General features: G+C 41.7%; 2 protein-coding genes and 1 long non-coding RNA gene across 4 annotated transcripts; 2 read left to right on the top strand and 1 right to left on the bottom strand.

The window, feature by feature from the left end:
- Window positions 1-11514: 11514 nt before the first annotated feature.
- Window positions 11515-13126, bottom strand: LOC119775334. Its single transcript, XR_005279635.1, has 3 exons — window positions 11937-13126; window positions 11658-11842; window positions 11515-11586 (listed from the first exon to the last, which is right to left on the bottom strand). It is a non-coding gene; the product is annotated as an uncharacterized LOC119775334 (long non-coding RNA).
- A 20231-nt stretch (window positions 13127-33357) lies between these two features.
- Window positions 33358-40792, top strand: LOC119775314 (gastrula zinc finger protein XlCGF57.1-like). Of its 2 annotated transcripts, none has more exons than XM_038273246.1 (2): window positions 33358-33619; window positions 38492-40792. In XM_038273246.1, the coding sequence occupies exons 1-2, from the start codon at window positions 33472-33474 to the stop codon at window positions 40396-40398; spliced, it is 2055 nt and encodes a 684-aa protein (XP_038129174.1). In that variant the 5' UTR covers window positions 33358-33471; the 3' UTR covers window positions 40399-40792. The 2 variants fall into 2 exon arrangements, with proteins under 2 accessions (XP_038129174.1, XP_038129175.1); XM_038273247.1 differs by having other exon boundaries at window positions 33565-33703.
- A 10394-nt stretch (window positions 40793-51186) lies between these two features.
- LOC119775344 (nascent polypeptide-associated complex subunit alpha, muscle-specific form-like) lies at window positions 51187-70286 on the top strand. The gene is made up of 6 exons (XM_038273276.1): window positions 51187-51204; window positions 62760-62940; window positions 63000-63368; window positions 64414-64563; window positions 67023-67309; window positions 68838-70286. The coding sequence occupies exons 1-6, from the start codon at window positions 51187-51189 to the stop codon at window positions 70284-70286; spliced, it is 2454 nt and encodes an 817-aa protein (XP_038129204.1).
- Window positions 70287-72089: the final 1803 nt, after the last annotated feature.

Raw genomic sequence — 72089 nt, 5'->3', positions numbered from 1 at the left:
TTTACAAAAAGACACGATTCAGCACAAAAAAGAAGCACAGGGAGACGAGATACTTTTATTAAGATGAAATACAATTAGAGAACTCTGCAGATAAAAATCCCATTTTACTGACCACCTTTTCTTTAAATAATCAGCTATAGAGTGAAACCATAGTGAGAAATGGAACAGAAACTCAACAAAATGCCTTAAAATGTCAGTTTAAACCACAGTCACCATGACAACTGATGGTTTTCTTAAAGCTGGACTAGAATCATCATCTTTGTGCCTTCAACTCTAAAACCCAGAGGTAGGTACTGAAAAAACAACTAAATATGAACTAACATGACTTGAACTTGTGTAATATTCATAGTATTGATTAGCACTAAATGCTAAAACCAAATTTAAAGCATCGAGTTAAACTGACAAGATAATAACTTCTCCAAGTCTTGCGTCTGATAGTCCCTCTATGTTCAATGAGCTCATTCTGCTCCTCCAGAACAGATCTGATCACCCATTCAATGTGCAACAAGTTAACACTAATTATTAGTGTTTATGTTGAAATTCAAATCCTCTTTGTAGAACATAAAGAGAATAAAAGTTACAAAAAGTGCAAATAAATCAACACCATGGATTCTCTGAGATCATTACTATTTGTTCCAGGCTGGTTAGGTCAGAGAGGATCACCGTAAAAGAGTCTCCTCTAAGAGTCCACAGATATCCTGGATCAGCAGCTCTGCTTCTCCTGGTCAAAGGAACCGATGGGGGAACTTACGCTGAAGAGCTTCAGTGATGAGACCTGATAGGTCAGACGGCTCTGTGGGCTTCATTCTGACTACAGCTTCCTTTAAAGACCTTTATAAGCAAAGGAGAACATTTTGAGAGTCAAAATTAAAGTTATACTAACTATTTTTTCACCCCTCGTGGGGTGGTATGTGTCATCCTCAAGCTCGGGTCCTGGGAGTTTGAGGGTTCTGCGCAGTATCTTAGCTGTTCCTAGGACTGCACTCTTCTGGACAGAGACCTCTGATGTTTTACCTGGAATCTGCTGTAGCCACTCTCCCAGTTTGGGGGTCACAGCCCCCAGTGCTCCAATTACCACTGGCACCACTGCTGCTCTTACTTTCCACATCTTTTCTAGCTCCTCCTTCAGTCCTTGGTATTTCTCAAGCTTCTCGTGTTCTTTCTTCTTGATGTTGCTGTCGCTTGGGATTGCCACATCTATCACTACTGCCTTCTTCTGCTGTTTGTCGATCAACACAATGCTTGGTGGTTGGTTAGCCATCACCTGTTTGTCAGTGGATTGTAAAGTCCCATAGGATCTTAGCTCGGTCATTCTCAACTACCTTAGGAGGTGTCTTCCATTTTGACCTCCAGCCCATACTCATGCTGCAAGGCGTGCATGAAGTGCGGTTAGTTTTTTCAGCCAGTAGGTGTTGATCATGTCAGGGCCTGGTGCTGTCCAGCACTTCATACCTGCCGCTCTTTCTCGGACGTCTGCTGTTGTTACTGCCGGTTACTGGTTCTTGTTCTGGGAGATTGCTGTGGTCTGTTCTTAGATCCACTAGCGACTGAGCATTGGTGTTGCGGGATGCCTCCTTCTCCCATATGTTTCTCCAGTACTGTTCAGTCTCAGCCCTGGGTGGATCTGATCTTGAATTATTACCCTGCCACTGTTAGTACACTTTGGACGGATTGGTGGAGAACACCTGCTTTATTATCCTGGCTTCTGCTTCTTCCTTGTATCTCTTTAGGCGGGTGGCCAGGGCGGTGAATCTTTGTTTGGCAGTTTCTAGAGCCTCAGGGATCGACAGCTTGTTGTTACTTAGGTAACCTCTTCCCTACACCTTTCTGCAGATCTGAAAACTGACTAACCTCCCTTCGTATATATTTATTTATATATGTGTGTGTGTGTGTATATGTGTGTATATTTCATCACATTATCCGAACCTGAACATACTTTGTTTTTTTTTTAAGTTCCAGGCCAATTTTTTGCAGGATTGTTCTAAACAAGAGAAATGAAAATAGATAAACACACTAGGATCACTACTATTACAAATATCACACTTACAAAAAGTGGCATCTCGGCCACTCGCTTAGAGGAAACGCCCCCTCCATTACTCGACACACGCCTCAAAGCCTCGGCTCATCTCATAACATCACTACATTTGGCCAAATTGCTTCAACGATCCCCACAGCTCATGAGGCTCCATGTGAACATGTCACCCCCTGCTGGTGGACAGCAAAAAATTTTGTCATTTTTTTAAGTGTAAAATTTCTTAGAACAATCGTTTAAGGTGCACAGTTTTTCTGCCATTTTAGTGAAATAAACTCAAGCAGACAGTGACAGTGTTTGTGCAAATTGTGTACTGATGAGCAAAATGAAAGGTGTTAGTCATTTTTATTCAAACATGATAGTTTTTCCACTTTTTTCTGGTTTTAATCAGGTTGGAAGTTGTGTTTAACCAATCTTTTGACTAAACCGACCTAATTTACCCAATTTATATTTTTATTCAGGCAAAACAATGCAAATTAGTCTCATCTGCCAAAATAATTAAGTTTAATCGCAACTTTCAAAAGTCAAAGACGGGTCTTGATCCATCAACCGCTGGAGTGAGAGCCTGTCTCCTACAGATGACGCCATCTATATAGATAACCATAGTAGGGAGGAAAATACTACTTGATACTGACGTGTTAACACTGACAGATTTTGATCATTACATTGTTTATTCTAACCAATTTAGTTTTAACCAACTAGATTGGTTGGAAAAACAACTAATCTATTCTTAGAATTTATCCAAACTGTATCCAGCTGACAGCAGCTCTCCTCCAAACTCCTGCATCTTGACTGAACACTGAGGCTGTTAAGATGTCTGTCAAAATTATTGCGCTTCCTGAACCACTTCCCGAAGCGTTCACGAATCAAATGAATATTTATCTAAGCATCAAAGTGGTTTTAGGAGAGGGAGGAACACTATGGACCCTGCAATATGTTTACAGCATGAGGTAATGAAAGCTAAAGTTAATAAAGAAAGTGTTTTGGCGTTCTTTCTAGATACAGAAAAGGCTCATGATATGATGTGGAAAGAAGGATTAATGATTAAACTGAGGAAAATAGAATCTATAACTGGTTAGATCACTTTTAACAGAGCAGGTAATACAGGGAAGAGTTGGTGAGATTATTCAGGGAAATATGGTTTAGAAAATGGGACTCCAAGGAAGAATAATAAGTCCTTTATTATTTTCAGTTATGATAAAAGATGCATTTAAAGAAGCAGAGAATGAAATGGGCTGTTCTCTTTATGCTCTTTAGAAAAACCTTTAAGTTTAAACTGGATTAAAAACAGAATAATCAAAATAATGTGATAGTGTCTGATAGTATAGCAGCTTTATTAAGGATTGAATAAAATCATTGAAAAAGTAAAGATTTTATTGATGGTATTTGTCATCCTCTGAACAAACTACATGTAAAGAAAATAACAGTAGAATTTGTTTGGGTTCAGCTCATATTGGAGAGGAGGGAAACAAAGAGGTTGATCTTTGAGCTAAACAGGAACTAAAATCTAAAATTGTTGATCTAGAAAATCCTTTAGTCAAGGTTGAATGTAAAAAAAATAATAATATTGTTAGAAATATGGCAGGCAAACTGGGACATAAGTGATAAAGGGGGAAACTGATATAAAATTCAGAAAAATGTGGAGATAAAAGGAAAGCAGGAAGAAACAGGAGAATAGAATCAATAATTTCATGATGCAGAATTGGTCAAACAGGTTTCAATAGTTCAGTTAATTTATTATTGAATTTATTTCTAATGCAAATGAATTAAAATATCAAATATTCTTGGATAAGAAAAACACTAAATTATTACAGAGATTTGTTTATTTTGTTTTGTTTTTGTAAACCACCTGTTGACACTCCAGTCCAGCAGGTGGCGGAAATTGCGCCTTTAATTAACTTCACTTTAACTACACAAAGGGCCGGATTTATCAAGATCCAATTTATCAAGATCCAATTTTGCGTGCAGTAATTTGCGCTTGCGAACTGGAATTTTGCGCGAGGGGCTGAACCGTGGTTTGCGGGTGATTTAACAAGAGTGATTGCGTAACTGGTGGCAGGTGCAAAACCGTTGGAGACGCCCTATTTAAATGATGGTTTTGAGCGTTTTGGGGTTTGCGGCAAAGTAGATTGTAGTTTGTGCAAACTAGTGCATTAAGAAATTTTTATCTTACAGTGACACCCCCACCCCCTCCAAAAAAAAAAAAAATCTGAGATATATATATATATATATATATATATATATATATATATATATATATATATATATATACATATATATATATATATATATATATACATATACATATATATATATATATATATATATATATGTATATATATATGTATATATATATATGTATATATATATGTATATATATATATATATATATATATATATATATGTATATATATATGTATATATATATGTATATATATAAAAACTTTGGCAACCTTTATTCTCTAAGGTGGTATGTGGCTGAATTTCTACTTCACTGCAGTAAAAAAAAAACAAAACAAAAAAACAGGTGTTTTGAATTGGCCTGTAGAAAAATGCATATACCAAATGGCTCACAATGGGACTGTGGATGAGATTACTGCGCGTACGCATCCCCGCAGCATTGGCATGTTGCTCCACAGGCGCAGAGGTCAGGGTTCTCCGGTAGGGCGACATGGCATTTATAACGTCGGACAGCACTTCTGAAAAACGAGATTGGGAGATCCCAGATGCAAAAAAGTTCAATGTTGCAAGGAGTTTTGTGATATCTGGTATTGCGTGGGTCCTCCTTGTGGCTGGCTCCAAATCCATTCGGAGTTCCCCCAACAGCTCCAAAATGGCAATGCTGGATAAACGATATGTTTTGATGATCGTTTCCTCGTTCATTCCAAAAATATTCACACGGAGTGAAAAAATGCGTTCTCTGCGTCTCCTTGCTTCATTTCCATGTCTCCTACTACAAACTGCACCTTCTTTTGAAACGTGTTAAATATAGAGTCAGATACAGTTAGCAAAATTGCTTTCAGGTTTGATAAATCACTTTGCGAGTGCTAAATTAATATATTTACATGTTCTCCTCCCACAAGACGCACTTTTGCGTGTAAACGCCCCATATTGCATATTCATTGCAGAAAAAGTACTAAATGGATAAGAGGCGCTATTTAGCACATTTTAAAGACCAAATCCTTTTAGCACGCTGTTGATAGATCAGTTTGTACATTTTTTAGCGTGCGCAGTGAAATAGCTCACGTTTTTGTACACGCAAGCCTTTGATAGATCCGGCCCAAACTGTACTATTTATCAGTAACTTTTAAAACTGAATTATTTCAGTTATTTTATTATAATCATAAATTGATTACAGAAGAACATAGAAAAGGGGAAATGGCTGGGAAAAGAAAGTTTAATCTAAACAAGACTGAATTATCTTAAAATCTCATTATTTTATATAAATATGCTCGTGTTTTATGGCAGAGGAGGTCAAACATACAATCTACTGGATTATTTGTATTTAGATAAAGAGCCTTTATCTCCAAATTGTCTTGTGCCCAAAAACTCATCAGGAGGTTCAGTGAATCTCCATAATAAAGTTCAAAAACATGAAGTAACATGATCCATAAACTGCTGCCGTCCCTCTGTAGTCTAGTTCAAAACAGCTCCTGCAAACATCAGTTGGCTTAAAAATGGGAACTACAGAACTAATTCTTTTAGAATAGGTATATATATATTAGGGTGAGCATATTTAGATTTCCATAAAGAGGACACTTTGCCCAGCCTCCAGACGGATTCAAACAGGCTTCTTAAAGGTTAATTAACAGCTTTATTATACCTAAATAGCTGTTAATTCCTGTAACGAACAGTAACAAAATACAAAAATTAAGTCTTGTTTAAAATGTTAATGAAATCTAATGTTCTAAATATGCCCTCCTCTATCTTAGAAAATACAGCTTCAACAAATGTTCCCAGGTCTAACAAAGTACTCAGTCAGCTTTGCAGAATAACTCTCACCTCTCAGAGCTTTTTCAGGTCTTTCAGTGTCCATGTGAGCTTTGAGATCTCCAGCACCTTTATTAGACACTGAAACTAATGAGCCAGCTTTGCACACGGTGCACTCAGCCTCCCACTGGACTAAAAATGTTTGCTGGAGTTCATCTGTGAAGCTGCACTTTCGTTTCAGCATTTTTGAAATGATTTTTTCTCATCCATCCATCCATCCATCCATCCATCCATCTTCCTCCGCTTATCCGGGGTCGGGTCGCGGGGGCAGCAGCTTAAGAAGGGAGGCCCAGACTTCCCTCTCCCCAGCCACTTCTTCCAGCTCTTCAGGAGGAACCCCAAGGCGTTCCCAGGCCAGCCGAGAAACATAGTCTCTCCAGCGTGTCCTGGGTCTTCCCCGGGGCCTCCCCCGGTGGGACGTGCCCGGAACACCTCACCAGGGAGGCGTCCAGGAGGCATCCTAAACAGATGCCCAAGCCACCTCAACTGGCTCCTCTCGACGTGGAGGAGCAGCGGCTCTACTCCGAGTCCCTCCCGATGACCGAGCTTCTCACCCTATCTCTAAGGGAGAGCCCAGCCACCCTACGGAGGAAACCCATTTCGGCCGCTTGTATCCGCGATCTCGTTCTTTCGGTCATGACCCAGAGTTCATGACCATAGATGAGGGTAGGAACGTAGATCGACCGGTAAATCGAGAGCTTCGCTTTTTGACTCAGCTCTCTCTTCACCACGACGGACCGGTACAGTGCCCGCTTCACGGCAGACGCTGCACCAATCCGCCTGTCGATCTCCCGCTCCCTTCTTCCCTCATTCGTGAACAAGATCCCAAGATACTTATACTCCTCCACTTGGGGCAGGACACCCCCCCTGACCCGGAGAAGGCACTCTACCCTTTTCAAGCTCAAGACCATGGCCTCGGATTTGGAGGCACTGATCCCCATCCCGGCCGCTTCACACTCGGCTGCGAACCGATCCAGCGAGAGCTGCAGATCACGACTTGATGAAGCCAACAGGACCACATCATCTGCAAAAAGCAGAGACGCAATCCTAAGGCCACCAAAACGGATCCCCTCAACACCTTGGCTGTGCCTAGAAATTCTGTCCATGAAGGTAATGAACAGAATCGGTGACAAAGGGCAGCCCTGGCGGAGTCCAACTCTCACTGGAAACGAGCCCGACTTACTGCCGGCAATGCGGACCAGACTCTGACACCGGTCATACAGGGACCTGACAGCCCGTATCAAAGGGCCCGGCACCCCGTACTCCCGGAGAACCCCCCACAGGGCCCCCCGAGGGACACGGTCGAACGCCTTCTCCAAGTCCACAAAGCACATGTAGACTGGTTGGGCGAACTCCCATGCACCCTCCAGGACCCTGCTGAGGGTGTAGAGCTGGTCCAGCGTTCCACGACCAGGACGGAAACCACACTGCTCTTCCTGAATCCGAGGTTCGACTATCCGACGGACCCTCCTCTCCAGCACCCCCGAATAGACCTTGCCGGGGAGGCTTAAGAGTGTGACTCCCCTGTAATTGGAGCACACCCTCCGGTCCCCCTTTTTGAATAGGGGGACCACCACCCCAGTCTGCCAATCCAGGGGGACTGCCCCCGATGTCCATGCAATGTTGAAGAGTCGTGTCAGCCAACACAACCCCACAACATCCAGGACCTTGAGGAACTCCGGGCGGATCTCATCCACCCCCGGGGCCCTGCCACCGAGGAGCTTTTTAACCACCTCGGCGACCTCGCCCACAGAGATTGGAGAGCCCAGCCCAGAGTCCCCAGGCCCAGCTTCCTCAATGGAAGACATGTTGGTGGGATTGAGGAGGTCTTCGAAGTATTCCGCCCACCGACCCACAACGTCCCGAGTCGAGGTCAGCAGCACACCATCCCCACTATAAACAGTGTTGGTGCTGCACCGCTTCCCCCTCCTGAGACGCCGGATGGCGGACCAGAATCGCTTCGGAGCCGTGCGGAAGTCTTTCTCCATGGCCTCTCCAAACTCCTCCCACACCCGAGTTTTTGCCTCAGCAACCATCCGAGCCGCATGCCGCTTCGCCCGCCGGTACCCATCAGCTGATTCCGGAGTCCCACAGGCCAAAAAGGCCCGATAGGCCTCCTTCTTCAACCTGACAGCATCCCTCACCGGAGGTGTCCACCAACGGGTTCGAGGGTTGCCGCCACGACAGGCACCGACAACCTTGCGGCCGCAGCTCAGATAAGCCGCCTCGACAATGGAGGAACGGAACATGGTCCACTCGGACTCAATGTCCCCCACCTCCCCCGGGATGTGTTCGAAGTTCTGCCGGAGATGGGAGTTAAAGCTCCGCCTAACAGGGGACGCCGCCAGACGTTCCCAGCAGACCCTCACAACACGTTTGGGCCTGCCAGGTCTGACAGGCACCCTCCCCCACCACCGGAGCCAACTCACCACCAGGTAGTGGTCAGTGGAAAGCTCAGCACCTCTCTTCACCCGAGTGTCCAAGACATACGGCCGCAAGTCCGATGAAACGATGACAAAGTCGATCAGCGAACTGCGGCCTAGGGTGTCCTGGTGCCATGTGCACATATGGACACCCTTATGCTTGAACATGGTGTTCGTTATGGACAATCCATGACGAGCACAGAAGTCCAACAACAGAACACATTTTTTCTCATTTTGTTTTAAATGGTCCAAAATTATTGTTGCAACATTAGATTGGTATTATTCAGACTGTTGTGAAAAAAGCAGGTACATATTGCATATAGGCAACCAAAAAAAAAAAAAAAATCAGATTAGGTTCCCTTCAGGCTGCATTGTGAACACAGCCATAGTTACATCCTTCATTCCTCTAGTTGCTTGGTTGTAGCGGCTCTGGACACACACAGTTATAGCAACTGAAACACTTGTTTTATCAGGAGCCAAACCAACTGGGCCAGAATACGTACCTACATTATTTCCTGATCTAAGTTCTCCAACAAGCAAAGGAGGATTTATCCAATGGCCAGATTTGAACTCAGGCTCTAAAAAGCAAACAGATTAATGCTGACGGAGGAGCAACAGGAACGACTGGAGAAGAATATCTGAGTGAACTTAAATTATTTTATCTGGGGTGACTGAGGCGAGCACTACCGAGTTTTTTGAAAGGGAAGTATGATTTCATCCATGTAATAGAGCATAAAACAAAAAAAGAAAATGATTGTGTGCATGTATGTATAACAGTATAAATAAGGGTAAATTTTACCCTAAAGCATCATTGACAGATTATTTGTAAACCACCAAGAAAAAAAACAACATATACATATATGTTGTTTTATAGGTACGTGTATATGTGTATATACACATATATACACACGCATACACATACATATATATATACATATATATACATACATTTACACATATACATACACATTTTATATATATATATATATATATATATATATATATATATATATATATATTAGGGATGGAACGGTTAAGAAAACCGTCCGAACCGTTTGGTTCGACTGTCTCGGTTCGATTTGCGTGTGTTTCGTTCGGTTCATGCGCTGCTCCTTTTTCTCATAGGCGAAGCGTGTACACTCCAGAGCAGAAGGTGGCGGTACTGCGACCAAAGCCAACCACCAGTAGTAAACAAAAAGAAGAAGAAGCGGAGCAGTGTAGCCGGGTGTAGCAGAAAAAAATCTGTTGTTGTGGAGAATTGTGTCGGTATGGCGACAGAACAGGAGTTCAGGTGAAAACTCCTAATGGCCTTTTATGTCCCAGTCCCAGTAGAAAGCATTATCAACCATTTATAACTTTATGTCAGGTGCTATTTCAGTCCTAATTCTGAAAGTTAGGATGGTTTTTTTTATCATTCTAGATTTAAATCCATTAAGCAGGTTTTAGGTTTTATTCACTTTTAAACATAATTGTTTTAAATGTGCAAAAAATTAATATTATTATTATTAGTATTATTTCACTCTCTAAGGAAAATATGCCACTTTGAGTCAAATTCTCAGGAATAATTTATTGCAAATCTGCCATTTTAGTTAATAAACTCATAGCTTTTATGTATTTTAGTTGCATTTTTCCAAACTACATCCCATATATTTGTAATCTGTAGGGTAACATTTATTTTAAACACTTAAGGATTGAAAATCGCTGATTTCATTGTTTATATGTTTTAAATGATATACATGTGTATTAATATTCTTTGGAGGAAAGGGAAATCAATTTCTCTTAGTTTTTCATTTAGTGAAATCTAATTCAGATTAAACTGACACATAACTTTAGATTTTATCCTATTGGATTATATTATTCATTATTTTTCCTTTATAAGGTGCTATTTTGTTTACATTTTCATAAGTCAGAGCAACCATCACCTTTTCTCTGTCTTAGTCAGAACCTCAGACATTCATGGCACAGGGACAAAGCAACATACCACAAAATCATGAAGAGAGGAAGCTAATCTCTCCGAGTGGCTGCTGTGGAAATAGAGAATTTGGTTTGTGACTAAAACCTGTGCGCATTTCACAACTACTGTGTCAGCCCATGTTTGGACCCTTTTCTCTCTCTGGATTTGCCTAAGTTTTCATCTCCAGGTCCGTCCATAACATTATGGAACATGGTGACAGCAGGAAATGAACAAAACGAGACCTGTCCTGTTTTTAAACAACCACAGGCTGATAATAAACGTTTTGTTTTCCAGTCCTGAAGCCGACATAGGAAAAGACAGTTGCTGCTGAGTTTTTCTCTTTTAAACAGATAATTTTTGGTTTAGATACTTAAGGTTGGTTCTAATTTGATCAGAAATTACTCTAAAACAATCATGGTTTAGTAAAAGCCAAACAGGCCGTACATTATCACCCTCATTAGACATTTCCCATAGATAAAGTCATGTCAGTCAGAAAGTCTGTCAGCAAGCATTTTCTTCATTGCAAGATGCAGAAAGGAATCTAATAAGAGAAAGTTATCAAGCTTTTCTTGAATAGTTGGAACTCTATTGAAATGGAAAATAAAATATATAATCGATCACTTTACCCTTTACTGACTGCTGCCTTCAGGCGGTTTGGGTCCTGGAGCTCCCCCACCTCAGTCCAAAAAGGTTAGCTACTTCTCAAACAAAAACAAATAATTCAATAATTAAAAAATAAATTAGCACCGGAGAGAAGGAAAGCCTTATTTTTGGTGCACCTCCTCCTTGTTTCCACAAAAAAAAAAAAAAAAAAAAATGTCCCCTGTGTCTCTGTCCTCATAGTTCTTGCACACACACACACATTGGGGAACAAGTTGCAGCTCAGATGAGTTATCAGGGTCAGGGGTTCAGAGCAGATGAAAATCCTTTTGTGTTGTTTTCCCCATATTTTAACTCATCATCTCCATCCGGTTCCTGTGACGGTGTGTGTGCGTTGGGGGGAGATTGATGCTTGCAGCATGGGAGGGGGGGCAACTCCTCCAGGTCTGAATTCTGCTGTCATGTTTTGTTTTAGGTTCCTAGCCCATATGCAGAAACACTCGGAAACAGGAGAAAAAAGTTCAAAGGTTTATTGAATAAACAGGTCAGGGGGTTATCAGATTCAGGACTGGTCACGACTGGTTTCTCTGCAGAGGGGGACAGAATGGTTAGCAGATATCCAGGTATGTTTGCTGGTTGGATGAGTGCAGGTCTGTACCTGTTCAGAGGTTTGAGCTGAGCGGCAGATGAGGGGAACCAGGAGGGTCCAGAGGCTGTTGGCAGGCAGAGAGCTAGGCAGACAGGTATCTTACAGATTGACCTTCCAGGGTTCTCCTGAGATCAGACAGACTGGTTTCAGACTGAGAAACTCTTCCTGAGTTTCTGGGTTCAGACAGGTTCTTCCTGGGAAGCAGAGAGAACAAAACAGGTTAGGTTCAGGTTAAGGTTTCAGGGGAGTCAGAGAATCAGACAGGTTGGTTGGCTCTGGCTTGCTAACCGTAACTGGCTTAACACTCTGGCACTGGAGTGTTGCTCTGCCACTGCTTAAATGCTGGGCTCCTGATGAGCAAACGAGCCGCAGGTGTGGTAGTCAGCTTCAGCTCCAGGAGACCTAGGGCGCCCTCAGCTGGAGAAAGGTGGACAGACCTCCAGATCCCAACATCCGCAAGGAGCGGCTCCAATCAGGGAGTCCATGTTTAAAGGGCAGGGAGTAAAAAAAAAAATGGTTAATTTAAGGAAGAGTTCCAATGTTTCAAATGAATAATACAAGATTTTATAATTATATAAAGTTGTTCATCTTTACCGTATAAAAGAAGAAGCCTTTTCAGGAAAGGAATGTCGTCTGGTCAGTCGCCCCACTTCATCCTTCTGTCACCTTAAGTCACGTTCCTCTCACAACATACTTTTCTCTATTTAATTTAGTTATTTATTTATTTATTTATTTATTTTTTGCTAGATTATATTTATTTATTTGATTATTTTAATGGAGAAGATGACTTTGTTTGAGATAATTTTCCAGTATTTGATTTCTAATAATCATTAAATCTGTTAACAATCTGTTGTTTTGTATTTTTTTTTTTTTAATTCAATTTAATCTGTGCAGACAAATGATTCATCTCACCGTCTCAAAAAATAAATGGTTTGTTTTGATCCTCCTGCTGACCTCCAGGGACCTCGATGCCAGAAGTCCTCACTCCCTTAACCTTCTAACGGGGTATTGAGGCTGGAAGACTGCTTCCTCCAGGTGGTACCTGACACTTCTGACAATCGCTGTCCTCAGAAAAAAATCAGTCAAGGAGAATCCTGCATTGACAACGCCAAATTGTCGTGGGAAAAAAGTATTCAACTATTCATCCTAGTAAAATAAATGGAGATCGGTGGATTTCACTCAGTCATATCTTTGCAAAGAGAGAACAGATCATCATACAGCCCTAATGGCACAGCATTCTGCTCTGTTCTGATCTGGGCAGCATTTGTTCCCCCTTACTTACAACAATGGAAAAGTAGTTAGAGTCAAAACACTTTGGTTAAAAAGTAACATGTTATAAATGAACCTTGAGAAAGAATCTAGTTTGTTATAGGAAGAAGCTTTCTGCTCTTCTTTTATCTGCAGAGGTTTTGGTTCTTCGTCCAAACTGGAATTCCTCTCCTGTTCATAGAGCTGCTGGTCAGAGAAATCCTCCTCTTTTCCAACATAATCCTTTAGCCGGTCTGAAAGACAAACTGCAGAAAGACTTTCTATTAGTGATAAAATAAAGGACGCCGCACATAAAATCTCAGTCTGTACATTCTGGCCTAAATTTGTTTCTCCACAAATAATTGTAAAAAAAAAAAGATAAAACATTTATATCCAACACCACAATGACTGTCTGGCAAATGACGAAGTAATGAGACACCCTAGCCTCAGCAGAGCCTCCTGAACACGTCTGCCTTGAAGAGACGGACCCCAGCTCAATGTGTCAGAGATTAAGCTGATTTTAAATGATTTTCTGATTTTATTTCTATGCTCTATCGTATTAAAAATAAGCATTGCAGTAAGAAAGAGAAAAGAGGCCTAAATGATAGAGCAAGGGCGTAGGAATATGTTTACAATTGGGGGGGGGCACATGTCGGAAATCAGAGTTTCAATAGATATTTAACAGAAACATATCTTAAGTATGCTACTTAAAAAAAGGCTATTTAATCTTTTACTTTATTCCTTTAGAAATGTGTCTTGCTAAAATAATGCATTTATAATTTACATAATGCATTTGTTCATAAGATGTGAGCATATCACCAAACAAAATGACTGGAGTCTTTTGTTAAGCAAAGGGAGATGTCTGTCAAGAGCTTCAGCCCTTGGCATGTTTAGTGTCCGCATAAGCACTAGAAAATCAAATATTTCAGTTGGATTAAAAACAATTCAGTAGGCCACACACGTGCAAAGTTTGATATGTTTTATTTTGTCAAACTTGCAATAATGGTCAAAAATGAATTTATATAGGTTGACTGACAGAGGGAGCTGACAGTGTGGTGAAGAATTATGGACAGGGCGCTTTGAAGCATCTGGTTCAAAAACGCATTCTAAACCATTGTTTGTTATGTTTTGCAGACATAACAATGACGCTGGCCAAACCAGTTAAGAAACAAAAATAATTCTCAGCAGCTGCACCTGTTACAAAAAAAAAAGTCTGAAACTGAAAAATACACAGAATTATTCAATCACACAGTGTTCAGAAAGTGCATTTTTGAACATGCAAAGAGACGTACATATCGAGATTGTCCTTTGAGCCTTTTGATTTGCAGAGTCTGTTATTGATTTGACATATAGACCCATATCTTTAATGAAAAAAGAAAAACAAGGTGTCCTATTAGCAAACTTGTATTTATGAATATAATATTTAGCAAAGAGTATTAGTAAGTTTATTATAAAGAAATGATTAGCAACCTTTCTATGAAATCTATAGAAACAAAATAAAACATCAGAAAGTGCATTTTCCACTATTCAGCACTTTAGATAGACGACTGTGACCCGGATGTAGATGTAGGCGCGCATGCGCACTGAGCTGCTGGCAGGGATCGGGTAGCATTAGCAGCATTAGCTTAGCTTGTGTGTGGAGTCATTGTAGAGAGGCTGATAATCTGGGAGTGTTTGCAGTGAGAATGTCTTCAGTCCAGCTTCAAGGAGAGTTTATCACCGAGCAGTTAACTCCTGCTGAAGAAACATTCACGGAGTTTAAAGGGAGTTTGGTCAATTCGGAGGAAAAGATGGACGATCAACATCTACTGCTGGATTTCACCAGGATCCCCCAGATCATCTTACACCGGATAGGTAGGAAACACCTGATAGAAACGATTCCCTGATGATGCACACTGTGGGTTTTAGCCTCATCTGATTGGAAAACTGCTTAGAGGAGATCAACACGCTAAGCTAAAGATAACTTCTGGTCGGCGGCCATCTTACTGCGGTCAGCTCGCTCACTTCCAGCATTGGGTATTAATGCCTGCGGTCAAGTTAGTAATTTTCTCCGGTTAAACCTCTTCTTCGCTCCGAGTTCACTGCAATCACAGAAAGCCGTCTCTACCATAGAGATAATATTAGAGTAGACCCCGCATTGACTGTCTCTGCGCAGACATTACGGGCGCCATCTTGGGGAGGTCATCCTGCTGCCCTAACCTGCTGCTTTAAGCAGAACAGTAGAAGGATGCCTTAGCACTGCAGCGGAGTTTAGTTTAAATCAACAGACTGTTGACATCAGGGCTGGAGGGAGAACTTCATGAAGGCATCAGAGCTTTGGAAGACATTACTAAATAAACAGCAGATATACACTACATAGAATAGAAACTCCCTTTGTTGGCCCACTGTGGGGAAATAGTGGAGTTACTGCAGCAACAGATTACAGAACAGTTTATAAATAAAGTTTATAAAGATAAGAGAATAATTGACAGAGTTAAAATAAATATCCAATCCAGTTTCATTTGTTAATCAATTAAAAACAGCCACAGCTGAACAAAGGGCTGTAAAGAAGAAAAAAAAAGTAAAACACGAAACGGTATGAACAAATATATATAAAAAACAAAAAAATACTGTATTGTACAGTGTTCTTTCATTTATAAATACATGCATCTGAATAATGTATAATTAATATATGCATAATCATATGTATGCATATGTATAATTTAGGGTTGTCACGATACTAAACTTTTCAACTCGATACCGATACTAAGGAAAATATTCGATACTCGATACCATTTTCGATACCACAAGGATAAAATTTAAACAGAAATATTTTGATTAATAATTAAAATACAATAAATAAATAAATACAATAAACAATAAGAACAACATTTTGAGGTTGTTTGCTGTGCACAGTATTTAGCAAGCTTGATAAAAAACTTACAAAATTAGAATTAAGTTTTCCTTACTTGGCTATGCTTTGCACACATAATAATGACGCTAGCCAAACCAGTTAAGAAACAAAAATAATTCTCAGCAGCTGCAACTGTTACAAAAAAAGTCTGAAACTGAAAAGTGCACAGAATTATTCGATCACACAGTGTTCAGAAAGTGCATTTTCCTCTATTCTGCACTTTAGATGAATGACTGTTTAGGTGCGACTGGTACTCGATACTTTTGAAAATGAGTATTGTATCCGGATACAACATTTCAGTATCGATACTTTTTTGAGTATCGATACTTTTGACAACCCTAGTATAATTTATAATAAACAGGGGCGGAACCAGGATTTTTCAAAGGGGGGTGCGCACCTAGGAGTCATCGGGTCACGGGGTCATAGGTCAAGACAATGTGAGGCTAAAAGACCAAAGAATACCATCTTCACTCTTTCACGCTACCCTAATTATTCATCCAAGGGTTTTTAATTGATAATTTTAATGGATGAACATAAGTAGAATTAGCATAATTACATTATTGTAATTAAAAAAGGATCTCTCGGTTTTTAAAGCATGCACAAGGTTAAAAGGTAGTTTGAAGAAAAAAATGATCCTTATCAACAATTAATCAAACAAGGAGTTTCTTTATTTCCAGAAATGATATTTACACAGAACATGAAATAAAAAAAACCCAAGGACTTGGGTTCAAGTATGGTTCAATTAAGACAAAGGAGTTTTGAATATATTTTAACAAGATAAACTGTTGGAAAAACAAAAAAAACAAAGTTAAACCAGACAAAGAATATTGTTCTCTACTACAAACTTTATGATGATGATAATGGGTTTACAAATGTCAACCTTCTGGGATGCTTCTGGGCAAATATGTCTATGATTTTGTTGATGTCTAACTGAATGTCCTTGTGCACATACAAAAGTAGCAAAGCCACAAACCTTTCCTGTCCCATTGTTGACTTCAGCAAAGTTTTCACTGCTTTAAGACCCGAGTTAGCACGTTCCACAGAAGCACTGGTAACAGGTATGGCTGACAGAAGGTGAAGAATCATATAAATGATTGGGTAGCACTTCATATTTGTTATCTTTAGAATTTCAGGGAGAGAGCTGGGTTTTTCCTCTGATGATGACCACTTTGTGTGCCACAACTTCACTTCCTGCCTGAATGTTGATCCTGACGGTAGATCATCTTTATATGATGTAAAAATGATAAAAAGTCATACTTGTCCAGCCAGTCCCTCTGGCCTGTTCTTTTGGTCACCCCACTGGCTCTTCGGTTGTCTTTAAATTCTCTGGCAGGGAAATTGAAAGATTTGGGTGGTTTTCTGGTCTGAAGAAGTTGGAATTTTCCAGAGTCGTCCATTTCACTATTCCGGTCTTTGGTCTTTGATATATCTGTAATAAGATTGATATTTACATTGTCAATTTTGCATGGGTGCTGGTGGAGTTGTAAATCTGCCTACATGAAGATTTTGTATAGTCTTGCTTTATTATGAAATAATTATTATGAAATGTAAGATTTCAAGATTAAGCAAAAAAGTAAATTGTGTAAAAAAAAAAAAAAAAAAAAGTTGTTTTGACATTGAAAAAAAAAACAACTATTACTAACCTATGTCGTAAGTTGTTTGGGGCAAATCCGCTTGGTTGATCGCCGCCTCTTCAGTTGTCTTTACATCGAAACACGGTTCATCTGGAAAAGAAAATAATTTTTGTGATCAGGTGAACCTTGTAATCTCAGGAGGAGCCACAAAACAATTTAATGTTGTGTTTTTATCGTAAATTATCAAATTCACTGAACACATATCACCAGGTGCACAAAACTGAATTTACTTAAAAGTAAATTGTATTTTTATTGTAAAATATTAAATGCACTGAAAACAAATAACACCAAATTTGTAGTTATCATGTCACAATGTTAACAAGACTCCCTTAGACTCCAAGCATGTGCTTAGAGCATTCATTGATTTGGATCCTTACCAATTGATAAAAGTTAGTCATGTTTTCATAAAGGATAAAGGATTCTTATTTTTAACAGTACAACATGTGGTACAGGTTTAGACCCAAAAATACACACTACAAAATAACTATTGTATGCATTTCAATGGCAACTAATGTTGCTTATTTTTGTTAATTGTACATTCTTTTTATTACTTATCAAACACTGCAATTTTTATAACTTTCCCGTTACTGGTTAAAGTATTCCTACAATTGCATTACTTTGCAACTTTAAACAACTTGTTTATCAACAATCAACAATGTTGATAATGTTTTCTCATTATCAACATTTTCTAGCAATCATCACACCTTTTATCTGTGTGTCTCCAATATCTGAACGTTCATACAGGTCAACGCTGTGGTCATTTTCTGAATTTGTGCCAGGTCCACTGAAGAATAGAAAACAAGATATAAACATTTCAATCTGTGTTATTTAGATTATAGACATAAGCCTATAGAAAATAAAGTGATAAAGTTGGTTTCTACTTACCCTTCTGTTGGATTGGACCAGAAACTAAAAAGAGATGGTTGTCTGGTTTTCTTGTTTGTCCTTAAATCTTCCAGGTCTCCTCATGCTCGCAACGACGGCATTGTAGTATGGCAAGCCGATTGGGCCAATAATCGTCTGTACAATAACGCAGTTCCAACCCGTATTTTACGCGAGCGCGCGTTTTTTACGTCAACGAAAATACGGGTTGGAACTGCGTGTTATTGTACGGACGATTATTGGCCCAATTGGCTTGCCATAACCAAAAGGGGGGTGCGCGCTCCCCCCGCGCCCCCGCCTGAATCCGCGCCTGATAAATATGCAGCTGTGGACATTTTTAAAGTGTGTTTGTGTGTGTGTGTGTGTGTGTGTATGTCACAGCTCCTCTATTAGCCATCCCGTCATGCACAGATCGGATGCCAGACAGTTGGGTTTAAAAAAAAAAAAGATTTACTGTAATGAATGGTAGAGAAAAACAAATACTCTGGTTAGCCTCCCCTCTGGTTCACCAACAGCACAGCTGGGGGCCGAACAGATTCTGTCTTACATACACAATGAATCTACATAAATTCACAGGACCTTTTCTTATTCTATTTGATTGTATAGTATTTTTTCTTATACAATATATATTTAAAACGAGTTCAATGCTATTTATTTTTGTTCTTGTCTATATAAATCAAACAATTTAGAAAAACAAATACAGACAGCAAGTAAAATAATTATTAAATAACTTAAAAGCAAAGCAATATAAAGTAACTGAGAGACAATGTAAACATAACTGACAACTGGCAACATAAATTACTAACATTTAATGTAATTACCTGTAATGAATGGTAGACCAACAGCTGTAATGCAATAAAAAGTACAGCCAGACTCACCGCAGCTGGAGGCTGAACAGATTCTGCGGAATCGGTCTCCGCCAGTCACATGACATTTGTTGCTAAGACGCCATTTTTGGTGGAAAAGGCGTAGTGTAAACAACCGCAGCATAGCTAAACGAAGGACTAAAGGATTGAGTTTGTTTCTCTGACTATGGAAAAAAACTAAGCAGAATGCGTAATTACCGTACTGGCAAAAACTTAATAACGAGGCCAGGGACCATTACTTGTCGAAACTGTCGGATATTAAGGACATAGATCCTTATGATCTCCGCAGCAAAGACTGCAGCTCCGACATCACTTCACTGCCTCCGACCTCATCAGTGGACATAACAAACTACCTAGTGTTTGGCGTCAGTGCCTACACTTGCGAGGAATTCAAAGCATATAAGTCACTGGAAGCACACGGACAGTTCACAAATGGCTCCTTTTTTTGTCTGATTTAGAAAGGGGGAACAGATTATAGCAGGTGGCCTGCTATAATCTGTTCCCCCTTGTAACTTTAAGAAATAAAGGTCCATCAACTCCAAAGTTTCAGTGGTTAGTTGTCATCATAAAAGATGTTTATAAGCCAAAAATGAAAAAGCTGGGACCTTTTTGCCTGATTTAGACAGGGGGAACAGATTATAGCAGGTGGCCTGCTATAATTTGTTCCCCCCTTGTAACTTTAAGAAATAAAGGTCCATCAACTCCAAAGTTTCAGGGGTTAGTTGTCATCATAAAAGATGCTTATAAGCCAAAAATGAAAAAGCTGGGGCCTTTTTTGTCTGATTCAGACGGGGGAACAGATTACAGCAGGTTTTATTTCATCCCATATTGCCAGTTCTGACAATATGGGATGAAATAAAACGGCTGATGTTAGAAGACAAACTGTTTATTAAGGATAGTACAACATAGATAAAATGCATGTTACTATAAACACAAATATAGATTTAAGTACTAAATTTCAACCAGGAAAAAATTATTTCCTTCTACATATAGTCTTTAATGATTACACGTGCACTCCATTTTCTATTTCATTTTTATTACAAGTTTACAACAGTTTTCAATGGGCTGAGAACATTTGGACACTGTGAAAAAATGAGAGATTTTTTTAAGGAACGTATGGAAAAGAACAAGGATCTGTTTGCTTTCAGAGGAAGGAGTAGACACTGCTGTCAGCGACTAGCCTACTCAATTCTAGTCAGAATATGAGTCTGATACTGCTCCATAGAGCTGTGATTATGGGGTGTGTTTTGAACGAACCAGGAAAAAAAATGCCTCTGCACCCAATTGGATAGACCTACAACCAATAAGAGCAATGGAGTGTGTGACATATGTTAAGCAATACATAGTTGTTGTCAACAAAAATCAAAGCATGCAGTTGCACGCCTAGAATAAGAAGATGAGCCTTGATCACGTTTCTCTGTTCCTCTTTTAAAATTAATTTGCTGTCGATATCTTCTAGAACAGACCTAATAGCAGAATCTACTCACCTCAACTCTCCAGCTGCAGCCATTGTTGTTGTCACCCAAGCCCGCTTTGGTCACATGGTTGATTACGTTACTGTTGATCATCTGTCCATCATCGTATAAAGCCCGCCCTGACAATTTGATTGGATCGCCAGAGGGTGGGCGATCATACTCGCGCTACTATGGAGCAATGCCAGACCGAACTTTCCGACCTCAAACCTTGTGGGCGGGACTAAGTTCGGAATGGCACCCAGGCTAGTCAGCGACCAGCTTTCAAGCAAACGTTTGTGTTTTATTAATAGTTTTAAATCAATATCACTGGCAATATTCTGCTATAACATGTGAAGTAAAGAATAAAACAGTAAAGCTCAACTTTCATACACGTAAAACCTTTCAAATTTCAAGTTCTGCACGTTGGAATTGAAGCGGAGTTAACTCGGGTTGTTCTTCCTACTCCGTGCGCGCTCCCGACGAGGGGATACAAATTTTCCCAGGGATAACTACCTTGGCACGACACCGGGACTGGCAGCCTCTCACACAACACGATCATGTCATTTCTGGTAAATAATTGTGCCGAAAGAACAGCCGCGTGTGGGTTATCTCTAATTTCCACATAATATGGTGGTTTTCCCACGATGCACCGCGCCAGAGGTAAAGAGTTTACGTCACTTGGCGGAGACCGATTGTCAGCCATTCCCCAGTATTTATAGGCCAATCAATAGGGGGCGCCAAAATCCACTCATCACAAATAAGTATAAAACATATTTTAGTAAAATTTAATCTACATCTTCTAAAACCCATTACACACACACACCCCTTAAATTCTGCTAAATATGAAAAGTAATGCTTCAGACCAAGCAAAAGAAAAAAAAAAAATCAACAAAAATGTGGGTGTATTAAGGAAAAGCAAACAATTGTGCAGCACTAGAAACAAAACTGGGAAGACTTGTCAATCCAAAAACTCTCCCAAAAAGGAGTATGTAAAGAAAGGAGGTGATCAAACTCCAAGCTAAACACTGACTCAAAGGTGCCCATTACACCTCTGCAATGTAAACACTGTTTCTATAATCCTAAAAGTACTACTTAAGCACTTCTATGGTTAATTAGTTAGAGTTGACTAAGTCTAACTCTGTTACTCAAACTGAAAGTACACTTGAAAAAAACTGAATCAGGGATCTAACAGACACGGCAGATAAAGCAGTCTCATCTACTGCTTGGTTAAGACGTCTGGGGGGGCCTAGTGGAACTACAGTTCCAAGCTCTGTGGAAACAGTCTGAGGTAAGTCTGGACAGTCACCATCTGGAGTAGCTATCACAGGGGTGATTTCAACATCCAGGGGATTACTAACAGGCAGGGGTAAGTCCACATGGAATTCGCCAGGAGGGGTCATATCTGGATGAACAGAGCTGGTAGGGATCATGAGCATGTCTGGGGGTAGAATGTCTGGGCAACGTCCTGGATCCTCCACGTCATTGACTGCTGAGTGGCCAATATTATGGACAGGAATCAGGTGACCGGCTCTACTGGATGTGACGACTGATAGAGAGTCAGACTGGGTGGCACAGGATTCCCGTTCAGTGGAGTTGCCATCATCCGAATGGATTCCATCAACATCGGACTTCTTCAGCCAGTCTATTGTGCGGACATCACTGTTCTCCATCACATCAGGTAAATCTGGGCATTGACCACTTCCCTGCATAGCAGCAGCATAGTCACAGTCAGATTCATAGTCCTCAACACTCTCACAGGGCATGAAGCTAACAGGCAGTAACAGGTTTCTGTGGACAATTCTCTTGAGAATTGAGACGACCTTGCGTTTTCCCGGTACTCTTCTGTTAGCTATCAGTACTCTACTGTTAGCGATCAGTACTCCAATGACGAGAGGTGATCCTTTAATCTTGTGGTTATATAGCTTGGCATGGCGAGTCTGTTCCTTAAGACTGTTTTTCTGCACAATCTGAGCAGCCTCGTGTGGATCTTTTTTTAGATGAGAAACAAAGTCTGAGTAGCTAACAACAGTATCATTGGTGAGGGCATCTTGAAACATCATGTCAATAGGTAGATGAGGGATCCTTCCAAACACCAGGTAGAATGGTGCAAACCCTGTTGTCTCATGCTCTGTACAGTTATAGCAGAAGGTTAGTAGCTGCAGCAATTGTGGCCATTTTGCTTTTGGCTGAGGGGGAAGGGATCTGATCATGTCTCCTAGAGTCCTGTTGAATCTCTCTGCAACACCATTCCCCATGGGGTCGTAAGGGGTTGTATGGGACTTCTGTATCCAAGCCATCTCTAGAAGCTCTTTGATTAGTTTGCTCTCAAAGTTGGCTCCTTGGTCAGAATGTATACGGTGAGGAAACCCATAAACGAGGAAGTTGTTCCAGAGACGACGAGCAACTTCCTTGCCAGTCTGATTCTTGCAGGGGAAGGCATGTGCCATCTTGGAGAAATGATCAGTCACGACTAGAAAATCCACAGACTTGTTCCCTTGCTCAGCAGTTCAAAAGTCTATGCAGACTAATTCCATAGGTTTAGTAGTGACTATGTTTTGAAGTGGTGCACGGCTGTGTGGTTTAGGTGCCTTCCCTACAATGCACCGCTGACAGGACCGAACATACACACCTCATGCCACTCCAGTAAAACCTTTGCCTCACCAGAGACAAGGTACGGTGTTAGCCATGGAGACATGTAGAACTTTCTGCCTTATTGAGTCAGGTACTATGAACTGAAGAATTTTCTTGTTCATGTGAGGATCTTTCTTTGTCTTGTACAGCATACCATTTTGTATGGTGAGTCTGTTCCAGTGTTTCAGCAGCTTAATCACGCTCCGTGATTCATTTACCCTTTCACGTTTCATAGGTCTATTATGTCTCCTTACAAAGTACATGGCTTTGCTTATTGTGTCGTCAGCTTCTAGCCAATTGACAAGTTGGCTCTGAGGGAACGCAGATGACTGGTTTTCATCTAGCAGAAAATTGGGGTCAACACCAATTCCCATCATATGGCTCACACCTCCACTGGCCTGAACATTGAGGATGGCAGCAACCTCCTCTGCTGAGACTGAGCCTTTTGTGTTCCGTGGAACTGTGTCTTGAGCTGACTCATTTGGCATCTCACCACCATCATTACAACAGCTTGACAGTTGTTGGACACTCTGAAGACATCCTGGACAAGTCTGTCATTCACACTGTTGACCTGGTCCAACAGCGAGGTATATGGCTCATTTACAAGGCGGTGAACAACACATGACTGGACGAACGGCTCACAGCTCAAAGCGTCTGCAACAATGTTTTTTGGGCCCGGGATGTATTTTAGGTCAAAGTCATATGAAGCAAGCTTTGCCACCCACCGCTATTCACATGCATCCAGCCTGGGCTTAGTTAGGATATATGTCAATGGATTATTATCAGTCCATATGGTATAGTTTATGCCTTTCAACCAATGGCTGAATATGTCACATACTGCCCATTTTAAGGCAAGAAATTCAAGCCGGTGAGCAGGGTAGTTCAGCTGGGCGTGTGAAAGGGTTCTACTTGCAAAGACAACTGGCCTGGCCACTGTTCCACCAGACGGCAGTTGTGACAGAACTGCTCCAATCCCATCAAAGGATGCGTCAACAGCCAGAATGAATGGGGCCTTGAACTCTGGGTGGGCTAGAGTAACACTTGTCATGAGGTCATGTGTCAGTGTCTCATAAGCAGACTTGCACGCATCTGTCCAATCAGCAGGTGTCAGTCTCACAGGACGTCTCTTTTTGACATGTTTACAACCCCTTTTGTATTTTTTTGGAGCATCTAGTCCAGTTGTGAGCTTAAACAGTGGTTTTGCCTTTGCAGAACATGCCTCAATGAAGCTTTAATAGTACATCACCATGCCTAGATATGATCTGATTTTGCTAGGACAAGGTGTTTTCCCATATCACTCCATGAGGTCAGTGACTTGGACATCATTTATGGGTTTCACTTTGTCAGGGTCTTTTGGAACACCATTGTCCCTGATGACATGCCCAAGAAACTTCACAGTCCATCTTAGGAAGAAGCACTTCTTAGGTGCGAGTTTAAGGTTGTGTTTCTTGAGGCGGGAGAAAACCAATGGTAGACGATGGAGTGCAGTTTCATATGTAGGTGCAAACACCATCAAATCATCAAGGTAGCACAACAAGCTTGTGAAATTCTAATCACCGAATATGGACATCATCATCCTCATGAATGTAGCTGGATTGTTGCATAGGCCTTGAGTGAGACCGTTGTATTCATGAAGTCCAAAGTCGGATGAGAATGCTGTATATTTTTTGTCATCAGGGTGCACAGGGACATTATAAAAGCCTGATGTCAGGTCTATCATTGAGAAGAACGCATTACCACCAAGAGCAGCTAAAGCATCAGGGACATTATAAAAGCCTGATGTCAGGTCTATCATTGAGAAGAACGCATTACCACCAAGAGCAGCTAAAGCATCAGCTTGATGCGGTAGTGGGTAAGCATCCTTCATAGTTCTTGCATTTAGCCATCTGAAGTCAGTGCAGAATCTGAGGTCATCATTTGGTTTCCATACTATTAGAGTGCAGATGCATATTCACTGTTTGACTTCTTGATAATTCCTCTCTCTTCCATCTCATTCAGAGTCGTTCTCAATTTCTCATACTGGTTTGGTGGTATGCGTCTGTAGGGTAAACGGAGAGGCTTGTCATCAATAAGATGGATCCGGTGAACGAACCCCGTAGTTTCTCCACAATCCATCTTGTGACGGGAGAAGATTGACTCATGCTGCACAATGAGGTCAAGGAGCGTGCCTTTCCACTGCAGTGGCACTTCGCATGATTTCAGGTCAATGTTTTGCAGACCCAGAGCCTTCAGCGCATTTATCATGTCCTCCTCTGACCTTGGCTGTACAACTTAACTCTGTACACACTGCACATTACTTTCGATCTTGTCAGCTTTTGGCAAGTCCTCAACTGCAATACATGGGGACACGTCAGCTAATTTGGTATTTCTTCTCAGTACTACAACTCAGTCTGTAGGATTGATGACCCTAACAGGCACCCATCGATCTCCCCAAAGAGGAGTAATAACTCTGCCAACAAGGATTTGTTTTGCCCAAGCTTTAGACCGTGTTGGCTCAACAATCACTGTACTGCTTGTCGCCATCAGTGCTGACTCAGGTAATTTGCTCCAGACAATGTGTTCACTCTGTGGTGTCAGGGTCACACAACTCTTGACTTTCGCTGTCCCTACTTTATCTGGAATGAAATCACCCCTCCAACGTTCTGTGTTGGATAGCAGTGAAAGAAATTGGCAGTGGTTAGGTGTCTGGCCAGTGTTGGGTGAGGAAACTAGTCTCCAGTAACTATCAGTGTCTTTAAGTTGGGTTAGAATGTGTTTGATGGCATTGCTGCTGAGAATAAGCTGTTCTGTTTGGCCTGGCATAACCATTGTTGGAATTATCATCCTACATCCATAAACTATGACGTCAAGGTCATACATGTCTTCGGGGAAAACTTGATGTCCACCACAGCGTATAATGACCTAATCTTCAGCCGTGCCTTTTGTTATGTCAGGACACTTTTGTAAAAGGGACTGAAGAGAGGACTCACTTATTGTACAACCATTGAGCCACTGTCTAATAGTGCTTTGAGAGTAGGGCCATTCTGTACAGACACAGTCGTGTAGAACAGGCTGTTAGTTTCTGCTATGCTTTGGAAACCTTGGAATATCAGTTTCTTGGATGGGCTCAATGTACTACTGTACAACTCATAAATGGATACATTATCTTTGATTTCTGGAAACTCATTACTGATGGGAGGTTTATTGAGTTAATCTGCACTGTCCTCCCTTTTGTGAAGATCAATCAGTTTTCCTGATGTTCTGGGGCGGTTCTTTTAGTTGGGCAGGTGTGGCGTGAATGTCCTGGATTATAACATTTGAAACAAAGCCCATTTTCTCGGCAATGTGACAAGGCGCTGTGGTCATCAGCTTTACAAATAATGCATGGTTTAATAGTGAAACCATCAATTTTGTCTACAGTTCGCCTAGTTGGAGCTCGCCATCTTACATGTGATTGATCTGAGGCTCCATGCAGCAGAACCTTCTCTGACGTGGTCATTACATCTGTCAGGGAGACATTGAGGGTTCTGTGTCTGTGGGTATTCCTGACTGTTATGTTTAGGGACCAAGTCATGGCTCAGTTATTCTTTGTGCTCTTTAATGTCCACTGTCTTCTTGTGGTGAACTGGGGAATTTTCTTTACAGCTCACTTCAGCATGGTACTCATTCAGCACCTCTAGGACTTCACAAGCTGACCACTTATCAATAGTTTTGGACCTGAAAGTGAGAGTTAGGTCTTTACAGGGACAATTTCTAATAAACATATGTGTAATCTCCATCTCAGGGTTTTCAAATGATTTGCCCTGCTCTTTCAGGCAGTCAGAGGCAAAGTCAGCTGCTTTATTTAGTCTTAGCCAGTGGTCATATGGGTCTTCCTGGTCTTTGTGTAACGTCGAGCAAAAGCCAGCTAAGGGGACAGCAGAGTATTTTGTAGAGCTGAAATGTTTTCTGAGAAGACTATAAGTCATTTCAGGGTGAGCGGTAATGTTAATGTGTCTGTTTCTAATCCCAAATTTAACTACATCCTTAGCTTTTCCCCTCAGATACATAAGGATTTCATCAGCCTGTTCTTCAATTTTAACATCACTTTTCCTAATGAACGTTCTCATCTGATCTTCCCAGTCATGCACTGTAATGGAGTCTGAACCATTACCTGCAAAACATGGAGGTTCTTTGACTTTTCTCTGCGTGACAACCTGAACTTGGGATATATCAGATACACGACCAGGCTGATCCACAGTACTCACTACAGTTTGTGTGGTTGTAGAACTGGGAGCAACTGTGTTATGTGGCTGCATGTGTGAAATGATACTGTCAGCCCGCTGTTGTCCTATCTCTTGGATAACAGATTTCATCTGGGCAGTTACACAGTCAGAACTGTCACTAGTAGGGTTTGGTCTAGGTGTGTTGGCATAATTGTCAACAGGGTTATAGATCCTAGTAGGGATGCACGATTTTGGGATTTTGGCCGATATCCGATATTTTAAAACTCATGTAGCCGATAACCGATATCGATACCGATGTTAAAGCTGGACAAAAATAAGTAGTCATTGAAAATAGCAGTTTTGTTATCCATTTCTGATACTTTGAAAAATAATATACTCAAATATATTTTCATATGCTGGTATCCAATTGATTTTTAAAAACGCGGTATAGATCTATTTTACTTTCAAAATCTCGTGAAATTTCCTCGTTCTGTTACAAACTCATGATTTTTGCAAATTCTTGTGAGATTTTGTTAGTAAAATAGATCGATACCGCGTCAATATATCAACATATAAAAATATGGCAAAATTTTGTGAATTTTCGGAGGATTTCGTCGCATAACAATGACATATAGCAATATTTCATTAGTAAAAGAGATTGATATGGTGTTTTTAAATGGCAATATATAAGCATATGAAGATATTGTGATATTTTAATGTATCGATATTTTTTCCCTCGTCTTTAGAAGTTTTTAAGTCTGTAAAAAAGAAGTTTTTGAGGAAGAAGAAGAAGTAGTATTTATTTTTTTTTTTTTAGACTTTAGAAACTCAGAAGCTGATCAAATATCGGGTTAAATATCGGTGGGGTGGCCGATGTCCGATATTCAGTTTTAAGGCCGATACAGGCCGATACAGATAGGGGACCGATTATATCGTGCATCCCTAGACTCTAGCACTAGGAATTTCATCTAATGAAGGTATAAGACCACTTGGGGTAGGACTATCACAGGAAAAGGAATGGAAGCAAGCACACCTCTTCCCCTACCAATATTTTTGGGTGTGCTAAACCAAAAGTGGTTCTTTGATAAGATATTGTTTAGGAGTTTGATAAATAAAAAGATATTCAGAATCCAAAACACAATAGAAATTAAAATCCCCGGCTTGGAATAAAAATAATAAAATTCATCGAAACAACAAAAGAAAACTAGCAACTTGTGAGTTACTGTAATGGCATATAAAACTTTGCAGTGTACAGTAATATTTTCTAATGCTACCATCTCAGCTGTGAAGGTGAACTCATACACAATGTGAACTGATGTCTTTAAAAACCGATATGGCAGACAGGACGGTCACAGGTTCGATGAACTTAATTGAAGTCCAAGGTCACGGCACCAATGTCACAGCTCCTCTATTAGCCATCCCGTTATGCACAGATCGGATGCCAGACAGTTGGGTTTAAAAAAAAAAGATTTACTGTAATGAATGGTAGAGAAAAACAAATACTCTGGTTAGCCTCCCCTCTGGTTCACCAACAACACAGCTAGGGGCCGAACAGATTCTGTCTTACATACACAATGAATCTACATAAATTCACAGGACCTTTTCTTATTATATTTGATCTTATAGTTTTTTTTTTCTTATACAATATATGTTTAAAATGAGTTCAAAACTTTTTGTTTTTGTTCCTTTCTATATAGATCAATTTAGAAAAACAAATACAGACAGCAAGTAAAATTAATTATTAAATAACTTAAAAGCAAAGCAAAATAAAGTAAACATCATAAAAACAACTAACAAGTAAACTGAGAGACATTGTACATATAACTGACAACTGACAAACATAACTGACAACCTTATCAAACAAAGTGGTAAACATAACTGACAACATAAATTACTAACATTTAATGTAATGAATGGTAGAGAAAACAAAATACTCTGGTTAGGGTCCCCTCTGGTTCACCAACAGCTGTAATGCAATAAAAAGTCCAGTAATCCCTCTGATACCCAGCTCCAACACTAAAAAGAAGACGGCCAGACCAGAGAACTCACCACAGCTGGTGGCCGAACAGATTCTCACAGCTCAGCTCAGCCAGAGCCTCTTCCTCTCCTGCTGAAAGTCCATCTTTGAGTGTCACGGGGAAGGAAAATGGGTTTCTCACCCACTGGTTTGCCATTGTCTCCTCTCCAAAATACTCTCCAAACTGCTCGCGCATCCCCTCCAAATGCGCGCAGACAGCCTGCTGTAAAAACTCCACCTTCAGCCCCGCTCTGACCAAAACATCCAAGGTGGGAAACATTTCCACTGATCCCCGCTCCACACGCGCACCCCACAGTTCCAACTTGGTCCTAAATCCATAATTATTTTTATCCTTCGCACCGCGCCTCCCCTAAGGTGCTCTTGCGCCCCCCAGGGGAGGCGCGCCTCACACTTTGAAAACCGCCGGTTTAGACCATGGCTCCATTTTTTTTTTTAGGGGCTGACAAGATACAAATGTGTAATACGTTTCAAGATTCTTGCACTAGTGAAAGTGACTTTCTTCCCTCAGGGCGTAGGGCTTTGATCATGTCATCATTTCACCAGCCAGTATTTTAAAGCAACCAAAGGGCCTCATTACTGTCAAACTTGGTAGAATTTTTTTTTGTAAAAGTTATTCTATTTCAAATTTCTTAATTCTTTTATCTCACATGTCTTATCTGCATACACACCAAGTTTGAAGTCCATACCTTGAAGTCTGAAGTCAAATACCCTTGGAGGAGATAGTTAAAATTCAACGTCAACAAAATTGAAAAATTGCAAAAAAATCCGCATTTGACCCAAAACGGCTGACTTCCTGTAGGTTTTAGAGCATATATCCAAAATACTTTTTTCATGATTCGTTGAGATCTACCTACCTGCCAAATCTCAAATTTCTGCGACTTACAGTTTTCCCGCACTACAGATAAAATAGGCCTTCACAGTGCTGTCGCTGCTCGGGCCTAATAAGACGAAATGCTCCCCAGAGTTTCTATCTTAATATATATATTCAACCCCTGCTTCAGGGTCTGAGTTGACTTGCTGTCTGCTGATCCCGGTCTTCTGTCTGCTTGTTAATGGTGCCATCTGAAAAATTGGTCAAAAGGGTTTGATATGACTAATAAATCTACAATTGCTTAAATATACTTTTTTTGCCTCATAGTTTTGTCTTTTTTCATATGATTTTACTATAATCAAAGACAAATGTTTACTCCTGAGTCGTAATGATAAGTGACTGAATTTGAAGAATGTGTTTAAATAAACAGGCAGTTTAAGTAACTTTTATGTGTAAATAAATAGAAACTGAGGAAATCATATTTGTCATGTAAAACACTTGGTAGTGGTCGCTACAAATGATCCTCGGTCACCCCAGATAAATTCTATGTTCACTTACAACCTAATATTTAGCTACAAAAACCAAGCTTGGTACCGTATTTTCACGACCATAAGGCGCACCGTACTAAAAGGCGCACTCTCAGTTATGTATCCCATTTCTGTATTTAACACACACATAAGGTGCACCGGACTATAGGGCGCGTTTTTTATATACCGGTACATGTCCTCTACTACCTTTAAATACCTCTACTGCGTATTTAAAAATACAGTGGGGGCAAAACTGAGTATGACTGTGATTTATTCATGTATTTATTACAAAGTATTAATCAAACCTGGGTGCTGGCCGTGAGACAGACACATCGCTGTTGACACAGAGCGCTGTGATCACTCCTAAATTAACTTAAAATCCTGAAACCTGCCGACGGAATTTGTTCGCTTTTATTACCGGTATCCTGGTGCCTGCAGCTAAAATTATTTAGATGAAAAACACCTCCCAGCAGCCGCGGTGAACCTGGAGGCTGCCCAGCCTAGAGGCTGCTGTTGAAGGGATTTCTGCTGTCGGTGTACCGCTGGTATGTGGGGGTCTGAGCGCCTCCGACAGAAATGGATAATCTGGATGAACTGACTGCAATTATGAAGTTTTCAGGTGGACTTTCTCACTTAAAAACATATTAAAACTACTTTATTACCACTGATCACTGCAAATATAGCTGCAAGATTTAGATTATTTAGATGAAAAAACACCTGCCAGCCGCCGCGGTGAAGAGGAGGAGACCCGCCCAGAGGCTGCTGATGAATTAAGTTTTCAGGTAGAAAAATAAAAGGGAGCAAAACTGAGTATGATTGTGCTTTATTCATGTATTTATTACAAAGTATTAATCAAACCCATCAAAGTCATCATCCTCTGTTTCTGAATTAAACAGCTGCGCTAAATCAGACATGCCAATTTCCCTTTCTTCGCTGTCAGAGTAACTTTCCGTGCAGCGCAGCTCCTCAGAAATAATGCCTGCTTTTGCGAAAGCTTGAACAACAGAGCCAGCAGACACATTAGTCCAAGCATCTACAATCCATCCGCAAACGGTGGCGTAACTTGCCCGGCGCTGCCTTCCACTTATCCTGAAACTGTGGTCTCTGTCGGTCATCCATCGCTCCCACGCCGCTCGCAGCCTTACTTTGAACGGCCGCTTCACACCGATGTCGAGCAGTTGAAGTTCCTTTGTCAGACCTCCTGGGATAATGGCGAGCACAGCATCCATTTGATTCACCATGTTTTTCTCATCAGCTGTGAGAAGGGCACGCATGGAGTCACAGATTAACTGCGATGGTGATGCGTGGAAAAAAACACCTGTTCTCCTCACATACACCTCCCTCAGCCACGCTTTCATCATTTCCTCATCCATCCAGCCTTTTTCATTTGCGCTAATATCATGTGTCATCAGAGCGCTGTGTCTGTCTCGCTGTCAGCTCCCAGATCTGCTTCTCTGATTGGTTGATGCGGCGCGTCCAGCAGCAAAACTTCAATTTTTCCATCTGGAGCAGCAGCAGCGCGTTGGCGGTGCGTCAGATGCTTAAACGCTCCCGACGCAGCGCCTGCTGCTCAAAACGCGCTGCGGGACCTTTTGCTGCGCCTATACGCGCGTCAACCATTGACTTTGCATGTAAACTCGCTGCTTCTGCTGCACCTGCTGGGTCCGGTTCACACCGATGTCGAGCGGTTGAACAGCGAGCACAGGGTTAATTTGTTTCCCCATGTTTTTCACATCAGCTGTGAGATGGGCACGCATGGAGTCACATATTAACAGCGATGGTGATGAGTGGAAAAAAAACACCTGGTCTCCTTACATTCAGCCACTCTTTCATCATCTCCTCAATGAGGTGGTCTCAAAAGTCGCAGTTACAACACACATAGGGCGCACCGCACCAAAGGGCGCACCGCACATTTTGAGGGAAAAAAAAAGACGTTTAAGTGCGCCTTATAGTCGTGAAAATACGGTACTTCTCATGACGTTACACTATCAAATTGATCATCAGAACGTAGATCTACATTTAAAGATTAGTTTTCAAAGTTCTGAGGTGGTCGCCTCACATGATAGCTAAAGGTGTCCAGTAGTTGACAACAGTCAAACTGCATTTATCAAAAGTCTCTGGATGATGCAGTATCCTGTCCCTGTCATGATTTTAAATGAAAAGTCCCAAAATTGTCCTTTTTGACGGTCTCCCCTAATAATATCTCATCAAATGATCTTGTAGAGACATTTGTAATGATGTTGTGATAGAAACAGACGTACAATGCTTATTTTGACAATGAATGTAAAACAAGATGGAATTTATTCCAAGAAGGTTAAGAGAGATATTTGTTTTGAATAAGTTGGTTTAGTTATGTTAAACTGGTTGTCTAAATCGAAATCAAGGCTAGATGGTCATCCCACAGGATGTTCTAACACTTCAGATGGCAGTAAAACATCAATAATTGAAATGTTTGGAAAACTAAGGTTTGGTTTGTGTGCTGTGTTGGTTTTTCCAGACCGCCTGCAGGATTATGTTGGAAAAGAGGAGGATTTCTCTGACCAGCTGCTCTGTGGACAGGAGAGGAATTCCAGTTTGGACCGAGAGGAGCCAGAAGCTCTGCAGATAAAAGAAGAGCAGAAAGAACCAGAACATCTATGGACTAAAGAGGAAACCATGGAGCTCCTCATAAGTGAGCATGAAGAGCAGCTTGTTGTGAAGCAGGAGACCGAAGACCAAATGGAGGAACCTTTCCAGTGTTTGACATTTGAGGAAATCTTTCCAAAAAAAAAAAATGTGATGGATCACATGAGCACTCTCTCAGGTGAGAAGATTAATCAATGTATGTCCTGTTGAAAAAGCTTCTCTCAGAAATTAATTCTTGTTACACACATCAGACTTCATACAGGTGAGAAACTATTTTCCTGTACTATTTGTTAACAAAAGGTTTACTGTAGAAAATTTTGCCCTAATGAACATATGAGAATTCACAGCGACGAGAAGCCTTTCTCCAGTTTTATTTGTAGCAAACAGTTTACTCTAAAAGGTAAGTTAACTGAACACTAGGGCTGTCACAATAACCGCACCAATGAAATATGGCGATATCAAGAAGCTCACCGCGCTACAAAACCAGCCACCGCCATCACCGCATCTTGGGACAACAGTTGAGAAGGAAACAATGGCAGCTGCACTGATATCAAAACCAAATGTTATTTCGCTCCTTTGGGAGCATTTTGGTTTTCATCCAAAGGAAAAGGGGGAGCCAGACAATTTAAATAAGGCAATTTCTAAAATCTGCAGCAAAATGGTTCAAGTAAAACGTGGAAACACAATGAATTTAAGGGCTCATCTAGCTAGCTACCACCCAGCTGTTACGGAGCGGCTACCGCCGCCTCCTGCCACACAGAGTCGTGGGGCGGCTCATGTTGGTGCCAGCCGACAGCTTGGAGTCGGCGAAGCCTTTGCTCGAGTCGCTAAGTACAGCAGAGACAGTGACGGACATAAACAGCCGTGGTTACACGGTACCGGGTTGAAGAAATGGTGCCATTTTCCACTGTGGAGAAACCTGCATTCTGGTCGCTCCTCCGAGCGCACCGTCCCAGAGGGTTTTCAGTGTCGCTGGAAATGTTGTCATCCCTCTCAGATCCTCTCAAAAAGCATAAGGTTAACATGCCGGTTTTCCTTGCCTGCAACAAGGACATGGCTGAGCTTTAAATCACCGTCATTTGTTTGTGTGTGTGAATTAAGAATTATGGTGCCTTTTACATTTAATTTTGTATTGGCATACTTAAGTAAAAAAAACATAACAAAACAGGCACTTGTTTTTTTTTTTTATTAAAGATGCTGAAGTCAAATTTGCCTTTAAAACTTCAGCCTTCTTCTGAATTTTGTTAAGTTCAGTCAGAGAAATGAGGCATATCTGTGCCATTACTGCCCTTTGATCTTTGTTCAACAATATACAAACACATTTGGGAAATAAATAGATTAGAATAAAGGAAAAAAAAAGATGGTGCAATAATATCGCATATTTCGATATTTAGCTTCCTTGAATAATCTCAGGGGGAATTCCTCAACCGCAACAGCTCTACTGAACACATGAGAATTCATACTGGTGAGAAGCCTTTCATATGCCTGTCCTGTGGAAAAAGCTTCACTCAGAAATGTAATCTTTATACACACAACAGAATTCATTCCCCATGATCCTTTCTGCTCTCCTCACCTTCTTCCAGTCTGAGGCGCTGCAGCCTCCACACCACACAGTGAGACAGCTGGTCAGAACGCTCTCTATGGTGCTTCTGTAGAAGGTGGGGAGGATGGGGGGGCATGTGGGCTCTCCTCATCCTCTGCAGGAAGTCCAAGCACTTCTGTGCCCTTTTGACCAGTGAGGTGATGTTTCCAGTCCAGGTGAGGGTGTCTGTGATGTGCACCCCCAGGAATTTGGTGCTGCTGACCACCTCTACAGCTGAGCTGTTGATGAGCAGTGGAGCGTGGTTAGGACGGTTCTTCCTAAAGTCCAAGATGATCTCCTTGGTCTTCACCACGTTCAGGATCAAGCTGTTATCTTTGCACCAGCCCACCAGCTGCTCCATCTACTCTCTGTAGTCCAGGTCGTTGTCGTCTCTGATGAGACCCACCACTGCGGTGTTGTCTACAAACTTCACAATGTGATTGGTGGTGAACCTGGGGACGCAGTCATGTGTCAGCAGGGGGCTCAGGACGCAGCCCTGAGGGGAGTCTGTGCTCAGACTAATGACATCAGAGGTGTTCTGTCCGACCCGGACTGACTGAGGTCTGTTGGTGAGGAAGTCTAGCAGCCAATAGCAGACCATTTTCCCATAAACAGCAATAGAAATGCTCTGCTGACTTAATGGAACCTTGTGGCAGCTGCAGTGGCATGCAGCTGCCACAAGGTTCCAGAGGACCTGCCATTAGTCTGTCCTGTCCCATTCTGAAATATGGGCTTGAATGTGAAGAAATAACAGTATTTCCTCACAACCCTGTCTTCTCTGATAATTTTTTTTTAATAACCTTCAAGATTTGCTGGTGAAGATTCTCAGTCATTCCAAAAAAGTAAAAAAAAACAATCCGCTGGACATTGCTTCCAAGTTTGAAGACGTGTCGCTTCCCTTCCTGGTGGCTTTTTCAATTCAAAATGTAAGAAATAGCATTGAGTTCAAGGTTTTATAGAGTGGAGCAAAAACAAAGCCTTCTTTTGGCTTGGAAAACATGTTTCAATTGGAGTTTTCCAAGCCAAAACAAGGCTTTGTTTTTGCTCCACTCTATAAAACCTTGTTTTTGGTCCACCAAAAAAAAGGTTTTCGCTCAGAGGTGTTCTTTTTTTTTTATTTCTCTTTCATCTTGATTGTGTCTCTTCCGGGTTGGTTGGCTATACTTTGCTGAAGAAAGGCTGTGTTTCATCAGGTTATGCTTCCTTAAAGGGGATCTGTTTTTTTTTACATTGGGCCCTTGATTTTAAGTTATTACATCATATTCTACTTACCCATATCAGTTTTGTGATATTTGGAGCTGTTCTGGAGATATTCAGAGGATATTCCATCTAAAACAGGCTTTGACATATCAATTCAATTCAGTTTACTTATATAGTGACAATTCACAACACAAGTCATCTTAAGGCACTTTACAGTTCAACCGGATCATACAGTCAAATTGGTTCAAAATTTTCTATCTAAGGAAAACCAATTGATTACATCGACTCATTGACTCAAATAAAATCCTTCACACTAAGCATGCTTGTAGCAACAGTGGAGAGGAAAAACTCCCTTTTAACAGGAAGAAACCTCCAGCAGAACCAGGCTCAGTGTGAGCGGCCATCTGCCGAGGCCGACTAGGGTTCAAGGAGACAGAAGCAGAGATACAAAAAGCAGCTGTAGAAGGCGGCCCCGTCCAGGAAACACACAGCCAGGCAGACGAGCACCGAGCCAGCTCCCATGCCAGAGGACGAAGAGAGCACATCCAGCCAGTCACGGTCAGGGAAACAGGACTACACTGGAAAACAGGCCGATCTCCAGCATCTATAAACAAGGGTTTTGATGGAAGTAGCACAGCTGATATTTCTCTCCAGGATGCAGTCACAGCCGAACAGGAACAGACGAGGCAAACCTACTATGAGAAAAAGCAGAGAGAGCATAACGTTAGAGATTGAACTAACAGATTCTGCAAAGTAGGAGAATAGAGAGAGAATGATGCAGAATGATGAAATGGGGGTCCCTGTGTCCTCCAGCCGTCTAAACCTGTAGCAGCATAACATTTTGGATCAGCTGAAGGCTTTTAACTACAGTTTGTGGACTTCCTGATAGTAAAGAATTACAATAGTCCAGCCTTGAAGTAACAAATGCAAGGACTAGTTTCTCAGCAACAATCCTGGACAGGGTTTTCTAATTTTTGCAATATTCCTCAGATGAAAGAAGGAAATTCTACAAGCCTATTTGATATGGGATTTAAATGACCGGTCCTGATAAAAAAACAACACCAACGTTTTTTACTTTATTATCTGAAATCAGTTTAATCCCATCCAAATGAAGTTACCGACTAATCAGCTTCTTTTTCAGAGACTCTGGTCCAAAGACTATAACTTCTGTTTTGTCTGCATTCAGAAGGAGAAAGTTAAGAGTCATCCAGGTTTTTATGTCTTCAAGACATGCCTGTAATCTATGTAATGGGTTAGCTTCATCTAGATTTATAGACAGATTTAGCTGAGTATCATGAGCATAACAGTGAAAATTAATCCCATGCTGTCTAATAATTTTACCGATTGGGAGCTTATATATAATAAAGAGAATTGGTCCTAGCACTGATCCCTGTGGTACTCCACAGGTAACCTTTGAGCATGTGGAAGATCTGTCATTAAGAGGACAGGATTTAGAGGATTTAGAGGACAGGGTTGCGAGGAAATACTGTTATTTCTTCACATTCTATGCCGTATGTCAGCACAAGATACAAAGTATGAAGATGAGAATATGTGGGACTATTCACATTTTGAACAAAGCCAATAGTGTCTAAGATAGCATTAAAGGCTGCTCTTAAGCTATCGCCTTCAATGTCAGCATGGATGTTAAAATCTCCCACTATGATGACCCTGTCAGTATTTAATACCAAATCAGAAAGGAACTTTGAAAACTCATCTAAAAATTCAGAGTAAGGACCTGGTGGACGATACAAAGTTACAAAACGAAGAAGCTTTCTTGCTTTGAAATTTGGATCAGGGAAATTAAGGGTTAAATGTTCAAAAGAGTTGTAGGTATTAACTGCCTTGGGAGTAATCAGTAAGTCAGACTGAAAGATTGTTGCTACTCCTCCTCCTCGCCCAGAACTTCTGGGTGTGCTCACATAATCCTCTTGCTGCAGCCAGCTTTCTGTAAGGCAAGATAAGTCAATGTGATTAACACAAATCAAGTCATTAACTAGCAGACTTTTAGAGGAAAGAGATCTTATGTTATAAATCTGCAGTTATTCAGATTTTGAAGCTTTAATGATAAAAGTGGAGGTCCAAAACTTGCCAGACAACAGTACAACTTTGACCGGTCTTTTGTGATTGTGGTTTCAGAGCTGCAGTGCATGCTAGGAGATGTAGTTCCAGTCTGTTTCTTTGTAGTTGGATTAACACAAGGATAATTTAAGTGATGTGTCCTTTCTATAACCACCAATAGAAACTCTTTCTGCTGGTTTTGTCTTTCAGACTGCCTTCAGGATTATGTTGTAAAAGTGGAAGATTTCTCTGACCAGCAGCTCTGTGAACAGAAAAGGAATTCCAGTTTGGACCAAGAGCAACCAGAACCTCTGCAGATAAAAGAAGAGCAGAAAGAACCAGAACATCCCTGGATAAAAGAGGAAACCATGGAGCTCCCCATTAGTGAGCAGGAAGAGCAGCTTGTTCTGAAGCAGAAGATTGAAGATACAGGAAAGAAATCTTTCCCATGTTTAACATTTGGAGAGAACTTTCTGAAAAATGAAAATTTAATGGATCACTTGAGAACTCAAAGAGGTAAGAAGATTTATGAATGCCTTACCTGTGGAAAAATGTTCACAACGAAATATAATCTTCATACACACATGAGAATTCACATTGGTGAGAAGCCTTTTAAATGCCTGTACTGTGGAAAATGCTTCATTCGGAAATCTGATCTTTATAGACACATCCGAATTCACTCAGGTGAGAAACTTGTTTCCTGTACCATTTGTAACAAGAAGTTAATTGACAAGAGTAATTTGATTTCTCACATGAGATTTCACACTGATGAGAAGCCCTTTTCCTGTACCATTTTTAACAAGAAATTTAATCAAAAGAGTAAATTGACTTTTCACACGAGAATTCATACAGGTGAGAAGCCATTTTCCTGCACAATTTGTAACAAGAGCTATCATCAAATTAGTAGTTTGACCAGACACATCAGAACTCACACTGGTAAGAAACCATTTCCCTGTACCATTTGTAAAAAGAATTTTACTCAAAAGATTAACTTGACTTCTCACATGAGAATTCATGCAGTTAAGACCTTTCAATGTCTGTCCTGTGGAAAACACTTCACCACTAAGTCTGATCTCAATAAACACGTGAGAATTCATACAGGAGAGAAACCCTTTTCCTGTACCATTTGTGACAAGAAATTTACACTTAAAAGTAATATGACTAAACACATGAGAATTCACACAGGTGAGAAGCCTTTTTCCTGCACGATTTGTAACAAGAGTTATCATCAAATTAGTAGTTTGACCAGACACATCAGAACTCACACTGGTAAGAAACCCTTTTCCTGTACCATTTGTAACAAGAATTTTACTCAAAAGATTTACTTGAATTCTCACATGAGAAATCATGAGAATCCCTTTCAATGTCTGTCCTGTGGAAAACACTCCACCTCTAAGTCTGATCTCAATAAAAACATGAGAATTCATACAGGAGAGAAACCCTTTTCCTGTACGATTTGTGACAAGAAATTTATTCAAAAGAGTAAATTGACTTTACACACAAGAATTCATACAGGTGAGAAGCCTTTTTCCTGTACCATTTGTAACAAGAATTTTACTCAAAAGATTTACTTGAATTCTCACATGAGAATTCATGCAGTTAAGACCTTTCAATGTCTGTCCTGTGGAAAACACTTCACCACTAAGTCTGATCTCAATAAACACATGAGAATTCATACAGGAGAGAAACCCTTTTCCTGTACGATTTGTGACAAGAAATTTATTCAAAAGAGTAAATTGACTTTACACACAAGAATTCATACAGGTGAGAAGCCGTTTTCCTGCACGATTTGTAACAAGAATTATCCTCAAGTTGGTAGTTTGAACAGACACATCAAAACTCACACTGAGAAGCCTTTTCCTTGTACCATTTGTAACAAGAATTTTACTTATAAGTATAATTTGACTTGTCACATGAGAATTCATGCTGCTAAGAATCCCTTTCAATGCCTGTCCTGTGGAAAACACTCCACCTCTAAGACTAATCTTGATAAACACATGATAACTCACACAGGTGAGAAGGCCTTTTCCTGTACCATTTGTGACAAGAAATTTACACTTAAAAGTAGTTTCACTAAACACATGATAACTCACACAGGTAAGAAGCTGTTCTCCTGAATAATTTGTGACAAAGGTTTTAAATGAGAAGGTAATTTGAGTATTCAGATTACATTTATTCATGCATGATGAATAAGTGTCTAACTGCTGTGACTGCCCTAACAGTCACAGCAGTTAGACACCAGAGGAATGAACAGTAGAAGCATTTTCCATGTTTGACTGATGATAAAATGTCCATCTAGAAACACCTTCACCTCATTACATGAGAAACTCACAGGTTAATGGTCTTTTTCAAGAAAAGTTTTACGAAAGCCATTAATTAACAGCTCTGTTTACATAGAAACTAGAACAGATGAGGTTTTGTATTGTAAACCTGGTTAATATTCAGGTCCTGGACGAATATGTGGATGTGAACATTTGAGTTAATTATTTTGGGGCTGATAAAAATTGGATTTAAATGGCAAAAACACAATTTCACAATTTATTACTTTTTCTGTAATGAACGGAATGAACAAAATAGTTTTCAATACTGTGCCATTTTCACATGGTGTGGCACAACTTTTTCTAAATGAATATATTCAGAACATTTTTGAGCCTTAGAAACTTTTAGCTGAATGATAAGCAATCGAGTGGATATATTCCAGAAAAAGGCTTTTATTCAGATGAAAATAAAAGCAAAGCCAGGACAGATTTAATGTTCTTTGCACAGTTTTGCTGTAGTTTTGGGAGGATTGTTTAAGATATTAGCTGCAAATGATCAGCATTGAGTTTTTCTAAAGCAGTATCTTGTTGGCTTAGCAATGCATCAATCAGCCCTGCTACGTGTGTTGTTGAAACCAGGCCCACCAAGAAATAACTCAGTTTAGAGGCTGGAGTCTGTAGTTCAGGTAAATTGAAGTCCTAAAATGATGAAACATGTTTGTTTAAAAAGATAAACTAGATTGATGATGTTGATATTTTTACTGATCAGTTTGAACCTGCTTTAACTCGGTAAAAAGCCTTTGTCTTAATAATGTATTAAAGAAATCTGACTCTCCTCTAGAAGTGTGAAGTTTCTGCTTTTTAAAGATTTTTGAAAGTATAATTTTCCTTTGAACTAATTCTAATAGTTTTGTTCTTGATTCTGTAGATGTTCTATTTACCTGCTATGATTGAAAGTAACTATCACCTATTTTATACAACTGATTTTATGGATTATATTCTGCTGTGGATGTTTTTAATTATTGTAATCACTTCTAAATTGATGAACGAGCAGCAATAAAAACCTCATGGATTGTAAAAATGTGTTTCTTTATCTGGTTTCATATAAATTAGAAACAATCTTTTTCCATGTTTTCTCTGATATTTTCAGCCAAACTAAAGCTGTAAAATAAATAGTTTAATGGCATTCACCTTCTGTCTTCTCCAGTCTTTCCTGTTGCTCCTCCATCAGCATTAATCTGTTTGCTTTTTAGAGCCTGAGTTCAAATCTGGCCATTGGATAAATCCTCCTTTGCTTGTTGGAGAACTTAGATCAGGAAATAATGTAGGTACGTATTCTGGCCCAGTTGGTTTGGCACCTGATAAAACAAGTGTTTCAGTTGCTATAACTGTGTGTGTCCAGAGCCGCTACAACCAAGCAACTAGAGGAATGAAGGATCTAACTATGGCTGTGTTCACAATGCAGCCTGAAGGGAACCAAATCTGATGTTTTTATTTATTAAAAATCATTACAAAATGCCAAAATGAAAGTTCAGCTTCACAGATGAACTCCAGAAAACATTTTTAGTCCAGTGGGAGGCTGAGTGCACCGTGTGCAAAGCTGGATCATTAGTTTCAGTGTCTAATAAAGGTGCTGGAGATCTCAAAGCTCACATGGACACTGAAAAACCTGACAAAGCTCTGAGAGGTGAGAGTTATTCTGCAAAGCTGACTGAGTACTTTGTTAGACCTGGGAACATTTGTTGAAGCTGTATTTTCTAATACAGAAGAGGTCATGTTTAGATTTTATTCATGTATTTTAAAAGAGTTATTAATTTTCTATTTTGTTACTGCTTGTTACAGGTTTTACTACAAAGGTATTTAGGTATAATAAAGCTGTTGATTAACCTTTGAGAAGCCTGTCTGAATCCGTCTGGAGGCTGGGCAAAGTGTCCTCTTTATGGAAATCTAAATATGCTCACCCTAATATATATACCTATTCTAAAAGAATTAGTTCTGTAGTTCCCATTTTTAAGCCAACTGATGTTTGCAGGAGCTGTTTTGAACTAGACTACAGAGGGACGGCAGCAGTTTATGGATCATGTTACTTCATGTTTTTGAACTTTATTAGGGAGATTCACTGAGCCTCCTGATGGGTTTTTAGGCACAAGACAATTTGGAGATAAAGACTCTTTATCTAAACACAAATAATCCAGTAGATTGTATGTTTGACCTCCTCTGCTATAAAACACGAGCATATTTACATAAAATAATGAGATTTTAAATTAATTCAGTCTTGTTTAAATGAAACTTTCAGTTCCCCACCATGTCCCCTTTTCTATGTTCTTCTGAAATTAATTTATGATTATAATAAAAAACAAAGTAATTCTGTTTTAAAAGTTACTGATAAATAGTACAGGTTGTGTAGTTTAAAGTACTTTAAGGCTGAAATGAATTAAAATAACCCAAACTGAATCAGCAGAGATGTCTAGAAGAGGGTCCAACGGGTCTCATCAGAAAGAACCAGAACAACATGCAGACAGCAGTGAGTGGGCGGAGCCAAGATACCTGGACAGGTGAGGAAGAGTTTGGACAACATCCTGAGGATCATTAAATGCTGAGACAGCATCTCCTCCCATCAGTAACTGGATCAGAACCAGGATAGATATCCTGATCACATCTAAAGCTTTGCTGTTTATCAATAAATCATTTTTCATCAGAACATCTTCTTCATCTTCCTCATCCATCAGAACATCCAGTCAAATTTATTTAAAGTTTTCTATCTAAGTAAACCAGTTGATTGCATTGACTCAAATACAATCTCTCACACAAAGCATTCTTGTAGCGACAGTGGAGAGGAAAAACTCCCTTTTAACAGAAAGAAACCTCCAGGCAGACGAGCACAGAGCCAGCTTTCATGCCAGAGGACGAAGAGAGCACATCCAGCCAGTCACGGTCAGAGAAACAGGACCACACTGGAAAACAGGCCGATCTCCAGCATCTATAAACAAGGGTGTTGATGGAAGCAGCACAGCTGATGTTTCTCTCCAGGATGGCGTCACAGCCGAACAGGAACAGACGAGGCAAAGCTACTCTGAGGAATAGCAGAGAGAGCAGAAGGTTAGAGATTGAACTATTGAATAATTGAATAATAATTGAATAATTGAATTCTGCAGAATAGGAGAATAGAGAGAATGAAGCAGAATGATGAAATGGGGGTCACTATGTCCTCCAGAAGTCTAAGCCTATAGCAGCATAACTATAGAGATAGTTCAGGATAACCTGAGCCACTCTAACTATAAGCTTTATCAAAAAGGAAAGTTTTAAGCCTAGCCTTAAAAGTAGACAGGGTGTCTGCCTCACGGACTAAAACTGGTAGTTGGTTCCACAGGAGAGGAGCCTGATAACTAAAAGATATGCCTCCCATTCTACTTTTAGAAATTCTAGGAACCACTAGTAAACCTGCAGATTGAGAGCGAAGTGCTCTGTTAGGAACATAAGGAACAATCAGATCTCTGATATAAGATGGAGCTTGGCCATTTAAGGCTTTATATGTGAGAAGGAGGATTTTAAATTCTATTCTGGATTTAACAGGAAGCCAATGAAGAGAATAAAATGTATTTGCATACCTTTTTAAATTGAAATAATTAATCAGAATAAGCAGTATAATAAGAATCTTTGCAGAGTAGTGGTGACCATTTCAGGTGTATAGTTGGAGAGTGAATTGTTGGCCGTTTCTCAATTCACTCTCCAACTATACTCTTTATGGGGACAGGTGTGCACACAGGGTGGGGTTCTATTTCATGAAGAGGTGTTTTTCTAAAGTAGCCTGATAGTTAGGGAAGAAGGGACTATTGATGTTGGCAGCAGTAAACAAGTCCATACTACTTAGATGACCTAAAATGGCGAACCAGCGTCATCACGGAGAAGGACTATGTGTTTTCACTAGTGTTGCGCCGATGCCATTTTTTGGCCCCGATACCTGGCTGTGCAGTATTGGCCGATACCGATACCATAATAATGTAAAATAATTGCCATCATGGCTTTGTCGAGCTGCTGCCTACCTTTGTGAAGCAGGAAAAAATCTAATGCAAAGTGAATCCAGTAGAACTTTTTATTGCCTACCTGGAATGGGTGACAATAGTTGAATAAACTTATGGCTCTCAAAATGGTATCTGTGCTTTATTTGTTGGTACTCGCCGATACCGATACCACCATTTTAGGGCAGTATCGGGCCCCCGTGCAACACTAGTTTTCACCCCGTGGTTCTTACTTTTCGTGGCTAAAAAAAAACTTTGATGGATTATTTTGACACAAGAGTTTATTTAATGGGAAATAGGACTGGATATTATTTTTCTGTGGAGTCTTACAGACAAAATGAGAATGTTTTTACCATGATCGCTCAACACCCGGCCGGCAGAGGAGGTAAACAAGGTAAGAGCTGGAAGTTATTAACCATAAATTCATGACAGGAACACATCAGCCTCAGGACCGGATGCTAATATCTCTGCAGTGGGAATATAAATCTGGTACGGTTCTACTGTTGATGCTCCTCCAAAATGTTATTAAAACCCAGAACAGCAGTGAGAAGTGATGGAGAGTTATGGTCAATGGATGATTTAACTAATAAATATAATGCCTAATCCTCATCCCAGGAATATGGAGAAATTATAAATGATATCCTAAAAATATTTATTAATTTAGTTCAAGGTTGCCTCAGTAATATCTCAGTGCCTAAAAAAAAAAACATATCCATGTATTGAGAACCAAATATCTTAAATTTGCTATTCCGCCTAAATATAAAGAGATTTATTTCTAAACTTTAAATAACATTTATCCTTCCAACCAAATCATATGCTCATAATTTGATTTTACTGTAGATAAATGTCGTCTATGTGAGCAAAAAGAGGAAATGAACTGAACATTATTGTTCTTTATTGTAATAAAACCCAAAATACTTTTATTAAGATTTTATTTAAGATTCTTAGTTCAGAACTGGTTACTCTCGAGATCCTTTAGGATAAATATTCTGTCCCCCTGAAATTTGATTGTAGTGCCCAAGATAAACAAATAGAATTTATAATTAATATTTTCATTATTATGGACACATTTTTCATACACATAAGTCTTAACTCTCTCTGCATAAGACATTTTCTCAATGACAGTGGAGATTGGTTATCTGTTGGTGAATTTAGCTTATTATATAATCTGGATTGCTCACACGCTCAGTTTAAAGCAGTAATGAATTCTGTCCCCACTGCAGTCAAACATCTGATTCAAAATATAAACAATCAGCTAACCTTCATTTACCCGCTCTTCAACTGGTTGGAGTTAACCTTTTGGACCAAAGTAATTCTAACAAACGGATACATCAACATCTGACTCATTTTATATTTCCTCACGGACCAAATAAAAACTCCATCTTTTTTCTGATTCAGAGGTCAATCAGTGGAGAACTGCTTACCTTAAATATCCTCTCAGTCCTGAAGCTAAAGAAGTTCATTTAAAATTCTTAATAACATTTTTCCATCCAGGGAACATTTAAGACAAAGATTCAACTTTGACACTAACAGCTGAACCTTTAGTGACGACGACATTGAAACAACAGATCATCTCTTCTTCTATTATTTACTCACTGGTACATTTTGGAGAAACTTTCAGGACTGGATCTCAACCAAACTTTCCCTCCATCTTCCCTTAGAAAGAGGATATAATATTTGGAACCATCCGCAGAGACAGAAGAACCGACCTCATTCTGACCAACCTGCTGATCTTTGTGAAATTCTTCATCCATTCCTGTAAATGGGCTGATAGAAAACCTGACTTTTCAGCCTTTAAAGACCTTCTAATGAAAACCACTTTAGAACCTTAAAACAGATCAAATCCAGCATGGATTACAGCTCTTGGACACCTTTAATGATCTGAATTCTTTAAGAACTTATGCCCCTTTGTCTCATTCTGTTTTTGTCGGTCTGCTGTCCCTCTGATGTCTGAGAAATTTGTATTTATATTTTTATTTTTTATTACTGTCTTATAATTATATGTGTTCCTAAAGCCGTGCGTACACTGTGCGAGTTTTGAGTTAATTTTCCAGTCATGTGAGAATCTTCCAATCGGGCCGACTTTCAGCCTGATAGTGCGTCATGAGTCGTGTTGTGTACAGTGTGTTACGAGGGGCGATCAGCCTCTCACAACCACCTCCCGATCAGGAATGGGGAGGTTGGGAGATTTTCTCCCTGTTTGATTTTCTCCCAACCGTCGTGGGCAAATCGCTCAGTGCGCATTTGCAAAGAAGGATTCTTTTTTTTCTTTTTCCTCTCAGATGTAAACACAGCAGCATGGCAGGGATGCAATGAGTGAAATGCAGTTCTGTCTGTAAAATTGTAAAATCATAGTAGCCACATTTGTTCCTCCATGTCTTTGTCCAATTATGTCGTTGCCTCTTCTTTTTAGGACTTTCAGCAAAAAATTGATTTCCTTTAGAAGAGGGGCAAAAATTGATAACGTCTGAGGCCTCGCTACCGTAATACCACGTGACCGCTTTGAGAAGTGGTTAAGAAAGCGCAAGAATTTTGCCAGGTATCTAAACAGCCTCAGGATTCAGTCAAGTTGTGGGATTTTGGAGGCGAGCTGCTGTCAGCTGGATAAAGTTTGGATAGATTCTAAGAATAGATTGGTTAAAAAAACAACCAATCTAGTTGCCTAATACTATTTTGGTGAGAATAAACAATGTAATGATCTGAGAAAGCCACTGGACACAGTTTGTGTTAACGCGTTAGTCTTAAGTAGTATTTTCTCCAGAGTATGGTTATTTACTTAATTGCCGTCATCTGTAAGACACAGACTTTCTCCAGAAGTTGATGATTCAAGACCTGCCCTTGACTATTGAAAGTTGTGATTATACTTAATTATTTTTGGCTAATTAGACTAATTTGCATTGGTTTGCCCGAGAAAATATAGATTGGGTAAAAACGCTGATTTAGGTCGGTTTAGCCAAAAGATTGAACACAACTTCCGACCTGATTAAAAACCAAAAAATGTGGAAAAATTATGTTTGAATTAAAATGACTAACATCTTTCATTTTGCTCATCATTGCCCAATTTTCACAAACACTTTCACTCTCTGCTTTAGTTTATTTCACAAAAATGGCAGAAAAAATGTGCACCTTAAATGATTGTTCTAAGAAATTTTGCACAAAAATTACAAAAGATTGTATTATACACACCAACCATTAACAATTTATAAGGATCTTAAAAGGGGGAGAAAAAAGAAAAACAATTGCAAAAGGCTGGTGTTCTGATAAGGTGAAAAGTTTCTTTTCTCAGCGTGGTGAGAGGATTCCTTCCAAGGCTTGAAGGACCAGATTTATCTAGTGGACTAGGTTATAGCTAGAGGTCTCAGATAAAGGAAAACTCAAAATATTTAATCAGCAAAACTCAGAGCGGCTAGAGTACCCAATACTGGCAAACACTCTGAGGCCCTCCAGGCCAACAGAGAACCAATGGCACCATCTAGTGGATGCACGGAATGGCTGAAAAAGAACCAAAACAACCCCCACAAAACTGGAACCCTAACACATTCAGCCTTCTGGAAATCGAATAGCTCGTTATTATTAATCAACACAGTTAAGTAACAGGTCAAATTGTGGACTACCTATTATTGGTGTAAGGCCAAAAGTGAAAAACAATATTGTGTAAACTGGGAATTTTTTAAATTCAAGATTGGTCAGTATTTTAGGAAAGTTAGTTGTGATATTGAAAAAAAAAAAAAAAGAGCACAATAGGTTAGTGTGATTACAAGGATCACTCAGTTATGCCAAAACCTCCCTGACTCATTATCAGAAGAGGAGAACCTGGAGCTTTGTAAATTACAAACTGAATTAGATGACCTGTATAAACAAAAAGCCAAGGGAGCCTTTGTTAAATCGAGAACAAGGTGGCTTGAAAAGGGTGAACAAAATTCACATTATTTTTTTAATCTTGAGAGACATCATTCTAAAATTAACAGCATAAACAGCCTTAATGTAGACGGTGTTATGGTTGATAATTATCGAGCTATAGCTACTTATTGTAGTGATATTTTACAAAAGTTTTACAGCTCCAAATTGTGTCAGAGAACAGCTGACAACTTTTTGAATGTCTTAACAGTTAAAAAGATTTCTAAAATTTAAATGGAACTATATGACAAACACATAACCCTCAAAGAGGTAACAGGTGCCATCAAACAATTGAAAAATAATAAATCACCGGGTATAGATGGATTGACTTCTAAATTTTATAAGGCATTTATAGATGAACTTTCTGCCTTTTTTTTAGAAGTATTCTTAGAAAGTGTGAATAAGAAACAGCTACCACTGTAACAGCAACACTGACTCAAGGCCTAACTACCTTATTTCTAAAATCTGGTAAAGAAGCATCATTTTTAGATGATTGGTGCCCAATTTCTTTACTAAACAATGATTAGAAGATTTTTGATACCATCTTAGCCAAAAGATTAAAAATGGTACTGGATTCAATAATTAGTGAGACTCAGTCTGGCTTTATGCCCAAAGGACGCATAACCAACAATAACAGGCTAATTTTAGACATCCTTGGCTACCCAGAAATTGTATGTGACAATGGTTTATATTTTTACACTTTTTGATACTGTGGAGCATGAATTCATTTTACAATCTTTGAAAATACTTCGCTTTGGCAACTACTTTTACTCAGCTATTGTGACTCTTTACCAAAATAGTAATAGCTCAATTAAATTTGTAGGTGGTATGTCTCCAAGATTCAGCTTATCAAGAGAAATTCGGCATGGTTGTCTTGCCTCCCCTTTTTCTTTTAGTCGCCCAGCTTCTATCTGAGCACTTGAATGCTAGTTTAGTCAAAGGTATCTCCCTCTTTAACAAAAAATTACTTGTTACTCAGCTAGCACATGACACTACACTTTTTAAAAAAGATGAGAAACAAATTTCTGTTGCTTTAGATGTTATTGCTGGGTTTTTAAGGGCGTCTGGCCTATCGCTGAATTTCAATAAATGAGAGCTTATGGCAATCAAAGAATGTACAAGTACTGCTCTCTATAACATTCCTATTAAAAAGAGGTGAGATATTTAGGCATTTTGCTGTCAAAAGATCAACATACATGATGTGCCTCTAACTTTAATCCAATAATAGAAAAACACAAAGAAAATTGAACCAGTGGCTCTCAAAGGATTTATCACTTCGAGGAAGAGACTTGCTCACTAAAGCAGAGGGCATCTCTCGCTTAAAATATGCAGCTTAAGCGTTGTATGTAGACGATAAATTACTTAAGGAGATTGACAAATTGCTTTTCAATTTTATATAGAAAAACAGATCACATTACTTGAAGAAGTGTTCTTATGAATTCATATGAAAATGATGGTCTCAATTTTCTTGATTTTCATACTTTAAATAATACATTTTAAAACAACTTTTTAAAATCCCCAACTCAATATGTAACAATTCCTCTCCAGATATTTTCAAAGATTGGTGGCATTAATTTTTTTCCTAATTTTTAATTATGATGTTTGTAAAATCCCTCTGAAACTCTCTGCATTTTATCGCCAAGCCTTCTTATCATGGTCACTCATATATAAGCACAATTTTAAACCACACAAATATTATATCTGGAATAACAAAGATATTTTATGTTAACACAAATCACTCTTTATGGAAAACTGGTTTCAGAAAAAAATATCGTACTTGTAGATCAACTTTTTATTTACAAGGGCCTTCTTCTATCCTACAATGACTTTCTGGCAAAGTATGATATTCCTGAAACAGCCATGCAGTACACCAAAGTGTTTGGGGCAATTTCCTCTGGAGTTTGTATGCTTTTTAAACATCAACAGAGAATTAATGCTCATAACACATCTATGCGGTCTCCTGTTAATACACCTGTAGAAATCTGATTATTTAGTTATTCCAGAAACATTAAGTCAGTAAGAACTTTATTTCAAATGAATACAATGTCTTTGCCTTATAGTGTTTCTTATTGTAACTCATTTGTAGATGATATGCAGTGGTAAAAGGTTTGGCTGATTCCTAATACATTTCTGATAACGAATAAGATTAAAGTACGGAGCCCCCTGGGTGTCAGAGTAAAGAAAAAAAAGCCGGTGGAAATCCATGGGCACGGATTGATAAACTGAGCACATGGTTTTCTGATCGGTGCGCGCAGATTAAGAAACCGTGCTCCCGGTTTATTGATCCGTGTGCTAGGATCAATAAACCTCGTTTGGTCATTACCAGAGGAGTATATGAGCACCGAACTGTCACCACCTCGATGCCAGAGTGTTTGCCAGTATTGGGATACCTTCCTGATCTACTGGATAAGCCTGGTCCTTCAAGCCTTGGAAGGATTCATTAGTCTCTCTGAGAATCAAGGGAAACATTCACTGCTGCTGTTAGCAGTCCACTTCATGAAAACTCCTCTGCCTGTCCGCCCTCCAGCCAAGTATCACCAAGCCTGTAAAGAAACCCCAAGTCTACTTCTTGTTTCCGGTTCCGGTTCACCTGACTGTTGGATATTCCCCAGCAGAGAATCCTCCTTTTTGTTCTCTTTGAGTTACCACCTTTCAATAAACTGTTAAACTTTTCATCCGCTTCTGAGTTGTTTCTGCATGTGGGCTAAACATCTGAAACCCATCATGACACATGGGTCGCACTTACAAGGTAAGTTTAGTCAATTAATTGTTATATGTACTGTATATGTATACATATAGACTCAGTGCAGTGCGATGCTTTAATGAGCATGCTTTAGAGCTTGAAGTAACCTATAACTGAAATATTACTTTAAACCAAGAACAAGCGTTTAAAATAGCAAGTAACACAAATATAAGATACATCTTTGTTAGCCAAATCGGCGTCTGGTGGTCTGTTTATGTGACCACTTTCCCGTTCCCTTCTAATAACTGAACAGACTCAAAACAGTAAATCAACATACTATCCATAATCAGACACAGGCTGAATATTGGTGTGCTTTTGGTTCCAATATTGAATACAAGCATGTTCTGCAAGCCAGTTATTCAGTTATGTGACATTGCCTGACTGTTAACACATTTACACTCACCGGCCACTTTATTAGGTACCCCATGCTGGTAACGGGTTGGACCCCCTTTTGCCTTCAGAACTTCCTCAATTCTTCATGGCATAGATTCAACAAGGTGCTGGAAGCATTCCTCAGGGAGTTTGGTCTATAATGACATGATGGCATCACACAGTTGCCGCAGATTTGTCGGCTGCACATCCATGATGCGAATCTCCCGTTCCACCACATCCCAAAGATGCTCTGTTGGATTGAGATCTGGTGACTGTGGAGGCCATTTGAGTACAGTGAACTCATTGCCATGTTCAAGAAACCAGTCTGAGATGATTCCAGCTTTATGACATGGCGCATTATCCTGCTGAAAGTAGCCATCAGAAGTTGGGTACATTGTGGTCATAAAGGGATGGACATGGTCAGCAACAATACTCAGGTAGGCTGTGGCGTTGCAACGATGCTCAATTGGTACCAAGGGGCCCAAAGAGTGCCAAGAAATATTCCCCACAACATGACACCACCACCACCAGCCTGAACCGTTGATACAAGGCAGGATGGATCCATGCTTTCATGTTGTAGACAGCAAATTCTGACCCTACCATCCGAATGTTGCAGCAGAAATCGAGACTCATCAGACCAGGCAACGTTTTTCCAATCTTCTATTGTCCAATTTCGATGAGCTTGTGCAAATTGTAGCCTCAGTTTCCTGTTCTTAGCTGAAAGGAGTGGCACCCGGTGTGGTCTTCTGCTGCTGTAGCCCATCTGCCTCAAAGTTCGACGTACTGTGAGTTCAGAGATGCTCTTCTGCCCACCTTGGTTGTAACGGGTGGTTATTTGAGTCACTGTTGCCCTTCTATCAGCTCGAACCAGTCTGGCCATCCCCCTCTGACCTCTGGCATCAACAAGGCATTTCCACCCACAGAACTGCCGCTCACTGGATGTTTTTTCTTTTTCGGACCATTCTCTGTAAACCCTCGAGATGGTTGTGCGTGAAAATCCCAGTAGATCAGCAGTTTCTGAAATACCCAGACCAGCCCTTCTGGCACCAACAATCATGCCACGTTCAAAGTCACTCAAATCACCTTTCTTCCCCATACTGATGCTCTGTTTGAACTGCAGGAGATTGTCTTCACCATGTCTACATGCCTAAATGCACTGGAGGGAACCACATCGGCTTCAAGAGCAACAGCCAGTCTAATGTCAAAGCTCAATCATAGGCTGAACACAAAGAGAAGTCAGTGGCCAGTATATTCTGGTTAAAGAGAGAAGTGGAGGGGGTACCAGACATTTGAAGGCACCAAAGACTACTACAATGGCACGGTTGTTGGAGATTGGCAAAGATCTTTTTTTTTCCAATTGGAAAAAGTAGGCTTGGAAATGTTAGTGAATTTGATTTCACTATGCAGGATTTTACAGAGGAAGGGCTGGATCAAGAGACCCCATTAGGTCAGCAGTATGAGAAGCCAGAAGTTCGAGGAAGTGTTAACGAGCAGTTGGACAGGTGTACCTAATAAAGTGGCCGGTGAGTGTATGTAGCTACTGTAAGCCAACTGTATTTAACCTTTTTTCTGCCGAGGAATTAAGTGTAAGGAAGATAGTGTGGGCTGCTGTGATGGTATGTCTAAACTTTGGCTTAGTTTAGTCGTTCCTAATTCAACTATAAACATTTTAATCGAACTCAGTGCTATATTTCCAGTATATTTATGCTTTTAGATGTTTAATAGTTTGAAGTTGCATTAGATTATCAGCAGGCTTAATGCTAGTCTAATTGTTATTGGTTTTTTCATGGTAGCTGACATCGTGTAGAGCAGGGATGGGCAGCTCTGCTCCTTGAGGCCTGCCATCCTACAGGTATTAGTTTTCCTGGGGTAATAAACTTTGTGACCCGTGCAGAGCTTCATATCAAGCTCTGTACAACAACCTAATGATTGGAATCATGTGTGTTGCAGCCTTGAAACTCCTAATAACTGCAGGATGAGTTGGTCATCGCTGGTGTCGAGGATGTGTTCATGGGAATTAATCTAAAAGCTAATCAGAACTCTAACAATCTGATTCAGATTGAACCTCTACTAATTTTAGAAATTTGCATTATTTTCTGTTTGAAAAAAATAAATTCATTATTTGTCATAGAATGGATCCAGATTTCCAGAAATTCTTACAAGAACAGCGAGGGCTGGATGAAACTGCGATTGCTAACCTAATTGATGAGAAGGTATGTCACACCCTAAAAGTAGATGTAACAAATTGAAAAGGATAGAAATAACACCTGAAATAAGTAAAATTACTTGATGCTAAAAATGTTACAACAAACAATACATTTACGGGTTTTGGAGGTATCAATACATGTTATCAATGTTTTCCGTTCCTTATATGCAGGACGCAATCTGTGAAAAAACTAACGGAGAGGTGGATCTGTTCTTCTGTCTGTCTGTCCTCCTGTCTCCAGCAAAGTGCACCCTGCTTGTAATGTAATTTATGCTGATTTGCTCGACAAAGCACTTGTTTTTTGCTTTTAGTTTAAACTTTTTAAAAAACATATTTTAAAGAGCTTTTTTAAATATCTTTTGATTAGTTCTAGTTTAGTTTTAGGTGTTAGTCTTTAATAACATGTCTTATGCTATGCTATGAGAGTAAATAAGCAAATAAAAGTCAAAAGTAAACTTGTCCTCCTTCTTTTATTACACAATTTCACCCTTTAGAAGGAGAAAGCCTCTGTAAAGTATAAATCCATATTGCTTGATAGTGAGGAGCATTACTCTCTCAGGCCGACTAAAATTACAGTGATATACAAATTCTTTTTCTCTATTTTTAATAGACTCCACTGTACATTTTGCCCTTCGCTGGACTTGAAATTCTATCAAATTACCTGTATGCAGATATAAATGTAAACAAGCACATTTTCAAAAAGTTATTGAGTCGGTTTACTTCGTGTTTATTGAGATTATTTTACATTCTTATTTGTATTTTCAATTGATATTTTTAAACAGTTATAACATGCAATGAAAGGCTTTTATCTGATACATGTTGTGATTTTATCGTGCTACAGTTTGCCTGGGTTTGGTAAAAAACAAAATTTAACCATAATTTTCTTTTTTATTTTTCAGATTGACTGCAATTCTGTCAATTAGATGACAGATAAACAGTTAATGAAATATGTGCCAAAAATCGGTGATCGAATAGCAATACGGCAGTACTGTAGAAAAGGAAGGGGCTGTTTTGGAGGGAACCACATCGGCTTCAAGAGCAACAGCCAGTCTAATGTCAAAGCTCAATCATAGGCTGAACACAAAGAGAAGTCACAGAGATCAGTATTCAGAAAATCTTGTAACTCAAATGCTCAAAAAACTGAGTGGGCTTTTCAGATGTGCCCTTTTGAAGAAGTCAGTGGCCAGTATATTCTGGTTAAAGAGAGAAGAGGAGGGGATATCAGACATTTAAAGGCACCAAAGACTACTACAATGGCACGGTTGTTGGAGATTGGCAAAGATCTTTTTTTTTCCAATTGGAAAAAGTAGGCTTGGAAATGTTAGTGAATTTGATTTCACTATGCGGGATTTTACAGAGGAAGGGCTGGATCAAGAGACCACATTAGGTCAGCAGTACGAGAAGCGAAAAGTTCGAATGCTATGCTTGTATTTGTCATGTAGTAAGAATCAAAGAGACACAAGTGAAACAATCAATGCTCTTAACAGTGAGTCACCACATGCATCCGCAACTGCTAGTACAGTAACAGATTAAGGAACTAGTTTGATGACAGCAACTCCTCAACACAGTGCTTTCCGAGATGATACAAGTACAGTTACCAGTTAAGGAAACCTCTGCCAGTGTATTCTGGGATTCATGTTTCTTGTCAGCAGAGCAGGACATTGGCGAAGTGGAAGATGTTTTCATTGTAACACAGGCATCACTCTCAGATGACGAAGAGATAGTAATTGGACACGCTTTTCTTTTTAATGGCTTTCATGAACTTGATGAGACTCTTCCAATGGACCCAGTTCAGGTGGAAAGACCATTAACAGTTCAGGAACCCTGCCAACCACCAAAGACCACCAGGCTTAGGTTTCACAGGGGAAATGTTTTCCAAGAACTAAATGCTGCCTTAAGTATTGGTCTTGTATGTATTAATGATTGGCTCCTGGAGATCGAGATGGTCCAGCCCAATGGTTCAACAAAAAAAGTTGAAGACAATGGTGGAGTTCATTGTGATGCACTCAGTGGGCCGGATCTATCAAAGGTTTGCGTGTATAAAAGCGTGAGCTATTTCACTGCGCACGCTAAAAAATTTACAAACTGATCCATCAACAGCATGCTAAAAGGATTTGGTCTTTAAAACGTGCTAAATAGCGCCTCTTATCCATTTACTACTTTTTCTGCAATGAATATGCAATATGGGGCGTTTACACGCAAAAGTGCGTCTTGTGGGAGGAGAACATGTAAATATATTAATTTAGCACTCGCAAAGTGATTTATCAAACCTGAAAGCAATTTTGCTAACTGTATCTGACTCTATATTTAACACGTTTCAAAAGAAGGTGCAAATGGTCTGTATGCGTAATTGCGCACACATGGCAGCGGTTATTGTCGCAAGAAGGAGACATCGAATTGAAGCAAGGAGACGCAGAGAACGCATTTTTTCACTCCGTGTAAATATTTTTGGAATGAACGATGAAATAATCACCAAAACATATCGTTTATCCAGCATTGCCATTTTGGAGCTGTTGGGGGAACTCCGAATGGATTTGGAGCCAGCCACAAGGAGGACCCACGCAATACCAGATATCACAAAACTCCTTGCAACATTGGATCTCCCAATCTAGTTTTTCAGAAGTGCTGTCTGACGTTCTAAATGCCATGTCGCCCTGACGCCCTAACGGAGAAACCAGACCTCCCCCCTGCACCTGTGGAGCAACATGCCAATGCTGCGGGGATGCGTACGTGTAGTAGTCTCATCCACAGTCACTTCCTGTGAGCCATTTGGTATGTGCATTTTTCTACAGGCCAATACAAAACACCTGTTTTTTTTTACTGCAGTGAAGTAGAAATTCAGCCACATACCACCTTGGGGAATAAACAAAGTTTTTTATTTATATATATATATATATATATATATATATATATATATATATATATATATATATATATATATATATATATATATATATATATATTTTTTTTTTTTTTTTTTTTTGTTGGGGGTCACTGTAAGATTTAAATTTCTTAATGCACTAGTTTATACAAACTACAAACTACTTTGCCGCAAACCACAAAACGCGCAAAACCACCTGCCACCAGTTACGCAATCACTCTTGTTAAATCAACCACAAACCATGGTTCAGCCCCTTGCGCAAAATTCCAGTTTGCGAGCGCAAATTACTGCACGCAAAATTGGATCTTGATAAATCCGGCTCAGTGAGTACTGGGAAACATTTTTTATTAAGTGCACTGTTGGAAACGTGTTTAAAATACCCGTCACGAGACATGACATGAAGAATGAGTGGGAAAACATAGCCAAAGTCATGGTCCTTGGCTACAACATGGTGAAGTATTTTCCTGTTGTACTACCCAAGCCCTTTCTCCCTTACTGTCTGGGACTTGAAATTATGGATGATGATTTTTTTTTTCTACATTTTTGGAAACTGTACCCTCAGAAGAAAATGAAGTAGCCGAGCAAGCTATGAAGGACTTCAAATATGTCTCTGCAACAGAGGAGGGGTTGGATTTCCTTGAGACCCATGGTGTCTAAATTCTTGTAACATAAACAAATGTTAGGAAGACTTTACTTGAAGTGGCACACAAAGAACTCATCCAGGATCCTACATACATAGCAGAGTGTTGGAGCCCTGTTCTCAAAAAGTTAAAACTGCCCCCAGGAGGACTGGATGAAGTGCTTACCAGTCTTATTCCTACTCCCAGGAAGGTTCATGCCATGTTAGAACACGACACCCTCAATAAAAGAGAAAGTCAAACTTTTGATTTTCTGAAGAGGTTCATTAGGAACTGCAACGAACTGTGGCTAAAAAGAAATTCTCAGATTTTGCACTGGTAATTATTTTATTTTCACTTTTTATGTGATTTTTTATGATACTATCATATGATCTAATTTTTCAAAATGCAAAACATATATCTAAATACATTCTTCTCTCCAACATTCAATGATTTTTTTTGGTCAGTCAAATTCATATTTAATCCAAAAGAAAGTATAATATTTTGATATAAAAATCTAAATGGTGAATCCCTAGCTAAATACAATAGTACCTTAGATTTTGATTACATCTCTGTCAATGGACTAAAATTTCTCTCTATGCGAGGTGGTGATGGTCTGTCTGTTTACTGAGGAGCATTAAATCTATGCATCATCTCAAAGGGACACTTTCAGTCTCCAGTATCCATGGTTTTACAAAGGGGGGTGCACACCTAGGGTAATGTCAAGACAAAGTGAAACTAAATGATCAAAAATGCATTCTTTAATCTTTATGGGGATGCATATGCCCGCGGTGCAGCATTTTATTTCATGAAGAGGTATTTTTCTAAAGTAATCTGATAGTTAGGGTGGAAGTTATGATTGATGTTGGTAGCAGACCGATTGGTAAACAAGTTCAGGCTACTTAGATGATCTAAAAAGGTGGCCCAGTGTCATCCCGGAGAAGGAATATGTATTTATACAGTAGCATTGTTCAGTTTGCCCTGAAATCAAAGGATTGACGGTTCAAGCCCCGGCTCCGACTTTCAGTGTGATTGTGTCTTTGGGCAAGACACTTCACCTGCATTGTTTACTGATGGTGGTCAGAGGGCCCGGTGGCACCACTGTACGGCAGCCTAGCTTCTGTCAGTGAGCCCCAGGGCAGCTGTGGCTACAATGTAGCTTGTCACCATCAGTGTGTGAGTGTGTGCGTGAATGGGTGAATGAATGTAGTGTAAAGTGCTTTGGTCAAGTCTCCTGACTTGAAAAAGCGCTATATATGTACAGGCCATTTACCATTTACTATTTTCACCCCTTGATTCTTACTTTTTTCATCGTTTATTTTATGGGAAATACAACTGGATATTATTTTTCTGTGGAGTCTTACGGATAAAATTTGTGTTTTTATCATGATCGCTCAACACCTGGCCAGCAGAAGAGATAAACAAGGTAAGAGATGGAAGTTATAAATCATAAATTGATGATAGACAAAAATCAGCCTCAGGACGAGATTCTAATATCTCTGCAGTGGGAATATAAATCTGATACGGTTCTGCTGCTCCTCCAAAATGTTATTAACATCCAGAACAGCAAAGTGATGGAGAGTTATTGTCACTGGATGATTTAATTATTAAATATAATGCCAAATTCTTATCCCACCAATCCAATTACAAATTATGAATTTTATCCCCACAAAATTTATCAATTTCAGTTTCTAAACTTAAAAATATATTTTTGAAGGAATCAATATAATAGATGAAAAATGCAAAATCTTTTCTTTTTAAGAAAAGTGTCAACAAACATCTTATATTCTAATCCAATTAAAATACTTTTCCTATTTAAAGAATACTCCAAAAATGATATCCGTGCATTGAGAACGAAGCATCTTAAATTTGCAATTCCGCCTTAATATAAAGAAATTCATTTCAAAACACTGAATGACATTTATCCTTCTAAACAATTCATATGCTATTCATTTATATGCTATATGAATGAACTGAAATTATTATTTTTTTATTCTAGTAAAACCTGTTTTGATAAATTCTTGCTGATGTTGCCGGAAGTACGCCGCTCTGAAGACACACGCCTTTCAGCGTAGTGTTGTCGAAATTTTTTTATCTCTCTTCTATTAAATATTAATTTATCCTATTTACTCACTATACAAGTTTTCACTCAGTCTGTTTCTCTCTCAAGGCCACACGATTCTCTGCAGGATGGTGTTTGTAGACCAGACATAGCTTCATCCCATAACAAACTTTTAGAAATATTTTATTTATACTCCGTTTGTGTTTCATGGGTTGTGTTCTAATGAACTATTATGATGTATTTCCCCAGCGGAAATACATCATAATAGTTTTATTAACTCTTGCTTAAGATCGTTCCAGATAAAGGTCATGCAACGGATGGGTTGTGAAAGAGGCCTGAACAGCGTCTATCACGTTACTTCTAAACATGTGTTCCTGGAACAATTCAATTGTAAAACAACCACATGCTTTGTTTTAACATATGTGCTGAGGTTTAAAGTAAGATCCTTTTTGTCATGTTGGGTTCTAGGCATCTAACCCACATGCAGAAACACTCGTGAAACAGAGAAAAAGTTCAAAGGTTTATTTACAAGTTTACAGTAAATGTGAACAGGTTCTTGGCTCGGCAGACAGGTCAAGGGAGGAACACCACTGAGGAGGACAGAGGAGTTAGGGTTGATCCAGGTAAACTGCTGTTTTACAGATGATTGGGTAAATACCTACTCAAAGGTGGAGCGGAGCTGCAGGGGGGGAACCTTGAGGGTCCAGAGGCTAGTCGGCAGGCAGAGGGCTGAGGGCAAAGGCAGAGGCTTAACTGAGTGCAGGCAGGCAGATTCCAGACAGAGATAATTCTCCAGGATTTCAGGTTTTCAGACAGGACTCGATCTGTGAGGCAGAGAGAAACAGGGTCAGGCAGGTTCACAAAAATCAGAGATTCAGATCAGGTTGGTTGGCTCAGGTCTCGCTCTACCATTACTGGCAAACACTCTGGAAGGGAAGTGTCAGCCTCCTCCTCCTTAAATAGGGCTTCCTTGATGAGCAGATGGAAGACAGGTGTTGCAGTCAGCTCATGCCCTCAGAAGATCTTGTGCGCCCTCTGGTGGAGAAGGTGGACAAAGCCTCTGTTAGGATCCTCAGGCTTGCCCTCCAGAGGACGCCGAGGATCCTCTCCTGCTCTGTGTTTTTCCCTTAGGGTTGGAGTTACTGTAGGGATCTGGAGATTACAGGCTAAGCCTGAAGCTAAATGCTTAGCTTCACATGAACTCAGCTACCAGCCATCTCCCGTTCCCCTTACAGACCCCAGTGAACCAGTCCCCTGCCAGAACTGTTCCAGTTATTATCCATGTGCTTGTGTCATTAAATAAACTCTTTGGACTTTTACCAGTGTCTCCGTGAGTGTTCTGCATCTTGGGCTTAACACTAAGAAAACCCATCATGACAGAACACTTCGGCCAAACACAAAGCCCAGCAGATCACCTCCGCCGATGGACTGAGAAACGGGACGCTCAGATACATGAACACACACAAACCCTCCGTGAGTTACTGCTTAATCAAACATTCTCCAATCACTTCTACAACGCTAACGCCACGTCAGCGGCTCGACCTGTCCCGAATCCGCTTCCGTTTCCGAGGTCACCGGCTGTGACGTCACCTCCGAGTCAAGATAGTAATCCTCTTTTCTGGTCAGAACTCAGCCTGTCGTTTTCTTCACCCGGTCCTTCTCTGCCTGAAAGATTTTCTGGCAATCCTGGTAAGCTCAAAGGATTTATATTTCAGTGCCGGTTATTTTTTGGTTTTTACGATTCCAGTTTTCTTAATAATAAGGATAGGATAGCCTTTGTTGTTTCTTTTTTGTCTGGTGAAGCCCTTGAATGGGCTGAGACCAAATTTCCACCTAAGACTAGAGAAAACTGTACATTTGAAAGATTCATCCAAGAGTTAGAAAGAACCTTTAGTCAGATTTCTAAGTTCTCCGTGTCTGGCAACCTTCTTAAAATTAAACAGGGTAATAGGTCCGTCGCCAAGTTTTCCTCCGAGTTTCAGAGTAGAGCAGCTGTTTCCGGGTGGAACGAATCTGCGCTCAAATCCGCTTATCTCATAGCTCTAAATGAATCAATCAGAGACTAGCTTTCATTTTACGCCGAGCCAGCTAACCTCGAGGACCTCATAGAACTTGCCATTGGGCTAGACATAGCGTCACAAACCAGTTCCAGTTCCTCTCCACGCCGGTTTAGGTTCTGTTCTCATATTCAAGACCTTCATTTAGTTCCATCCGTTAAAGGACTCAAAATTGACCCATCTATTTCACTTCAAACAGTTAGAGTTCCCCGCCAGCCTGATCAGACACCTGCACCCATCACCGTTATAACTAGACCTGTTTTCTCACCTGATAATCTAGCTCCCCACATCCATGAGACAGATCTATGGAACTTTTTCTATGGTGATAGAGAGGATATCTTCCCGTTCGAGCCACCACATTCAGTTCCTCGCCAGCCAGATCCAGATCCTGAACCAGTTAGTTTTAAACCTGACCCTATGCTGGATTTTCTAGCCTCAGATCCTGTTATTCCTTCTGGAATTCTTGTCTCACAACCGGTTAATTTATTGTCTGATTCAATTAGTAAACCAGTTAGCCTAGCTCCCAAGACCCCTCGGCGTAAGAAACGGCGTCGCTTTAAGTCAGCTCTGAGCCGTCTAGAGACCCCTGGGTCAGCTCTGTGTCATCCAGAGACCCCTGAGCCTGCTCTGTGCCGCCCAGAGACCCCTGAGCCTGCCCTGTGCCGACTAGAGACCCCTGAGCTAAAAATTAGGAGGACTTCAGAATTTGGAGTTGATGGAGATAGGCCTCCTAGAGCCTCTCTACAGGGGCCACAAACCGCCAAGAGTCCTCTACAGACGTTTCAACCCACTTCTGAGACTGAACATGAGCCTCTATGGGTGGTTTCCCTTGTTCCCGAGACAGAGCCACGGTCGGTGAACTCTTCAGTTCCAGAGGTGGAACCACAGTCAGTGGTGTCACCTGTTCCTGAGGTGGAGCCACAGTCGGTGGCCTCCCCTGTTCCTGAGGCGGATCCACGGTCGGTGGGTTCGCATGTTCCTGAGTTGGAGCCACTGTCGGTGGTCTCCCCTGTTCCTGATTGGGAGCCGCAATCGGCGGGCTCCCCTGTTCCTGATCGGGAGCCGCAATCGGCGGGCTCCCCTGTTCCTGATCGGGAGCCGCAATCGGCGGGCTCCTCTGTTCCTGATCGGGAGCCGCAATCGGCGGGCTCCCCTGTTCCTGATCGGGAGCCGCAATCGGCGGGCTCCCCTGTTCCTGACCGGGAGCCGCAATCGGCGGGCTCCCCTGTTCCTGACCTGGAGCCGCATTCGGCGGGCTACCCTGTTCCTGACCGAGAGCCGCAATCGGCGGGCTCCCCTGCTCCAAAGCCGCAATCGGCGGGCTCCCCTGCTCCAGAGCTGCAATCGGCGGGCTCCCCTGCTCCAGAGCCGCAATCGGCGGGCTCTCCAGTTCCAGACCCGGAACCGCAATCGGCGGGCTTCCTTGACCCAGAGCCGCAATCGGCGGGCTCTCCAGTTCCAGACCCGGAACCGCAATCGGCGGGCTTCCTTGACCCAGAGCCGCAATCGGCGGGCTCTCCTGTTCCAGACCCTGTTTCAGAGCTGCAGTCGGCGGTCTCCTCAGAGCCTCCTCCAGAGCCGCAATCGGCGGGCTCCCCTGTTCCAGTCCGTGAGCTGCTGTCGACGGTCACCTCAGAGTCTGTTCCTGAACCGCCGAAGAGGGGACGGGGTACCCCGTGGGGGTACCTACTGAAGGTTTGGCGTCATCCTCCTGAGAAGCTGCTTCGCCTTCGGCCCCGCGGCAGACCCCCGGAGCGTCATCTTCACCGCCGACCCCGTGGCAGACCCCCTGAGTGTCAGCTTCGCCTCCGACACCGCAGCCGGCCACCTAAGACTCTGCTCCGTTACCGGATCCTCGGCCGGCCTCCAGGACCTCTGCCTTGCCTCCGGCCCGACGGTGGTTCCCCTAAGACGCTGCTTCGTCCCCAGCCCCGTGGTCGGCCTCCTGAGCATCTGTCTCGCCTCCGGCCCAGCGGTAGGCCCCCTGAGAATTTTTTCGTCCACCATAAGTGGATTGTTTTTTTTTCTGGACTCTGGTTTTGTTTTCTGCCCCCCTGGCCTGTTTCCCCCTTCGCCCACCCTGGGTGGGTTGTTTTTTGTTTGTTGGACCTTTTTTTCTGATGGTTCTGGCCCTCCTCGCCCTAGTGCCCCCTCCGCCCGCCCTGGGTGGGTTGTTTTTTTTGTTTTCTGGACTTTGTTTTTTTTTTTTGTTCCTTTCCCTCCTTGCCTTAGTGCCCCCTCCGCCCACCCTGGGTGGGTTGTTTTTTTTTTGTTTTGTTTTTGTTGGACTTTTTCTGGGGGCGTCTGGAATCCGCCGTTGAGGGGGGGTACTGTTAGGATCCTCAGGCTTGCCCTCCAGAGGGCGCCGAGGATCCTCTCCTGCTCTGTGTTTTTCCCTTAGGGTTGGAGTTACTGTAGGGATCTGGAGATTACCCTCTGTCTCCAGCAGAGTGCGCCGTGGGACTTCTGGAGCTGGAACCTTCCTGCACACCTGTTCCTAATCCTCTCATCAGAAGACCTCTCCTTTATAAGCTCCTGCCTGACCTTGATTCCACGCCGCAGTGTTGATCTTAGTTGGTTAGCGTCCTGAGCCTCTGTGACAGAAGAATCTTGGTTATCTCTAGAGTGAGATCAGATTCTAACTCTTCCTTGTTTCTGCCTCACAGGAATCCTGTCTCGTCGTGAAGCTCTGGATGAGCTTAACCTCTTGTCTCCTCGTGAAGCTCTGGATGAGCTTAACCTCCTGTCTCCTCGTGAAGCTCTGGATGAGCTTAACCTCCTGTCTCCTCGTGAAGCTCTGGAAGAGCAGTCTCTCTGGCAACCTGTCTCTGGCCTGCAGCTCTGGGAGAGCTGCATCACAGGAAACCAGTCTCAAGCCAGAAGCTCTAGGAGAATCTAACCAGCTAATCTGCCCTGGTGAGCCAACCCGAAGATTCCTACGTGGATGAAGCCTGAAGACTTCTGTGTAGAGTTTCCCTAGAGGTTCCCACGTGGATTTTCCCTTGTTGTTCCCTGCTAAGAGCTGGAAGCTCAGCCTGAGAAATCCTTCGTGTTTTCCCCTGATGTTCTCTGCTGTGAGCTGGAAGCTCAAACCCAGGACTGCAAGGCTAAGCCTGAAGCTAAATGCTTAGCTTCACATGAACTCAGCTACCAGCCATCTCCCGTTCCCCGTACAGACCCCAGTGAACCAGTCCCCTGCCAGAACTGTTCCAGTTATTATCCATGTGCTTGTGTCATTAAATAAACTCTTTGGAATTTTAACCGGTGTCTCCGTGAGTGTTCTGCATCTTGGGCTTAACACTAAGAAAACCCATCATGACAGCCTCCAGATCCCAACACTTTTGTTTCCCTTCCCTTTAGTTAAACCTCAGCTGGTGTAATTAGGGACATCCCCTTTTCCTCAATAAATAGCAAGGAGAAAGCTGAAGACTGCAGAGTGGGGTGAAGATTGTAAACTCTGCAGTCTCTGTGCCTTCTTTCTTTCCCTGTATGTATGTATGATGTTTTAGGTGCTTAGACCTGACACAAACTAGATTCTTTCTCAAGGTTTATTCATAACATGTTACTGTTTAACCAAAGTGTAATTTGTTTTGACTTTGGCTACTTTTCCATTGTTGTAAGTAAGGGGGGTGGGGGGTGGGGGTGGGGGACGAACCCTGCTTTAGCAGAACAGAGCAGAATGCTGTGCCATAAGGGCTTCATGATGACTGTTGTCTCTTTGCAAAGATATGAAAAAATGTGCCGACAATGAAATTCAACGATCTCCGTTTATTTAACTAGGATGAATAGTTGAATACTTTTTTCCCATGACAATCTGCCGTTGTCAAAGCAGGATTCTTCTTGGCTGATTTTTTCTGAGGACAGCGATTGTCAGAAGTGTCAGGTACCACCTGGAGGAAGCAGTCTTCCAGCCTCAATCCCCCATTAGAAGGTTAAGGGATCAAAACTAATCATTATTTGAGACGGTGAGATTAATCTTTTGTTGGCACAGTATAAATTAAATATCAAAAACTAAATTATAAAACAACAGGTTTTGCCAGTGAGGTCGGTGCTGGAGCTGTTCTCCTTCAAGATGATGGCCAAGGAGTAACACATTCTGTTTGCTTCTTCTGTAAGAAGTTTAATTCCTATCAAAGATGGTACTCAACAATTGAAAAGGAGACACTGGCAATGCTTCTGGCTCTGCAGCACTTTGATGTGTACGTTGGATCCACTTCAAAACCTGTGGAGGTCTTTACTGACCACAACCCTCTTGTGTTCCTTGCACGTATGTATAAAAGCAATCAACGTCTCATGAGGTGGGCTCTAATTTCTCAAAACTATAATATTGACATCAAGCACAAAAAAGGATGTGACAATGTGGTGGCAGATACACTCTCAAGGGTGTGATTGTCTGCAATGTTAAACCTCAATGTTTGTTCTTATGGGTGGGGGTGTTACATCCCCAAGTTGGATATCTTTGTTTTTGCATCCAATTAACACCTTGCTCTGTTTTAAGACTGGCTGCTACTTCCTGAGTCTGTCCAATCAAGATCACCTGAAGAATATTTAAGGCCTGTGAAGCATTACTTCAGGGCCTCTGAGCCATTTGTCTGCCATACACCTCTGTGATCCTTGTAGAAGCTAATGGGAAGTAGACCTGTTTGGATGTTTTTTGTAGGGGAGAGCTGCCTATTTGTTTAACCCGTTTTCTCCTGTTTATATGGTGGTTGGGTAGGTTATTTTGTAGGTTTGTATATTTTGGTTTCATATTGAGTTAGGCAAGTCCACTCTTTTCTTTGGGGTTGTTTTGTATGTTATTTTGGCCTTGGCTCTCCCTGAAGATTTTACAATAATTTATTCACAAGAAATGGCAGAATAAAACCTTTAAATGCCCTTTTGACTGCTTCAATCACTGTCTACATTTATGTTGGTCCCTTACATCCCCCTAGACTCAGCCAGGGGACGTAATACTCATCATAGTTCATTCCAGGGTCGTTATTCATTTTCACCATAAACTAAATCAAACTTCACTGTTTGACTGCAGTTAATGTCTATTTTTAGGGTTTATTTACATTTTATCTGCTGCTATTATAAAGGATACTTTCAAATGCATTAAGCCTTAAACTTCTGTTGTGCCATATGCCATGATCATACTTTTTGGACATTGGGAAGCAGTGTCCATATTTCATCTGAGGAGGGACCTGAGGAGGAAACGCAGATTTGGTGAATAACAGCTGGAGGACTTCTGCAGCCCCCCTTTTTCAGGCAAAGCAGTCACATGGAAGTCACAGAGGTGAGACCAATAGTGATCAATAGTGGTTGTGGAGAGCTGGAGAGGCACACCCCTCAGAGCACTTAGTCCAGCGCCGGGAGACCCAAAGCCCCAGGCGCCCAAAGGGACCCCAAGAGCGAAGGCACCAAGGAGGGGCCAGCCCCGGAAATAAGACCCCCACCAAGGGAGGAGGAGAGACAGCCCCGAAGAAGCCCCCCAGCCCCGCCATGCCGGTGCCCCAGGGAGCCGTGGGGACGAGTCCGCGGGCTCTGCCGGCAGCCGGCCACCCTGAAGTAGGGACAGGCACCGAACACCGGCCCCCCCACGGCACCGACCGAAATGCCCCAGCCCCACAGAGCACCGAAACACGCCCAGCCCCCCGGCACCAAGCCACGGCAACCGGCAGCAACACCCACCGCGACCGCACCACCCAGGAAAAACACACAGGCGGCCCCGCCTGCAGCCAGGGCCCATACGCATCCGCCGCGAACCGGAGGCGAGCGCCACGGGACCCCCCCAAAATGCCCCCCAGGCCAAAAGCGCGGCCCCACCCCACCAAGACCAATGCCAACAGCGCGCAATGCAACGCACTGCGCACAGAATCAACCCAAGACCAGAAAAGCCGCCCGGTGCCCGACCGAAAGAAGAGCAGACCGCAGCCGGTGCAACCACCCCCCCCAAAAGCCCGAGGGGCAGCACAAAGCCAGAGCGGAACGAACCACGCCGCTCCCCCACCAGATGAAGCCAGAGCAGCACAGCCACGTCTGCCCCCCTCGCCGCCCGCACCAGGCCCCGACACGCGGCCGGAGTAGCTCCGCTGCCCCGGCCCCCCGATGCACGCCAGCCAGGGCCACCCCAACCCCCACCCGCCTCACAGCCACACCCAACGCGATCAGCGGGAACAAAGCAGCTCCACCATGCCTCCAAGAGGGAAAACCCACCCGAATACCCAATCAGCGCAGCCAGCCCATCCGCACCGGCCCCCCAACACCACCCCCGTCGGAGCCGCCCGGACCCCCACACACCAGCAGGACCCCCACCCAACAGGCCTGCCCGCCCCCCGAGAAAACAGACATGCCAATCCCCCCAAACAAAAAAAAAATAAAATAAAATAAAATAAAAACACGGCAAGCAGAAAAAAGCCCCCAAAATGCGACAGTGGACACGAGACACCGACCCGCCTGCAACCGCTCCCCCCACCAGAGGAAAAAAAAAGTAATAAATAAATTAATAAATTAATTAATAATTAAAATTAAAATAAATAAAAATTCCGCTATGCAAGAGGATAAATGCAAGCTGAAAAACCGGAGCCCAAAACAAGACCCAAGACCTGCACCTCACCATGCCGTGCAGCTCCCCTCCCCCCCGAACCGATACCACAGAACAGTGTCTAAAATGCAAAATAAAATTGGGGTGGGGGACGTCATCAGAAGGTGTGGCCCTCCAGTAATGAAAACCTACATGTGTGGCAGAGTGATGGAGCAGGCAGGATTTCAGGGATGGGGAGCAAAGGACTGGGGTGCTTGCTGCACTCCCAGGGAGCCAGCTCCCCCGCTGACTCCAATATGAACCCTCGTTCCCCGAAAGCCCCTCCAGAGAGGGGGGGGGCACCAGTTTCCCCACCGTAGCCCGGGGGCATGGGACCGGCAGCAGGACCCACCAGCCAGCCGGTCATAGAGCCGACACCACCACCCTCCCCCCATCCTGTCCATCCAAAAATAAATAAATAAATAAAAAAATGAATTAAGTAAATAATAATAAAAATAAATAAATAAATGAATGAATAAAGAAAAGAATGATAATAACAATAATTAAAAAATAAATAATAATGATAATAAATAAATAAATAAGGGGGGGGCAACCCCAGCCGGCCAGCCAAAGTGCAACACGCAGAGCCCCCACCCCAGATGAAGCCCCACTAGGGGGCAGCACAGACCAGGACCGAGACAGGGAGCCAGACCCGAAGCCCTTCCAAGATCTTCTTCCCACTATCACCACCCCCCACCCCCCCTCCGGAGATCTAATCCCTCCCCTACAATAACAATCAAGCTACTCACCACACAAGCGACAGAAGACATCCAGGCCGAGATCATTCCTACTCCCCCTCCCTCCCCTTCCCCCACTTACAGAGTGCAAACCCGTGAAGGGGTAAGCATCTCCCATAGGTGTTAATGTCCATGCCCCCCCCAGCCCAACAGGCCCCAAGGCACCCCGGCACACCAGAGGCTGTGGCAGCAGGGGCAGACAGCCGGGCGTACACCGGCCCAGACCCCAAGCAGTACTCCCCACAGAACCCGAACCCCCGAAACCCCACCAGGGCCCCTGCCCAAGGGCAATGCGCCCCAGGGATCCCAGACCCCAGGACCCACCCCAGACCCACCCAGCAGTAGGGCCAGGCAATGCCCAAAAACCCCCGGCGCCGGCACCAGCACCCCCACCCCGACACCGGCCCCCGAACGACTCCCCCACGACACCTGTCCCACAACACCAATCCGAACAAGAAGAAAGCCACACAACACAGCAAAGCACATATCCCGAGCCCCACTCCAAGCTCCGATTGCCCCGCTCACACCCCCCCTCCCACACACACAAAAAAAATTAAATAAATTAAAAATTTCCCCCTCACTGAAGAAGAATGGCCGCAAACAAGCCAGTGTCCAACACCAACCGCCACACCGCGAGGACCCTTCCTACCAGACGCTCCTCCCCAGAAAAATAAACATGCCTGCCCTCCCAGGAGACAAACAAGCCGCCGAACAGGAACCCCTCCGACAGCGCACCGCCGGCACGCGGGGGCCCGAGCGGCCCCAACAGAAACAACACCGGAAGGCTGATATAGACGAACCGACGGCACCAACCAAGCCCCCAGGCGGATTCCCCTACCCAAAAACACAACGAAACCACTCCGCTCCCACTGACCACAGCAAACACAGCCGCAAGGCTCCCGCCGCGCCTGTCACGAAAGCAGCACTACCCACCCCGCTCCGGCCCACGGGCCGCCGAGAGGAGGACAGCTGCGCCGGCCGCGGCCCGCCCCCCCCCTGTAGCCAAACACCAAGCAACCCTCCACTCCCAAACCGTGCACGATGCACCGCACCGCGCGCCACCGGCACCCGCCCCAACAGAGCGAAGCCACACCCCAGACCCGGAGCATTCCAAAGGGACCCCCCGACGCGCACAACCAGCCCACAACAGACACACACGAACCCCGGCCACAGGCGCGACCACCCATATACCCCCCCCCGGACGACGCAACCACGGCAAGCGCCACGGCCAACCACCAAAACCCGGCACCGAAAGACGAGGCACGTCCCGAGGCCCTGCAGAGCAGAAGCTCCCCGGCCAGCACCACAAAAGAACCGATGCCCGGCGCCCAGCCCCGTCCAGCAGCAGCACAGCTACCAGGCCAGTAGCCCACGTCCGCCACCACGGGACCCCCCAAAAGCACTGCACGCGGCCGCCGCAGGACCCCCCCGAGGCGCTCCAGACTCCGCCCCGATGGGGGCAACAGTCCCCGGAGCCAGACCCGCCAGGCACCCCACCATGAGCACCCCCCCGAGCCCCCAGGACCCAAGGACCCCCGAACTAGCCTCCGCGCCCCATAAGACGCACCCCACAGCCCCCCACTACACTAAGTGATAGAGCCGATCAAGGGAGCCCAGAGAGATCAGTCTGATGGGGATGCAGATGCTGTCTCAAGATTAATATGATCCAACAACAGATCTCTGTACTGATTGATGTTGAGTTTATCCTTACTTTTCCAATTCATGAGTATAGTTTTTCTTTGCTATACATAATGCAGTGAAGGCCATGCAAACTGATTTTCTTCCCATAGAGCTACCCTCAAAGTCACCCAACAAGCATACTGGAGGGGAAATTGGGATTTTACAACCCAGGCACAGTGATAGATCCTTACATACCTGAACCCAGAATCTCTGAACCGGCGTGCATAACCATAATGCGTGAAAATAATTATCAAGTTGATTGCCTGTGCACTGTGGACAGATGTTAGATTGTGCAAAACCCATCTTGAATAATCTTTGACCTGTATAGTGCACTCTGTGGAGGATTTTGTATTGTATTAATTGTAAATTGGGGTTTCTAGTCATGTTAAACGTTCTTAGACATATCTGAGCCCAGATGTTTTGATCAAAGCTGACTGATAAATCCTCCTCCCATTTAGTAATAGGAAGAGATATTGTATCATCCAGTTTAGTCAGTGTCCTGTATAATTTAGACAGTAGTTTGGGGGGGTTAACTCTAGAAACTCTAATATATTAGTTGGAATTTCTAAACCTTCATCAATATGCTTACATTTGCTCATATTCTAAGAATTTATTTTTGTTAATGCCATATTGCAAATTTAATCTAGCAAATGTGATAAACTCCGTACCTTCAAACAAATGATCCAGATATGTAATACCTTTATTCTTCCAGTACGAAAAGTTTTTCACATTATTGTTTTGTAGAATGTCAGGGTTATTGCAGATGGGTGTACGACTGCACGGGATAAGTGATGACTTCGTTATTTTTAGAAATTCCCACTGCAACACATTTCTCTTGAGTTTCAGAACTTACAGAGCCAAACTGGATGAGAACAATTCCCTGGGTGTAAGACTGAAACTCAAGCTTTCCAAACGGACATGAAAAAAGGTTAGCAGGTCTGGCATGATTAGGGATAGAACAAGCAATGTGTCTTTTGATGATGCTAATCATATCGTGTGTTTACTGCTGAGTAAACACAACGCTAACTGATGCTAAAGAATGGACTGCATGCTACGCTATGCTACAGGAATCTGTGTTGAGCTGTTGCTAAAGCTTAGACAAGCTTTACCTACTAAGGATTTAAACACTGATATAACATTAGTGTTCATATGTTCCTCAAATGCTCATTACATTTCCATTACCAAGTATGACCAAGAGTCATTTAGTGGAATCCTGATGTCTGTTCGCTGCTAGCTATTTCAAGGAGGGTAAAGAATCATTTAGCCAAAGGTTATTGGTTCTTGATTAAGCAAATCATTCAATAAAACATTATTTGGCCAAATAATGTTTTATTTACAAAACCACAGAGCACACAGGATTCTCTCTCTTTTCTCCCTCTTCGGATCCAGCCTGCTTCTGCTCCTGTGCTCAAAGCTGGGGCCCACTGTGACCCACAGTGGAGATGCGGGCCCCAGGAGAACCAGATCTCCAGAACCATCACGGATAAGTCAGAACTTTTCAGCCCAAACTGCTGAAAACAGAACCTTTGCAACACATTTCTCTTGAATTTCAGAACTTACAGAGCCAAACTGGATGAGAACAATTCCCTGGGTGTAAGACTGAGGGGACCCCTGCTGTGAGACTGATACAAAGGAACCCCTGAGTAAAGACAACGCTAATTGATGCTAAAGAATGGACTGCATTCTACGCTATGCTACAGGAATATGTGTTGAGCTG

The sequence above is a fragment of the Cyprinodon tularosa genome, unplaced genomic scaffold (assembly GCF_016077235.1).
Source record: "Cyprinodon tularosa strain WSP-4 unplaced genomic scaffold, ASM1607723v1 ctg867, whole genome shotgun sequence".
NCBI classification, from domain to species: Eukaryota; Metazoa; Chordata; class Actinopteri; order Cyprinodontiformes; family Cyprinodontidae; genus Cyprinodon; species Cyprinodon tularosa.
The sequence above is the reverse complement of the archived record's forward strand: the minus strand, read 5'-3'. Positions and strand labels throughout refer to the sequence as shown.

Coding starts and splice junctions, on each gene's coding strand:
- LOC119775314 (XM_038273246.1), top strand. CDS start 33,472: ATGGAGCTCCTCATAAGTGAGCATGAAGAGCAGCTTGTTGTGAAGCAG. Junction 33,620..38,491: donor TCACATGAGCACTCTCTCAG/GTGAGAAGATTA, acceptor TTTGTCTTTCAG/ACTGCCTTCAGGATTATGTT.
- LOC119775344 (XM_038273276.1), top strand. Junction 63,369..64,413: donor GTCTCGCCTCCGGCCCAGCG/GTAGGCCCCCTG, acceptor TTCCCTGCTAAG/AGCTGGAAGCTCAGCCTGAG. Junction 64,564..67,022: donor CCAGCCATCTCCCGTTCCCC/GTACAGACCCCA, acceptor AAACACGCCCAG/CCCCCCGGCACCAAGCCACG.